This window comes from Corapipo altera, unplaced genomic scaffold (assembly GCF_003945725.1).
Source record: "Corapipo altera isolate COAL_440 unplaced genomic scaffold, ASM394572v1 45, whole genome shotgun sequence".
NCBI classification, from domain to species: Eukaryota; Metazoa; Chordata; class Aves; order Passeriformes; family Pipridae; genus Corapipo; species Corapipo altera.
Window position 1 is genome coordinate 26,308,446 of NW_020884877.1, and position 72,089 is coordinate 26,380,534.

Below are 72,089 nucleotides of genomic sequence, written 5' to 3' on the forward strand. Positions count from 1 at the left end.
CACAAGAAACTGACACAGGAGAGCACAAGAGTGGCTTAAATGAAGTCTTTGTCCTTACTGACACAGTGCAGCTCAAACAGAGCTTGGGAAAACCATGATCTGCCTTCAATTATTTATTAGAACCAGTGATAGATTTAATTCTAACAAACTAATTATCTTGTTTCTCCATAGTCATCATGGTCTTCAGACTCCCAAAACTGCCTCTCAGTGTTACCACTCCTTTCCTTAAACTGCAGTAAGGTGCAGGGGAGTGGCAAGTGTACAGAAACCAAGAGCTCACATTACATTATATTATATTCATAACCACATCAGGCTTTTACATTGTTTGGACTAATACTTCATCTACTACTGGGGCAAATACTTGCTTTGTACCTTACAAACATTTCAGATTGTTGTAAACAACCCCTCAGTGGCTAATAATATTAACAATAGTAAAATGAAAACATTCTTTTAGGCAGTGCTGAATTAGATGGGCAGATATAGAAGCTAGCTGCTGTTTATTAAGTATTCTGATTGCTACCTGAGCTTATTGCAGAACCAAGAAAAGAGGGAAAATAAAAAGTCGTTCCAAAGGTCCATTCTCACGCATCATATTTGTCAGTATTTTAAGGGAAAGTTTTTGATTTTTCAAGTTAGTAATAATAGACCTCCATGACATATTTTTGTGTAAAGATCCTTAACCTTTCTTCTGCAACTCACCATGTTCAATTTGATGCATGTTACTCAATGTCTTGGCACTGTTTTCCTGAACATTCATGCATCCTGTAGTCATCCTGCAGATGACTGGTTCTCACAGAAGAGCTCTATTTTTAACTTGGCATGCAGGAAGAAGAGCTGTTCCCATCTAAAAGGCAAATGTCTTATGGACTGGTGTGCCAGGATTCTGCAGAGTTGTGTACATGCTAAGGAGTATCTGGATATAGGCTTGGAGTATGGATACACTGAGAGTTAAAAACTCCTTGGTGTGGCAAAACTGCTTGGCATATGAATGAGCCTTAGCGTATTTACCAAAGTTTGTTATTTTGTCAGCTTCACAGAATATCAGAAACAGTTTACCTTAGCTGTGTATATGACCTTTCAGTTGCTATACAGCATCACACTACAGGCCTCTAAAAGCTATGTCCAACATTTATCTTAATCATTTGGCAGAAATGTTTGGAGGCATAATGTCCCATTAATAACTGTTAAATCATTGAGTCGTTCAAAGAGAGATGTTCCATCTTTACTTACATAATGGTAAAACACAGGTCATTTATCAGGCATGCAACAGCACATCAGACATTGGAACTAACATAGCTTTATTAAGGATATGCATTAGTGAAAGAAGAAAGCGTTTGGTGATTGAAACAGTGTTCAAACACGGTGTACAGTCTAGTTTCTGCACTCCCCCATTCTCTGACAGCTTAAGACATTCTCATGTAAATTGGCAGGTGTAAAGAAACAACATTAGTAATACAACTGAATTATTCCAGTGTCAGTTATGGGATTGGAACTCAGAGAATACATGCAGAGCTTTCACCTCTGCCAAAGACATCCTACATGATTGAAATAAATCATTCATGCTTGCACTCCTACCATCTGACCCTGGGCAGTGACAGAGGTCCTGCATTAAAGCACTCCCTTGAAGAAGCAGTCCAAATGTCACAGTGGTGTCTGTCTCTCTTCATGGACTGTTGGGAGTACAGAGTGAACAGGATCTTAGCAGTCCTTCAGTCCAGTTTTGGAAATCATGCTGGATGTTTATCTGGGTTTGTAGGTTTATAAGCATTACCTGCTTGAGTTGAAATGCTCTACTTCCCTAGAGGGTTCTTCATACCCTTTTGCACAGAGTTCAGTAACCATTATGCTTCTGATCCATGACAACAATCAGCCCTTGACCTAGATCCAGGATATGTAGGGAATCAAAGCTCCTGGTTACTGTCAGAGAGAGAGTCTGGCCTAGAGCAGTTCCCGTGTCCTCCTGCTAAGCCCTTGGCCTCTCAGAGAGCCCATCCACCCTCAGCCCTCTCTGCATAAAACATGAGGGAATTCTGGTTTCAACTTACTTTGCAGCAGCTTTTGTGCCTATGCCGTCATTGCTCTTCTGGAGGGTATGGAGTGAAAAAAAAGTTTTTTAAGTAAGATTGATGAAATGGAAAGGATTTTTATTTTGTTTTAGTCTCAGAATGACATTACTTCTATATAATTTTCATCCTTTGTATTAATAGTGTGTTTACACCTTCCCATCCATGTCTGTGAGGAATAAAGATAATCAAGAGCAAAGGAGCCAGGAAATCAGTATACATAAGCTCTGGACTGAGAGCAAATGTACTCACTCCACAGTGTGTAAAAGGACAATTTAGTGTTTCAAATGAAGCCTGAATTACTTCAACCTTGAATGGCATTAATCTGTAGTCATGTAATTTCACAAAAGAAAGCAACAAAACCAAGAGATGCGTAACCAATTTAGATGGCAAAATGAAAAAAAAAAGAAAAAAAATCCTGAGTTCCTGACCTGGGATGTGTACATTTCAAGAAAAATAAGGCAAGGACTCACTTGGAGACCTGGAGTATAATATATATATATATATATAAATATATATATATGTATTGCAAATGTGCAGCGGGTTTTGCTGAATGAAACAGAATTCTCTGTGACTTCTTAGGCTCTAAGATTTGACATCCCAGCAAGCATAAGCATTCAAAAAATGTCTTCTGTCCAGATACCAAATGTAGAGCAAAATTACAGTTGTAAAAATGCTATTTCAAGTGCCCTAGAACTAAACCTTCATTAAAATAAAGTGATAGCCAACTTCAACAAAAAGATTTGGTTTTGCTACACCTTGGAGTCCTTTGATTATGCTCTTCTGAAAGAGCATTCCCTCACTGACCCTGACCAAAGCAGTGGGACAGTCCTTTGATGATTCAAAAATGCAATATCTCACATCCAAGAACATGCTGTGTTTCAGTCACCACCATCCATATGTTGTGTATCCTCAAAGGTGTGCTTGTGTTTTCTCAGGGCCCTGTCATATCCTGTTATGAGTTATTTACAGGATTCTGGCACAATAAAATCGGGAGAAATCATTAGGGAGAGTAAAGAGCTGGCAGGACTGTATGTTGAGCCAAGGAAATGCGCACAGGGCAGGTGAGTGGTGGGGTGTAAGTATTGCAAGGGCTACGTTAGGAGCTCAGGAAGTGCAAAGTAGGTGGTGTGGTGCTATTTAAAATAACACTTTCTATGGTGGCAGCTCAAACTTAGAACACATACAGATTTTGGTCTCCTCAGAATAGACATGCCCTTTGAAAACACCATTTTTAGTTTTATTCCATGTTCATGATCTTGCAGTACTATGACACTGGCTGATGTTGTACTGCCATTTCTTGGTTACTGTAAGACTTTCTCCAGAGTCTGATTGCTTGGGATAAGAATTTATCTGCAAAAATAAAGTAATTTATGCTGTGCCACAGAATTAGTGTTACTCAGGGGTTTTTTTTGACAGAAGATAAAGCATTGAATAAGCCTGGCCCTGGAGGGGATGCTGAGAGACACTGGGGGATATAGCAAATTAAATTCCCAAGTCAGCCTGATTTTGCTGTAGAATATTTATTTCCAGGAAAGTTAAACTTCACCTCCACCATGCACTGCTGCACATTTACACCTTTAACAACTTTACACTTTCTCAGTAGTTAACTATCTTTAAAAAGGATAAACAAACCAATTATAAATAATTTTTTAATTACATAATTTCCAACCTCATATTATCTTTCCACTAAACAGCACAGCTTTAGCAGACATACAGATCTGTGAGGCAACAGCTGTGAATCTCTTAAGCTTTCCTTCATTATGTGTGTTTTTATTGGTTTTAAGACAGATTCTTTGAGTTTTGTTCTCAAAACCATCTTGTAGATTTGCACACATGATTTTAAGTGTGAATGATTTGAAAATTCCCAGTGTCTCTATCTGACTTCTGTGATTTTGCCTTTTTCTGCTACACTGAAGGTGCAGAATGAAGAACTGATCCTACTTCAGAGTTCTGTCTCTCATTATATTGAACTTAATGAGAAAATGTTTGTAATTTCAGCATGTAATTTTCTGCTATTCTCAGACAGCTCTAGTGGTATAAACAGTACTCTGGGTGTGTTTGAGAGATGTACTTTGATAAATAAAGAACAGACTAGTGAGGTAATGTGAAGAATTGTATATAGATTAGGATTTTCCTATATGTTGGAATGGAAATAGGCCCTTCGGTAAAATATTTTAGGAAACAGATCCAGTAGAGTCCAATTTAAAGAAAAAAGTCCATGCATAAGTGGAGGTGTCTGACTTTTCCTCTCTTAAAAAATTTCCCTCAAAGTTATAAAATAAGAATAATTACTCTAAGCAAAATTTTCTGATCATCTATTCTACTAGGATTTCCTGGAGTACATTTTCAGATCATGGATTATAGGTGCATTTCTCATTATCACTAATGAGAATTTCAATGCATGATATAATTTTACTGTGCTATTTTGTCTGACTTGTATTACACCTGTCAGTCTGCTTTCTCCTGCTATTTCATTAATATTTAAATATTAATATTTAAAGGTCAGACTTAGCCTTCAGTGATATTAAAATATATTATTCAGTTTTATCTGACTTGAGGAGAACATCACTGGGACAATGTTCACTAGATAGGGAAAAAGGCAATCACCATACACTTTGCTGCCTTTTTAATCTCTCTTTTTTTTTCTTCTCCCTCCAGTAGAAACTGGAAAGTTTCTATCTGGGAGAGGAAGGAGGAAGATTTGTAAAGGAATGAAGTGTAATTCGCAGTGCAGTCAATGGGAGTGAGGTGCCACTCTTCTTTGTGCTTTCAGAGCCTTGCACTGAAGCAGTTGCAGAACTGAAAGGCTTCACAGGACAGTGCAGCAAAACTGTTTGCACACTAGAGTTTCTCAGAGCACATTTCAACAGTATGTCATCCTGGAATAGAAAGTAGTGTTAAGTGTGATAAAGTGAAAGTATCTGTGAAAGTACAGCAGTGTGATAAAGGCAGTGCTCCAAATTAAGCAGCATTTTTTACACAGTTATATAGATAGCTGAACTGTGTTCCATAGGTGGGATTTTGCATTTTGAGCAAAACTCGATTATCCCAGAAACTGCTTATCTGTATAAGTATTTGTGGCATCAGAATTGAAGATTATAAGGCCAGGTTAGCAAAGAACTATGAATACAGGGTGCAAATTCCATAAAAGAGTGTTATTTGAGCTGGGACCATGCTAATGCCAATGGTTTTCTGTGACTGAATCCTTCTGAAAACAATAAAGAAATTATATGTCCTTTATTTGCTTGCCGTGTTCCAGAAGGTAGTGGTGCTGCAGAGAAGATGGAAGAGGTCCTGCAAAGTGTGGGATGGATCTGCCCAGGTAATCTTCACTGCATCAAAGCTGCCTCTCTCATGAATTGACGGGAATCTGCCATGCAAACACCTGAGAGGAAGGTAAGAACTAGAGCTGTGCATGTAATGTGTATGTGGATTGTTGTCTATAGCACTGCTTGAAGTGCAGGAGTCTTGTAAAATTTGCTCATATGCAAGCAAAAGGATCCCAGGAAAGACCCAGGAGATGATAAGTCTTCTTGACTCAGCCACTGCTGCAAGAGCAAGTGGTATATGTGGCAACAGACCTCTTAAATGTAGCATATCTGTCCTATCAACATTGGATATCAATGCAGTTGGACTTGTGCAAAGGAACATGAGGCATCCAGCTTTTTCCACTGTTTTCTTTCAATATGCATAAAGGAATTATGCAGATTTAAACCAAATTGTGCCCACACAATGTGGACACAGTAGTGGTTTGGACTGAGCACAAGTTTGACCAGATGTTGATTATATATACACATACCTCTGGTGCTGGGAAGCTGTGCAGCTTGACATATTTTGTTGTAAAAGACTATCAAGGAACAGGGAAACTATTTAGTCAAAGTGTCAAATCTTTACCACGGATGTGAATGGAAGTGTAATTGCTGATTTCAGTGGAAATAAGATCAAAGTACCTAACAGTCTAAATAATCCTGAGCAGATATCCTAAATCTGCCCTTATAGTTGTTCACCACTGCTGAATGCCAGGCTGTATGTCTTGTTTTACCATTGTGCCATTTGAGAGTATATTAGTCTTCCACAGGCAATGTAGAAAAATCACAGTATTTGAGTCTTTGAACTTACCTACTAATGTGTGGCTGTAAGGTGTTCAATTAAAGTAGACTCCTATTTCTTTTGTCTGCAACTTTTTACCTACCCTAGACATGTTAGAACAGAATTTTCCTTATCTGCACAGTGACTTGGTGATTACAGCTTTTGCTGTCAGATACAGAAATAGAAATTGTAAATGCATATACTTTTAATAGGAGAAATTATCTTCAGCTATATAGCTGTTTATCCAAACCCTAATGTCATTCTTATGAACCTAGAGCTATCTGCTTCTGAAGATCTGACATAAATTATAATTAATTTTGTGACTATCCTCAGTTTAATATTATTATTCAGTGTGATTTTCTGACCTCAGCTGATGCTAAATAATCAAATGTCCTTGCTATATTTCTAAACACCTCTTTTGAAACACAATACAGCAATAAGAAAATGCAGTTGCAGACACATAGAAGAATAGGCGGATATGATATAAGTAGCTGATCTTTTATCACTATTTGCATATCATCAAAGAAGAAAAATTCTTTTAATAAGCTAAATAAATCTTCCTAAATTCAATAGTTTAATAGTTCTTCTGGAGGGGTGTGTATGGGAAGAAACAACACCCTTCTTTTTGTGCTGCCATAGAAACCAGCCTTAACCAGGACACTGTAAATAAAACCAGCCTCCTCTGGCTTCATATTTATATTGAATTACTTCTTAAATATGATCCCCTTTTAGGTTTGTCCTACAAAATTACAAAGAGTAATTTTTGCTTAAAAAATTGGAAGTACAGAGACCCTAAAGGGACTGCAGAGGCAGCACGAGTACCCCTGCAGACTTAGGAGTCAGAAAGCTCCCATTGCACCTCAGTGTGAGAGATGGCAGAGCGCACCTCTTACTGTACCATCATCCTTTAGGTACCTGTCATGGGAGAGTGGAAGACTTAGACAAAGTTTTAGGAAGCAAAGCCTTACTGGAGAGTCTCGAGGTGCAGGAAGGACTCCCTTGCTTTCTAAACTCCTTCTCAGGGAAGGGTTTAGGTGTGGCTGAATCCTATCTTAGCCTCAGACTGTGTTAACGGTTTAAATTTAAAGCAATTATAGAGGTATTACACCACTTTGTCCTGCAGATTTTAATGATGGCAAAATGAGAATATTTATATAAAATGAATGATTTATTTTATAGAAATGATCAGACAAAAACCCTTAATCATAACTATTTACTACACAACATAAACACTAAAACAATATAAACACTAAAAATCTACTAGTAGAGTATGATATAGCATAAAGTAGTATAGTACACTGTAACAAATCAATTATTGAAGTAGTTATATTAAAGCTGGCAAAAAGAAATAATTATTAAGTAGAGATTTGATGTAACTCACCCATACCAACGCTTGTGGGGAAATCTCTTTCTCTCAACCTCAAGGAGTAACCTTGGAGGGCGTCCCCACCCAAACCCCAAGAAGGGTTATGTCACAAGAACCTGACTCCATGAGAGGGGACCACACTTTTTATAGTATAAAGTGATTGACTGCTAGTCACACCTTTACAGACCAGCTATCAGCTTATATGTCAAATCAGACTTCAAAAAGCAGGGTGTGTATTCAAAGTTTGATGAACCAGGATGGTTTTAGCATAGTTAACACCAAGACAACACCCTGGGTCCAGCAGCTGATCTTGTATGATAGCTTGGTTGGATCTTGGGTCTGGTCAGGGTGGGACTATCCCGCCACAGTACCTCATCATGGATAGTGAGTTGTCATAATTTCAAATATTTTTTGTAAGAAATCAAACATTTTGTTAGAGTGGGGCAACTAATAGTCATTTTTGTGTAGCTCACTTCTTACATTAAAAAAAACATGACTTGGGCTTTCCAAAGAAAGGAGCTAGTTGGTGCTTTGATTGATGTGTTCATCTGACACCAGTACTTGCCTTGAAAAGTTTCATTAACATGCCATGAGCTAAAAACCCCAAAATGAAGGCACTGAAATGACATGTGAAATGCTGTCTCTATTGGCATGAAAATCTTGGGACATATCAACTACTTCATGTGGAAAAATCCACACACACTAGTACATTTTTGCAAATATCACATTCAAAGTTGTGGAAAATTTATTTAATTTCATTTTAGTGTTGAATCTACTTTTAAAAATCAGGGGTTTTTTTTAATGGCTGAAATTACCTTTTTTCTCAGTGTGATCCTGCTCTAGTCTTTACTTCTAGAGATAATTTTAAAATATACCAGTTTTTAGGACGTGAAACTCTACGCTAACTACTAATACAGCCATTAACTGAATTACAGCTAGTGGCATTTTCCCATGCACTGACTGTGTTATCTGTATATCTGCTTTTGGTGCACCACAAAATTGCACATTACAGGTAGGAACTCCAGCGATCTTTTTGTCCTTGACACTGGGGTGACACTTCTGGGGAGATGAGACTGGGCTGGGGACACAGCTGTGTGAAATAAAGATCAGTGTGTCTGCTCAGGTTACAGCTACACTTTTCCAGGCATTTCTTCAGTTTCTAGATTTAACTCAAGAGAGAATACATATAATGCCAACAGAGGTTAAAAAGGCTTTCTGCCACTCATTCCTGCTGCTTCAGGAGGGATACCTGTCTGATTGCTGCAACTCTCAAGAATAAGCTGAAATGCTTATTTTAACATCTGAGAGTAAATCCGAAAGACAAGGCTGGGTACAGCCCATTGTGGAGAGCTGTAGGGACATTCCTACATACATTATTTGTAGTCTGTACCATTTTAATGAAGAGACCTGGCAAAAATCACTCTTAAGAAGGAACCTACACTGTTGTTTGTCTGCTGTCAGTCATACAGCACTGCCACAAGGATAAACGAGTGGGTGAAAGCAGCCAGATCACAGCCTAGTTAGTTCTCTCTCTAGTTATTTTACATATATAATGGGAACAAGTCAGCCTCCCACTGGCTGGGTAATGACAGTGGCTGATTTTCAGTAGGTACAAAATACTGTGTCTGTTGCAAGAAATGTATAAATACCTGCAGTCATGTCAGGGTACCACTAGGAATATTCTGTGTGGAAGCCTGCTGTTCATTTCAGCAGGGTCTGGGTCAGCCCTCAAGGCTTTGTGAAGAGCATATGCTGAAGCTGGATATTCATACTGTAAAAGAAAGTATTTTATCGTAGTCTTGTCCTTTTTGCCATTGCTGGTTTCATTCTAGCAGAAGCTGCATTTCTTCCTATTCTGACTGGTCTCTGTGTTCTCACTTTCACATACATACCTCTACCTTAAAATGCACTGTAGATCAAAAGGTATCTATGTAAGAGTTGCCTCTTCCTTCACAACAAGGCTGGACCCAGAGTATGACACTCACTGAGTTGCCTGATGAGAGACACCTTTGAATGATTTTTCACTCTGTTAGCAGAGCGCCTAGGAGGTTTGCTCAGCCAATACCACAAAGAAAAACACTTCTTTCCTTGTCTCTCCTCAGCATTAGACCCATTTGCTAAATCACAGCTGTGCAAACACACTGACAGCAAGGGTGTTACACAGGTGAAACTGGGCACCTTATCTGACCTACACAGCCTTCCCCCTAGATGAGAGTGTCGTACAAGAAATAAAGAGTGTGTGGAAGGTTTAGATCTCTTTGCCTTGATAGCCAGACTGTTCTTTCACAGAAAGGAATGGTTTAGTTCAAATAAGAATTAAATGAAGTCTCTGGGACTTTTTCCAGGTGCTAATGGCTGGGGTGTGGTATAGGATGTAGATGCCAGGATTGATGTTTCTAGGGGAGAAGCAAAGTCAGGGGGGACACACAGGCAGAACGGGGGCAGAAAGAATTGTTATAACCATTTTATCTCCTTAGTAAATGCTTGTTTGACCCACAGGCTGGGAGTCTTTTAGGGTTCAGTGATACCGTCTGAATTCAGGCAAATGCATCCAGACCCCCGGAGCATGGGGCTGTGGGATTAGCAGGTGTGTCCATAGAATGACTAACAAACTGTCTGTGGGAATGTAAGCTTGGGACCACGTAAAAATTAAATATGAAATTATGTTATTTATATTTCCTCACACTTCAAAGTGATGCTTGTTCCAGATTAAGAGCCTACTTTTTATTTGGAGCAATGCAGTTCATTAAGGCATTTGCTTAGGTTGCAAAATCAAGTATTTTGAGGCTGAAAATTGCCAGATTTGTGGTTGTCCATGCAACATTAACTCTATGTCCAGTGTCTTAAATTATAACATCCTACTTTAGTTCTCTACAAGTACTCACCTTATTCAGTGTGCAGAAAGGGAAGGGAATCAGGGCAACTGAACTGGCCTTGGCTAATTGCATTCTACCAGACTTTGTTCCTAATAGCTCCCATTTAACTTGTTTCCTATTGAATTTACCAGACACCTACTGTTAGTCTGGTGACACCAGACTGCCTGTCCACCTGAAGACTTCAGGTCCTTTGTAAATCATACCTTACCTTTGCAAGCCTTCTGCAAATTAAATAATTCATTTTACAAATGCAGCTAGATAGGCAAATATGAAGTGATATACTTGGAGCCACAGCACCAAGGCTAAACCCAGAAATATAACCACAATATATGGGCTCCTGACCTTCCATTTTAATAACAAATCTCTTGTTTAATGCCTAGTAGTTATTGATTTTCAATACAAATGGGAGTCAGAAATCTATGGTCCCTTTGAATAGATCTACAGCAAACTGCTGAAATTATATCTTATAAAATTTCAGGTAGGGTCTCTGAAACAGGTAGAAGTAATCAATTAGAACCAGGTGTAGCTCTGTTTGTATATTGCCAAGTGACAAGGTCTGAAAGTGAAGTCTGTTGATATATCCAGCAATATTAATAAGAGAGGAGACTTAAATGGAAGTGATTTTTCTTTTCACAGTGACACCATGTGAAACTACAAGTTGGAACTTTATCTATACCCATATCTTCACTACAGTTCCCTCTCTCTGCTTTCTTCTGCAGCACATGCACTTGCCATAAATCCTTAAGAAGGAATGGTGCTACTACTCCCACCCACCAAATTTTGTGTGAGTCTGAGGAGATAAAACTAGGATTGTGACTCCATTCTCCCCCAGCAGCCAATATAGCTGGTAAGTGAGGCACTGGGAAGGCTCTAGATAATGGGAATGCCAGAAGAGCATGAGAAAAGAGTGTGACAGTTCCATGGGGGGATTGTTCATGGAGACAGTCCAGGCACAGTGCTAAGCAAGGTAGATTTTTGCTTGAAAATGTTGGAGTTTCATCAAAGGCATAAACTATCAATTTTTTAGCCCAGTTGAAAAAGAAGGGCTTTAAGGGTGAAAATAAATACATATAATCCTTCAACAAATATATAATATAAATATAATTTAACCCCCCCATAAAATTAAAAAAAACCTCATTGCCATACTTAATTATAGGCTTCTAGAACTTAGGGACAATTTTAATAACAGGCATGCTAAATACTTTTAACAAATGCTGCACTAGGACAATAGGTGCTTTGTGGCAGAGATCAGTGATGAGCGTATAGCAAGTCTGTGGTCATTAGCACCAAAATTAGATCTGGGCCCGGAGTGCTGTTAAGACTGTGAACATTATGTATTCTTTGTTCAAGCAAAGCTGGTGTTGTCTCAGGAGCAGAGTGAGGGAAGAAGAGAATCATAGTAGATATTGTTCTGGCTGTAATGGAGGCTTGTTTACAGAGTAAATTATTTGTCTACATATCTGTGTGGAATAAGGCTGCCAAAATTCCTGCTAGAGTGTAACCACCAAAAATAATCATGATAGTCTTCACTGCATACTATGCCAATTTCTTTACTTAACAGGAAGTCTGGAAGGGGATATCCAGTAACATGAATACCTACCATGTAATTTATGAAATAATATTTATCTTAATCCTTTTTTCCTTTTATTTCCTCTCTCTCCCCCATTCTGTCTCATCTCTGCTGCAGTATGATATAGTGCTTCTGAATGCTGATGAGACCACACTAAGTCATACCCCAGCCACTCATTTTTGGCCACCTAAATTGGCACCATAGCAGCATTTAATACTTCTGACAGGGAGAATATCTATGGAGAAGGCTGGTCATGGTATTGAATTTTCTAGAGAAAGCATGGCTTTATTTTATTTTAGTTTGGTTTTTAATATATTTATTCAAGTATTGCCTGATTATATTCCCTCCTCACCATGTTTATCTCAAAGAGGCAAAATCTTCCTGTGTTCAGTCATCTCGATCTGTTTTCTGAAGATGCACATGCAGAGAGAAGCCAAGACCTTCTTTCAGCATGCAATGAGAGAGATTTGTTGTTCATATTTCCTCCTATTTCCATCCACTTGTGTACCTTAGTTGAAATTATTCTTCATCCAAAGAAGTTTATAGATGAGACAAACAGATTTAGAAAGGAAACTGAGGCACAGAACTACCAGAACAGAGGGTGGCATTTTGTAATTTAATGTTTGTGCTATTTGAGACATATATACACTAAATGTAAGCAAGATTAGTCAGTACAGAGTTGCCGTTGAGATTATACTAGAGCTAAGAGAAAAACAGAGAGGCAAGGAATTGCTATTAAGCAGCAACTGACTACAAGTGGGTACCTGTGAGTGAAACATCCCTTCTTCAGTAAGCAATTATGGATGGATTAGAGGGGGAAAAATGGTGATCCTTGTCTCTGAGAAACAAGTCCTAGGACTCAGGAGTTGTAAGTATAATCAATAACATGTAAGTGCTGGCATCTTTGAATTATGGAAGCTTTAAAAGATATAAAGTATGAGTTACAATTTCTTTGTGCATTATCAAAGAGGCTGGACTCTTTCATAGACACATTGCTTTGCAAAGAGCAATGGCATCCATTTTTTCAGGTATTTCTGTCTAATAATAGTCCCTAGACAGCAGGAGCAGTCACACTAATGCACTGCAATATAAAGTATACTTTAAAACCATTTCCCTGACTGCAGCTGTCAAACACAGCACCAAATGTATCCTGCCTGGTGCCATACATACGTTTCTTAAATGAAATCATAGACATATCACAATTTTGTTGGATTACCTCACTGAAAGATATGTAGACAATTAACCAAAATGGTAAATTCACATAATCCCAGAATGGTTGCTGTTTGAAGGCAACTCAGGAAATAATCCAGTCCAACTGCCCTTCTGAGAGCAGAGTCTGCTAAAGCAGATAGCTCAGGATCCTATCCAGTTAGGTTTGGAAGAGCCCCAAGGATGGACTCTCTACAACCTCTTCTGAGTTCCAGAGCATGAGAACCCTCTCAGTGAAAGTTTTCTCTTATGTTTACATGGAATTTGCCCTATTTCAGTTTGTGGCCATTGCCTCTTGTCTGGCCACTGGGAGCTGCTGAGAAGAGTCTGAGTCTATTTTCTTGGCTTCTCCCATCAGGAGATGCATTGATGAGACCATCCCAAGCCTTCCCCTCCTCAGCCTGAACAGCCCCAGCTATTTCAGCTGCTTCTGCTGCACTGAAAGCCCTTAGTAATCTTTGTGATGGTTTACTGGACTACCATATGTGCATGTCTGTCTTGTCCTGGAGAATCCAGAGCTGGACACAGGACTCCAGAGGTGTCTCATCAGGGCTGACTAGAGGGGAAACATCACTATTTGTCACAACTATGCTCTGCCCAAAATATCAAGTATTCCAATCCACCCCGCCAAGATAACCCAAAAGGTAATCTCCTGGTCTGGAAGTGCAAGAGTACGGCTTATGTAATTCCGTGTTTTTCCTTACTGGTAACTGTGGTGTGTGTTCCTCTGCAGCTGTAAGCATCTCTGGACTTAGGAGCACATTTCATTGTCAGAAACCTAGTTTTAGAATCCAACCTGAATCATTTATTACAAAAAGTCCATGTTAAAGTAGATATACCTGTGCTGCCTACTGGTGGTGTGCTGTGCTGGTCTGTTCAAGGGAGCTGAATTACGCTGAATCAATTCTTATCAGAATGATATGAGCATATCCACTATATTCCTAAGTTTTATGACAACTTGCATAGAGCTCCCCCAAATTAGAGAACAGACAGGTGGTTGCTTAAGCAACTTGAGTTTGTACCTGTGTGCTCTGCTGAGAGGCAAGCACTGTAAACGAGATCATCTGTATCTGTTTATATTTTCCTGATTTCTCCCTTTTAAAGGAAAGTTGAAATGGTGTGTGTGATGCTGTGGTGCAAAATGCCTCACTTGCTCCTGAATCAAAGCTTCATGTAGCTCTGGCTGAAGCTTGAGAAAAACAGCATTTACCTTGATCTTTATGCACTACTCACTCGTTGTGAGTGCACTGTGGCTGTTTTGTTTCATGATAGGCTTTCCACTAGTTGTGTGAGAAATCTATGGCAAATGATTTGCAGAGCTTTCCTTCTAGGTCAGCAGTTTGCAAACACTCTTTCAAAACTCAATTAAAATATTCCATTTTCTCATTGGCACGAGGATAGTAAATGAAAGAATTTCAAGGCTTAATATGTCTCTCTCTCAGAAATACTTCAGCTTGCACAGCTGTGAGCAGAGATGCTTTGTCGGAGATTGGTTTGTTCAGATTTCCTTCATGACTGAAAATTGTTAACAAGAATTCGATTACTGTTGTGGGGAAGTAACTTAGAAAATAGAGGCTATTGCTGGCTATTTGCTGAAGGAATCAGTTACAGTAATAGTATCAGTTAGAGGCAGTTGGCAATACTTTATAAGTTTTCAGTAGCTTAATCACAATCTTTTCTGATGTAGCATCAGGTGAAAATAGAATTGCAATATGTCCTGCGCTTTAAGTTGTTTATGTCTTGTAGTACATCTTATATGTACTGTCTACTGGGGAGATCCAAAATGGGAGAGTTGTTGTCTGTGCCTCTCACCAAAGCTTCTTGATGGCACATTGCTGTCTAGATGCACACCATCCAGTTTCTACTCTCTCTTTTGCCAGTCTATATTGCTTCACTGAACAGTTTAACCCTTTGGAGATGAACTGGTCCCCCTCTCCTCCTTGTCCCACAGTAGTTGTAGAATATGTTTCAGCTGGCAGCAACTATGTTCCCCCAGCAGTCTCTACAGCTGAACTGCATGTTTTCATCCACCCATAGCATTTCTGGCAGTAGCCATGGCCTCATCCAATAGTGTTTTTTTGCTCGGTACAGCTAATTCAGGATCAAGGATTAAAAACTTGGATGTAGAGGCATAGACCAAAGGTCGTGCTCAGTTTTGCTGCCCTTCAACACACAAACTGTGCTTTTGCTGAAGATAAGTTAAGTTTCTATTGAGTAGATAAAAAAAGTAACTTACTACTTACCTGCACCCCTCATTGCAAAGAATGGGACTGCAGCCTGCTTACCCCAGCTGTTCTCACCCAGATAGATATCACCACTTTTCCTACAACCTTCCTTAGTTTTGACACATCTCACCTCTCAGGTTGATTATACTCAGCCTTCCACTGTTATCCTCTGGATTGTTTTTTCCATCAGAGGAATTGTCAAGCTCATCACTTCTTGCTGCTCTTTCTGAACTTTATAATTAGCTCTGCCCTAAGGGCTTGTGAGCCTGAGGAGCCCTGCTTTGACAAAAGGGGGGTTGCTCGATAGGCTAAGTGCAAGTTTTCTCAGTCTTTCATAGTACCTATCTGGCCTAGTTTATCTTTGCATTGAGCTCCCTCATCTATAATTAATACATGTCAGAGATGAATCTGTGGTATGAAATTTTCTTATGAGGATAAGTTCTTTCATGAAAATATTTATCAAGTTCTGCTCACCTTGACCATAGCAGTTTGCAATTCCTTTGTTCAATTATTCACAATCCTGTGAAGGACTCAAAAGTTCATGTAGCATTTTAAGCACAGATTGGGTGGGATGTGCCACAGACTTTGTATTTTGAGCCTGTGTTCAGACTAATTGAAGTAATTTTTTCATGGATGTATTTTGGAGTCCTTATTTTGATTACTTGATGAAGATAAGTCAATACTGCCTCAGAATTATGTTAAATTTTGGTGCAGGGATATTAATAACTTGACTTTTCCCAATGTGCTTAGTCCCTGCAGCTTTCATTAACTTCAGAGAGACTTGCAGTCACCTGTTCTTCCTACCATAATTTTCCAGGCTTTCTTGACTCATCAGTGGCAGAGATGAGAGAATGAGTCATTTTTTCATTAATGACTACTGATTTTGAATATGTCAGGGTTTTAATTATTTTGAAAAGTCAAGCTTTTTTATTTCCAGGTTTCAGATTAAAACTGAAAATGTAAAGTTCTGAAAAGCACTTGTCACTCACAAAGATCATGGCAATGACCCCTTTCCTATGATTTTATGCCCAGCATCCCTCACAATTTGCTCTACCACTCATGTGAAGATGATTCTAGTGTTTTCATCCCATCCTGTTAAGTTGAGAAGAATATTTCTATTGATTCAGAAAGCAGAAGGATTAACCTCTAGTGTGTGATTTGTTCCACAGCCCAGTGCCATGGGATGCCTTATAACCAATTTATAGCATATGCATCTTTGGTTTACTGAGTGTAGTTCCAATATCTAACTGTCTGTTTACGTCAAGCATGACATTCTGACACAGATAGTTATTTTATGTTGTTATAAGTCATACAGTCTTTCTGGAAATTAAAATTATTTTTCTTTCTTTTATTTTTGCTACATCTGCCTTAGTAAAAACCAACCAATTTAAGACCATCTCTCTCACTCACTGAGCTGGGTAGAGCTGACAAAGATACCTGCTTTTATCACAGAGACAGTCATTAGGTCATCTGGCTGATCCTCTTTTTCAGTAGCTTGTGCCTGGAGAGCCTTTGCTTACAGTTTTCAATATTCTGCCCATTGAAATAGTATGATGTTTAAAGAGCTACTGTCAAACCAATAGGATTAAGAACAGTGTTTGCTGCTGGATATTTTCTATTAGACTGAAACTACTCACTCTCAATTCTGAGTTTCTACAGACCTGACAACCAAAAAGGCAAGAAATTGGCCACGCTATTATTTTTTAAGGCTGTGCTAAATGACTTTATTTCAGTCTGACTATACTTAGCAGTTTATATTTAATCCAAACAAAAATGGAACTATGATGATTCCTTGAGGTGAAGGTGAAACCAGGCTAAAACCTCTTAGGCACCAAACATTTTGCAAACATTTGGAAAAAAGAGATCAAAAAGTGTGGATCATGGATTGATTATGGAAGACTTGGGAGGTGCTGTTTCTTACTTGCTCCTTATGGTGTCTGGACTCCCTAGTCCTTTGGTGTAAGACACTGAGGAGCTGATAGTCCAGGCTATGGAGATGAGGTCTGATGGTCAGCAGAGGTATCAGAAAACCTGAGATCAGTCACGCAAGGGCGACGTGTGGAGCTTGTCATTCAGTTTATTCTCTTGAGCCCAAGAGGTGGTGATGCTGTAATGCTGCTGCTCTACACACTGTAACTCTGCTCCGGGCTTGTCATGAATGTACTGCTGCAGGGTGAGGCAGGCATAACTTTGGCACTGGAGGCCCGGGCCTGGCAGGGAGGGTTGGATACCCTTTCCTTGTAGCCAACAAGACTATTCCTCTGCTTTTTGGAAAAAACGGCTTATGTAAGGCATGCAGCCTTAAAATGTAAGTGTACAAGTCCCTCAGTTGGAATATCTTGTATCCAAGCAAGAGCTGCCAATTTTCCCTGGTTTGGCATGGAGCTGTTGCATCGTTGTTTTCCTCAAACCCTTTGAGGGATCCCTCCTCCTAAGTAGGTTCCTGTGCACATAATCTGTGGGAACACAGCAGATCACAGGACTTCTCCTTGCTCCTGGGTCTGACTTATGCTGTCAGACTGCTGTCAGTCTAAATGAGGAGGCTGTTTGCACTCCTGCTGCCATGGGGTTTGGACAACATTCCACGTGCAAGAGTGTGCTGCTGATGATGTTGCAAAGACCTGATGGGGGCTGTGCCTGTAGATTTCTTACAGCTTTAAGTATATTTCTGCCTGCACATATTGAATACAGAGCCTCTGTATATCCAATGTATCCTGAAAAGATGTGACCCTTTACTGAAGGCTGTTCTTGAGAAACAACTCATTAACATACAAAGCATATAACATAAAGTGACAAAGATTGGTACTTTGCTGTGCTGCAGACTCGGTTTGGAACAGAGAGATTTATCTCAGTTTTGAAATGTTTAGTTCTTCGCTTCCCTACTCTACATTACACGAGGAGAAAAAAATGGAAAAATGATCAGAAAAGTTGCCTGAATACATTTTAATAATAATTTTAACATAAAAAGAGAAAAGTCATAATTTTGTTCAAGTAGTTCATCTCCATTCAGACAATACAGAGGTTATTGCAGAGCTCATGCCTTTGATTTCTTACTTTACTTTGGCTTGTGTACCAACCAATTCTTGTTAAATATTTATGGACAAGATTAAAGACTTTATAAAACTTAGCAGCTGGCAGCTGTCCTCGCCTAAAGGATAAGGCAGAGTTTTCATTTTAATTGGATAACTATGTGACTGAAATATGCAAACCCCAAGGGAAATACCAGAAATGAAATATGTAAAATATTTTTTTAAAGAAAATATCCTTTTACATTCTGTACTTTCTTTTTCCCTTAGTAGCTTTTATCTGAAGGTGAAATTGCCATTTCCTTTCCACTTCTTCCTTTTAAACTTCTATTTAAAGTTGGTTGGCTTTGTTTTTTTTCCCATTGAAGTTAAACTTTTTAGATGGGATTCCTTCTGTTTGTTACAGGCCAGGCATGAATTATTATGCCTATATTCTATCCTTCTGTATTTTTTCTTCTTCTTCTACATTATTTTACTTTTTGTGTCCTTATTCACAGCTATGATTTTGTTAGTGAGAATCTTCATATTCCACCCATTGAAGTTATCTATTAACACAATTTTATAGGCTGAGGTCTTCTTCTTGTCCTTCTGTATGTCAATACTTTACATACACCTTGTGGTCCAACTAAAAAAAAGGCAACTGTAGCTGAGCAAAACCAGAGGATCATATTTTAGCTGTTTCTCCTGCTGAACCCATTTCTTCTGTCTTTCTAAAAGCGTTCTCTCAGCTGCCTTAAGCTGTCCTGTGGCTATGAAAATCAATAAGTCTGTGGCTGTCTTTGCATGAACGTCTGCATGGAGTGTGGCAATAAAGCAACAACAGTTTCTTTCTTTACTCATTCAGCATCTTGTAGTGCAGGGACCCATAATGCAGTTCCTGACCCCTCATTTTCTCCCTGTGTGGATGCTCTCATGTTTTTCTTCTTAAACCTATTTTAAGATTTTCTTTAATGACGTTCCTTAAGATGTTTTCAGATGTGTGTGTATTAGCTGTGCTATACAATCTAGTGTGTTGTTGCATGAATTAAGGCAATCAAGGTATTTTTATAAATTTTAGAGTCACACGTACCTATCTCTATTCAACTGTTTTGTCCTGAGTAATATTTGGCTAACTGGGCATGCCCTATTATGCTCAGTTAATCATAGATTCATAGAATACTAGGTTTGAAGGGGACCTCAAGGGTTGTCTGGTCAAATATTTCTTGGTAAAAGCATGGGCTAGACAAGATGCACCAGCAGAGTGTCCAGAAAAATCTTAAAAATGTCCAATTTTGAAGAATCCACCACTACCCTGGGGAGATTATTCCTATGGATTATTGTTCTCATTGTGAAAAAATTTCTTCTTGTGTGTAACTGGAATCTCAACTTGTACCCACCACCCCTTGTCTTTTCCATGTGATTTCTTGTTAAAAGGGAGTTTTCATCCTCTTGGTAGTCACCCTCTAAATACTGGAACATGGAGTCTTAAGGTCTCCCCTTAGCCTTGTTTCTCAAGGCTGAACAAACCCAGTTCTCTCAGCCTTTCCTCATACAACAGGCTTCCCAGTCCTTTGATCATCTTTGTGGCCCTTCTCTGGACCCTCTCCAGCCTGTCCACGGCTTTCTTTCAGTCTGCTGGAATGTCCCCCCAGTCTCTACAACTTCTTAAAGATTATGGAGACACAATGGCATCAGCCAGCTTTCTCAACTGACTACTGCCTTTTTCCTTGATTTTCTATACTATTTCTATCTATCAGTGCAAAAACTCCATAGGCAGTAGTTTAAAAGGGCCGAGCTGAAGAAGATTGTTTCTTAACACTTCCAGGAAATTATATTTTATAAAGGCAGTTCATCTTTGGCAAAAGGTGAAGAGTCTGTGGAGTGGCAGCTGTGGGGTGATTCTGAGGACTTTAATTTGGATTTGCATTGCTCAAATGGAAATCAGGCAGGACTCTGGAACCGAAGTCTTTCTTCAGATTTGTCCTAAAATGACTCACCAAAGATCACAGCTGAAGTCCTTATCAGAGAACAAAACCCAAAATTTGCTTTGTAAATAATAAATTGACATGTCCATATGGACCCTGTTTTTAATCCCAGTATTGCTTCTCCTTTCCCTGTTGGCACTTCAAAGCATTGACATTTTATATTTGACAAATGAATGTGTTGTTTCAATGACCGGCAAAAAGCAGGAGGCTTTGAGCTGCATAGGAGCAGCTGGACCTTTGTGCATTTTTTATGTGCTTTCTCACCATCCAGCAGCAAGCAAAGGATGATGGCTTTTTAATTATATTTAAGGAGGTAATTATTTCCCAGGCTTACTTTCTAAAACTTCTTGGTTGACTTGCATTGGTTAGGAAAAGAGTACTGATAAGAATATTATAGTGAAGACACATCTAATGAAAAGGAAAATGACCTTTTTTGCTTGTTTTTCATCTCATTTTAACAGATAAGAAGAATCAACAGATGATATAATTTTATTATTTTATCATTTTATTTATTTAATAAATTATACAATAAATGTATAATATTTCCTCTACTTCAGTTTGTACTGAAGGTCCTTGGACTACATAAGGAACTACTCTCTTATTAGGAACTATTCTCTTATTAGAAGCTGCAAGTAAGTTTGGCTGATCTTTCTAAAATTATAAAAACCCTTTAAAATGCTCTTATCCAGTGATGTATTGTTAGAGTATCTTGTTTCTGTTCTTAAGTGTTGGTCTGGAATCTGTAATGCCAAAACTCTTTGTTAAATATAAAGACCTTCAACAGCTGTAAAACCAGCTCAGCCAGTGTTTATGTATAACAGATAATATGGTCAGAGAGCACCAGAGAACACGGATCTACCATGTGTGTTTCTAGGAGGAATACTGGCATCAGGGGTTAGTGGCATGCTGGGATTATGGCTTTTCCTTCTATGGTAGAACTTTTAACTATTCAGAGAGGTACTTAAGCCCCCTCACTGTCAGTCTGTCTGGTGTGTGGGCCAGTAATTTCCACTTTCACCCATCTTTGCTTTAACCCACTGTGACTAACTTTCAGTCAGCTTGGAAGTACTTAGAAATTCAGGCACAGAAATTTCTGTCTTAACTCCTGTAAGGATTTCACATCAGCCCTTTTAAATAGAGACTCTTGACATATACATTAAATGGGCCTTATCACACAGATGAGATGCATTAATTAGCTGCACTATGTCTTACACACTTTATATAACCTCTGAGATTACATCTAATATCTCATTTTTTTTAAAAAAAGGCATGTCATGTTATCATAATTTTCTTACTTTGTGACCCAATCACTGCTGAGAAGCATATTCACCCTTGTTTTCTTCTTTTCTGCTGGAATTTCTTTGATTAAACAAACATATTGAAAGAAAAAGAAGGTAAATTATGCCCACAATTTCTTAATTTCATAATCATGTTTGTGCTACAAATAATGTCATCCAGCAAGAGTTACTACCATTTGTCATATTTTTACTCTTCTAATACACTTTCTGTGACTGGTCCACTGAGAGGATAATGGAGTTGTTCCTACTGAAGTGAGTTTTCCCTTAACTCTTCTAGTTGGTATACTGAATATACGATAGTCGGCAGCTTTAGTTCTATCTCTTTTTTGTTGTATAAGCTTCTGAAACCTCTTACATGCTGGACATCTAATCTAGATGTGACAAAGTGATGAGAAAAGTCTATTAGAAGTGAATCCAAGTACTATCTTGATGGTCTTACGATGTACCATTCTGGGTTTTTTTTTGTCTGTCAGAGTTCTTGGGCTGTGTCTGTGCCTGAGAATGCAGGAGAAGGCAGAAATCGTTCTTACTACATTTTGGGAAACTCCTTCACTAGAGTACAGGGGCTAGAGGAGTGTGCATCTCAAGAATACCTAATCCACTAGGTTTTGGATCATGCTTGTGATTCCTCCCCTTCCCTTTTTTTTCTTTTTCTTTTCCTTTTTTTTTTTTCTTTTTTATTCTTTGCTTTTGGCAGAGTTTTAAACAGGAAAAAAACCCAAGAAGGAAAATATTGAAAAACACTACTAAAAGAGTTCAAAACATTGAGGATTTTTAACCCCCTCAGTTTTGATTTGTGTGCACAATTCAATCTGTTTCAACACTGTAGCATAAAGAGCAGGAGATCTGCAAGACCAAGAGCACTAAGGGAAAGCAGAATGGTTGCTTGGTAATGCTATAAAACCATTGGCTCAACGTAAGACTTACATGAATTAAGAGGGAGATTTAGTATTTACTTTGTTGCTGCAAGCAGAATCTCTGTTACTTAGACTCTTGTGTTACACAAAGGGCTGTAACACACTGGTGAGCTGAAATGAGAGTTGTAGTTAAGGACTCCATAGTTGAATCTGTTTTGCTTGAGAAGGCTTGAGAAAGGTGCACTCGTAAAGATCTCTGAGGTGCACAGTTTGTAAATCACAGTGGCCACATAGAAAGGATCCACATTTGTGGGTGGTTTGCAGGAAGATGTGAAGTGATGCTGCTCAACTGCAATTCCTCTGGACTCAGCCCCTCTGAGAATCAGCTCTTCAATCTGTGGTTCAGTCCCTGAAGGACATCAGCTTTTACCCTGAGGGATGTCTTCCTTCCCATCCTGTTCTCATGGCTCATTAACTCAGCAGCTTGTAGGACTTGGTGCCAGCTTGCCAAAAGCTAATAATAGATCATCTTCTGCAACACCATTGCCTCTCAGCTGGCATCTGTATCAGCGCATCTATGTCTTGGCTGAACCCCATTTTTGCAAATGGGGCCTTTAGTTTCAGAGTTACTGAACAATAATCAAAACAGGGAAGAAATCCCTGTTTCCCCTTCCTTGCACAAATTCTTGGGCAGGGTGAGTACAAGTAGCTTTTCAGAGATCAACTGTCTGTACATGAATTGTCATCTCAGAGGACATCTCTTCGCAGTTAAGCAATAATGGGAAGTGCTGTGAGGAAATCAGACTCGGGGATGTTGATACAGCTCTGGTGTTGAGTTTTGCAGTACTTCGATAAGAGAAATGCCAACATTGTCAGGGGATGGGTTACACACAACAGGGAATTCCCCCCACCACAGGGAATTGAGAAAGAAAGATGTGAACAAATGGGGAAGTAATGAAGTACAAGGGAGACTTGTCAGAAAAGAAAAGAGAAAGGAAAGAAAAATGCCAGTAAAGAAAAAGTTAGAGTGATGAGGCTTCCAGAGTTGGCAGAAACATAACAAAGCCTCATAAGGAAAAGCAGAATAGAGAGACAAAAAGGGATTAATGAGATTTAAAAGCCCCCACATATTGGGGAAGGCTTTTTATCTGCCATACAGCCTTCAGCCTACAAGAAAACTCCCTACTGCTTACAGGAGTGTCATCGGAGCTTACATGATGCACAGCAAGATTTAAATGAAATTGATAATAAGTGGGTCAAGGGGAAAAAAAGAAGGAGGATTTTCTTTTGTCATTAAAATCCCTACACATGTACTTTAGTTTTCTCCAACTTTCAGCTTTTGCTTTTTTCATTTTTGTATTTAGGATTTAAGTATCAGGCAAATTTAGCTTTTTATTTTTTTTTCTGATCACTCAGGTAGAAAAACAGGACCTAGTTTTTGACTTTCAAGGCTTCACCACTGAATCTCCTTTAGGGCTTAAGGAGACTTGAAAAAATGATTACTTTTCTGTTCTCACCCTTCTTCCTTCCGCTACGCTGAAATTTCAGTAGACTTTTGTCACTAAACATTCAGACTGAAAATGAAAAAAGCAATTAGAAGAAATACGTGATTCCCTTGGGTCACTACAACCTGATTTATCTGCAGCCTTTGGCCTTAACATTAGAAGCCCAATATCACAGTTTCCAAGGTTGCTGTATGCATAATAGCACTGGCATGGGGAAACTTCTGCAATGAGCAAGGAACTATGACTAAAGACCCTCCTAAGGCATTGCCTTGAAAGGCAAGCTCAAGATGAAGTATGTAGTTGCTCACAGTTGGAATAGCAACACTTAAACTGTACAGCATGAATTTAATCAACCCTTACTTTTTTTTTTGTCAAAATACATGGCTGTAGGACAGCTGGGTTTTTGTTACTCAATGCTTCCCAAGCAATGTTTTATGAGTATTTCATATTTTTTGATTGCACAGTAGAAAGTGTTCTAGGTACTTTGCAGATTGAAAGGAAGATACAGTGTTATTATCAAAGGCAATACCAGCAAAATAAACACACGTAAACAGAAGACCATATCCATTTTGGGCTTTGCTCTTTTGGACAGTAGTTTTACATCAGGGAATTGTTTGTCCTGAAAGCTGAAATAAAGCAAAAGAGTAAGCGTCAGGCTGGTGATGAGACATTCCTTCCATGGATAAAGGCAGAAGAAGAAAACCAGAATGAGGAAATATATGTGTCTTTATCATCCCCAAAGGATCTGTGGGGAAGAATGTGGGATTTAGAGAACAATGTTTTTATCTGTTATCTCTCATTTGTGGTGGAGAACATGCTGAGAGCAATATGCCCAGTTCATGAATATTATATACTGTATTTCTCAGGTGTGCAATCCAGTGGGATTGATGAGACTGAGAGCATGCTTCACCTTTTCCTCACTGTCTTTCCTTGTTAGGATTAAAGAGAGGGCAATGAGATTTGCTTTCCCCTCTTTATGTCTCCTGGGGAAGGCAAGATCTGAGAACAGCCACAGAATAGCACATATCTGGAGGTCCTTATTCCCTATTTTACCCTTTTGCATCCACCTAGGGTTAGACTGTTATCTGGCATAAACCCAGCAAGTCTCCAGCTGTCCAGATGGAAGTTAGATTCTTCTTAAATATAAACTCACTAAATACTCTGCTGGCCAGTTAGCAAGATGACTTCTGCAAAGAAAGCAGCTTTCTGTAGAAGTATCTTTGCCAGGTACTGGTTTCCTACACCTTTTTAATACTTGCTGGTGGCAGACTGAAATTTTTCACTGTAGATTAAGCAATTCATTGACAGCTTTGAAGTCCACAAGGTAAAATTCATATTTCTTCATCATCCATTGCAGATGAAGGAATTAGGTTTTCTACATAAGGATGTTTTGCTACCTAATTTCTCTCTCTTGCAGTCCAGACTTCTAGTTAATGGACAGACCAGTCCTATATGAATGTGGAAGAGTTCTCTGTCCCAGAAACAGGAACAAAATTAATTGCAAGGTGCAGAAAACACCTTAACATCTTAATCTGTGGATTGAAATGCTAAAAGAATTCTGAAAGCATGTAGCATCGTTCTAGAATGTTTATAAGACAGCCTAGCTGAATGTATATTTTGTGGCAGCTCATCTGTTCACTCTCACCACATGCTTTTTCTTGCTCACAAATCTGACTGTCATCCTAACCAGGGGTCCCAGGTGCTGTTGTACAGCCTTGCTGAAGATCTTGCTGCTGGACAGGATTGCTCTTGGCAGCTGCACCGGCTGGATTAAAGTTATTTTGGGTAAGTCTGTGTGTGATATGTGCTAAGGTGTTGAATCACTTTACATTTCACAATCTCCAGTGGGAGCTCTCTTTGCAGGATTTTATGGAATTACTCAGGAGACCATCTTCCTCTATATAAACCTGGCAGCACTGTGACTTGGACAGCAGGCCCTCACCACTCCTCCTCCTACCCAGCTGGACTGTTTGTCTGCAGGGTTTGGTCCCAGTCTGAGAGAGTTAGCAAGGATGTTGAACTCCTGACAGTTATCCTCTCCCCAGGTAGTTAGGGAAGAGGTAGGGATGTGGTTATAGATTTTGTGTGCTGGCCTAGAGCACTGGCAGCTTGGCAGGAGATGAGCTTGGTATCAGGATCAGATAGCTGTAAACTACCTGTCAGGAGGAAGAGGTAGGAGAGAGATTATGACTGTGATGAAGTGCGGATTATAACACTGCCTGTTATTTGTGGTGGAGCTTAATGACAGGATGCAGCTCTGTGAAGGCTAAAGAGTAAATATATAGCCAAAAATGTGTGCTGGGGTGTATATCCTCACATCCTCTCTTCAAAATCTTTGGCATGGGGGTGTCAGAAGACCTTGCTTTAACCCAGCAGTAAGGTAGGATTGAAACTGAGCTATTCCCTTCCTCCTTGAGCATCATATTTTTTGGTTTTTTTGCAGCATATAAACCAGGAAAGTTAAGCAGGCTGGAGCTAATGAGAGGCTACTGGAAAGCAGCATGTGAATAATGTAAATGTCTTACTATGATAAGATGATGTATTTTCATTAGGTTGGAACAGCATTGACAGGGCAGCTGAAGGGCCCTTTGGCAATATGAAGGCTAATTGCTTGCCATGAAGAAACGAAAACTTGTCAAGCGGGAGCTCTGTCATTGCTCAGTTCAATAAATCAAGGCAATAAATCATACCCCACAGAGTCCCTGTGCCATTGTAGGCTATCTGTAATGTGTGTGGGAGTGGAGAAACCAAACATTGAAACACAGTGTCATCTCAAAGAAGCGCTATTTTTATGTAGTTTATGAAAAATTATCTCCATGCTTGGGTTTTATTGTTTTATTTGAGTAATGCATATACACCCTGATTGAGGTGGAGAGTGGTGAAGAGGGTGAATCTGTAGATGAATATAACAGGGGAAAATGGAGATAGAGTGAAAGAGGTTTATTGTTTTCCTTCTTAGGCGCTCAGGATAAGAACTTTCAATGTGCTCTCCAGTTTGAATCCCTCACTTCCTGGCCCCCAGATTAGCTGATTGAGTATTTTCAGAGGTACAAACAGCTCTTCAGGCAAATCGGTTCTCAAGGGGCAGAGCTGCCTGTGTTTTCTGATTGCCTTCTGCATCAGGGGACCACGGAATATAACTCTCAGCTGGGCACTGCTGTTCCAGCTCTGCTGCCAACCCTCCTGACCTTGGGTAACACATTGCTTTTGTACTGTAGCCTTCAGTAAAATGAAGGAAATAACACTTGTCCTATTTCTAAACTTACCTGAAAGTTAGGTATTAAGATACATAGTAAAAATTAGTAGCTAAACCTTCTTTGTTGTTGTTTTTGCTGTAAAAGAGGTTATTAAATCAGGATACCTAAATTAGCTTCAATACTGTCACAGAGCTGGATTTAATTCAGACTGGAGGAGGATACTCTTACTGCTTTGTGCTTGTTCCACAACCTGATTTGCAATTGTAAATATTCTCTGAGGAGACCTCAAGAGGTCCTTTCTGATCTCACTGAGGTGGTCAGCTTCTGCTGTGTCAGCCTGCTTGTTTCTAATTAAAACAATTTATGAGTTCAAAGAGAAAAGTTACTCTTACTTGGTTTTGGCTTTTACACTTACATTTGTTCTGAACAAATACCATAATGTATATTGATTTTGCCTTTCACTGGTCGCATCAATTCCATTTCCTCACAAATTATGTGTGTAATTAGTACGTGGTGGTCTTTTACTTCTGTGGTAACAGTTATTTATTTATTTAAAAGATTTGTTAAGGCAGGAGATATGGGATTAAAAGTATGTAAAATCTGTAACTGTCAAAATTAGCTTAGATTCAAGAAAAGTTTCCTTCTTCTCCCTTGATTTTTAAATACAATAAATATTATTTCTTTTCTTACTGCAACTGATGGAAGTGCTGAGATTCCCACTGTTTTTTAAGGGGGGTACGATAGCTGTCAAGTAAGAATTATTTGTTATTGTGTTGTGAAATACCCACAGCAGCCCATTCCCACATGCTCCCATCTTCTTCTTGAGGAGAGGGTGCACAGACAATAAGCTGGAGAAATGGAATACCTGTGACAGAACTTGACGTACTACTGGACAGTGGGATACTATGGTAAGGGGATGATGCAGAATAAACATCCAAAGGAGTCCATACATAAGTAAATATCCAACATATTGCTAATGGCTTGAAGTTAAAACCAGAATATCTAGATCCTGAGTGTTACCTGAAATTTCTAAGATAAGACTTTTATCCGTTTATATTTCTGGGACAAAAGGCTGAAGTGTTGTAACTAAATGCAAAGTTTAGACAAAGCTTTTCTTTTTGCTGAAATTTTCCATGAAGAAAGAAATTCCTGATTGGCGTTGTTTTTGCCAACACTAGCAAAACGTGGCATCTGAAGACGAATCCCACTGGTTCTTTCAGCATTCGCAGTTACAAGGTCTTTGCTGTTGAGAGGAAAGCATAAAGGTGTTTTTGTAACCAGCACTACAGAATTTCAACAAGAAGTATTAGGTCTAATTTATCCCCACTGCAAAACCATGGAGAACAACAGATGTATTCGTGGAGATGTATTTATTCCATTGTGATAAAACAGTAGTTGTAGAACAGAAAAAAATAAAATCCTCTTGTAATTCCCTCATCTCACTGGGTAGCTCATTAAAATCTCATTAATGGAATAGTTCAACTTTTGTCAAGTTCCTTGAGGCAATTTTTTTTTATGAAGATAACAATTTTCTTGCTAGACATTGAAAGGTGAATTACCCTGGGGTAATGTGTATATATGGAAATACCCTAAGATCTTTTCACAGTGAAAAGACTGTATTAGTGGTCAGGTTTCATCCTTGTCTGTTCCTTTTCTTAAAATTAAATTGCATGTGAAGACTTTTAAAAGCATTAACATATAACACATTACAAAGAGTCTATCAGCAGTTCCATGATAAACTTCCTTTTTTAGGTTGGGTTGTATAAAATCTCATGCTGACAGTCAGCAGTAAAATAAGTAAAAATGCTGCATAGGAGCTGTGGCATATTTATCTCTTATTTCAAAATTCCTTCTCAGAAATCGAAGTCCTGTATTTATGTCATCATTAAGGACTGAATGTAAGCCTTTTGTAACCAATAATGATAGTTCTGGCATAGGGGACTGAAACTTTAAGGGCTGAGGCTAGAAAGGAAGACTTACAGAATCAAATTTTCAGTTATTTAAGCTCCTGACTCAGCTCAAAACAGTGGGAGGCATCCATGTAAAAGCCTGTAGAGACCTGAGTCGCAGGTATGGCAAAGCTACTGCTGATATGCATGTCCTGGTGCCTGCAGGAGATTCAGGAATGCTGAGTCAAACACGAAGGGGGGACAATAAAGCAAGCTGCTCAGAGAGCTGGCTGACCCTAGACGGACACTCAGGAGTGGGGTGTCTTCTAATCTTGGACTCAGGCTGAAAAAAGGACTTGGGGAAGGGTTTCATGAGACTCCTAAGCCACCCTCCTAATTCAAAATGTATCTTCTTCTGAATAGCTTTCATGTTTTGTGAGTTGCACTGGCTTTCTGTGGGATAAGACAAGTGTTAGAGCCAGGGTATGTGAGAAACATGCAGATAAAATATGGCATGAGCTGGATTTCAACCTTTTGAAACAGAAATGCTGTAGTTCAGATTGATTCATAGGAGCCAGCATAGCTGTAGTGCTGCAGTGTTTTGTACCACCCAGTAGGTGAGACTTTCTCTTAGTACGTGACCTCACTTTCCAGTCAAGGAAGATTAGGAGAAGGCAGGAGCCCTGTGACCTCATGCATGAGCTGTACATATCAGGAAACCTGGTTTAGCAGATCTCTCTTTGCATGCAAAGAAATGCTTCATGTCTGCATATCCTTTTCCCAGGAGAGCACTGTAACCACTGGATTCTGGAGTTATCCTTCCTCTTGGCCTTTCCTGTTGAAGTCATATTGATGTTCAGTGAAGAATTTGGCAGTGCTGGGGTGGTGAGGAAAAGCAACCCTGGGTAAGTCAGTGATGAGCTTTCTAACCCTGGGGGTGGGTACAGGAGGGAAAAGGGCTTTCTGAGTCTGAGATGATGCCCTGATCCAGCCTTTGAAAATCCCATCCTGGACTACTTTTGCCCCCTCAGGCTTTCACCTTTCATCTGGGGCCACAAACACTGCTTGAGATGAGAGAGAGATCTTGAAATGTGGGCAAAGCTATTCAGTAGGAAACTTCAGAACCTCCTATTTGTTTCACATGGGCCACCACACTGCTATAAAACAGTAATAAAGTAAAAGGTGGATCGATTATCTAAAGAAGAAAGATCTGTTATTTCTGAGATGTTATTAATCCCAGCTCATCCAGTCTAAATATAATTCAAACTGATTAATATTCCAAGCTGTAGCTGTAGGGACATTCTGTACCCCTCTCAAGCTTTCCATTTATGAGCATGTTAAATTTGCATCCACAGTGTGCAGCTTAGTGGCAGGTGATTTTCCAGTGCTAACAACAACTCTGTACCTCATTTGCATGCACAATGCTATACAAAACCCAGCCAATCAATGCTGACTACTGAGAAGCAGGAAAAGAGAATTCCACAGATAACATTTGAAACCTCTTTTAGAAATTAATCCTGAGGACTTTAATAAAAATTACATAAAAGGCATTATTTTCTCCTACTTAGATTATGTATTAGCTGATTTTTTTTATGTTGGGTTTTTGGTCATATCTGGTGTGCAGGTATCTATCCACACACACACATTATTCCTTCTAGCACATATCTTGGGAAGTCCACAAGATCAGCAGGGTCCCTGTGTCTCTGATTGCTGTAAGTGGATGAAAATGCAAATACTGAGATGGCAATGAGAGATGAGCTGCTTTTTGCCATTGGAGGCTTTATTGATCCATTTGTAAAGAGAAGGTTTTGGAAGTCATTAACCTTTACTTTTTTTGAGCAAATAGTTTTGATCAAATACTTGGGGAGGTAAAGCAGAGCAAGCTTTAGAAAATGTCTGGAAGGGAGGTTAGGATATGAGTTTTTCATTCTTTTGGGAAAGGTAGATTAGGGGAAGACGTATCAGTTCTTCTGTTTTTTCTCATAGGTGGTTCTAACACTCCTCAATCCTTCATGACTTAAATGAAGAAAAATTCTTCTTTTCCTGTTCTCAGAGTGGTTTTGAGTGGAAGGAATATGAAGGAATACGTGTTTATCAAAAATTTCCATAACACATAATTTACTATCTGAAATGTGGATTGTTAAAAAAGTAATTTCTCTTTAGAGGAAAAATAGATAAAAAGACACAAATCTTTATCTTCTGCTCCTTACAAATCAGCTTACACATGTGTCTTGGGACTCCTCTAACTCTGCTATGCCATATTAATGGTTATTTTTATGCATTCAAGTAAAAGGTCCCAAGGAGCTCTACAGAAATATAAAGAAACAGTGGTCCTTTGGGATCTTGCTGTCTAAAGCTGGCCGTGAGTATTAGCTTCCTTTCCACATTTTAAAAAAAAATTTTTTTTAATGTCTAGTCCACAGTTGCAATCCAGAATAATGAGGAAAAGAAGGTTTATAATTAATATACTAAAAATTTCATTTTGTGAAATAAAACGTGTTCCTTTTGATCTCCAAGAGATTATAACCAAAAGCCATGTAATTCTTCTCATTTTAGGTGAAACCTCCCTCTTCAAAAAGCAGCTGTGCAGCTGAATAATTGGATCTCATGACTACACAATTGCAAATGTGAGTTTTGGTAGGACTGAGATTTTTGAATTTTACTTCATATCACCATCTTGGAACAGAAAGCTTGCAATTTTCAAGATCACAAGTTTGTAACAAAGAAACTACATGTGTTAAATGCCAAGCACTGCCTTGACCCTGAATTCTTTGATTCACGGTGGGATTCATAAAGTTTCTGGTTCCTTGGGAGAAACATTTTAAATGCTTCCAAGCTGAATCTACTCCAAAGTTGAAAAGTCTGACCTAGGTTCCCAGAAGAAAAGCTTTATAAAATGTGCAAAAATTGAGCTTTCACCGTGGAACATAATTTTTAAAAAAACCTAATTGTCCTTTTCCAACAGAAATCTGTGTCTTCATTAGGTTTTGGCTGCTTGTAGTCATAACACTGTGAGAGGTGACACACAGTAGTGTGGGAAATTATTTCTTTTACAAGGAAAAAAATAGCATCTGAGCTGAACAGAAACCACTCCAGCTGTGTGAACGAATGCTCAGAATCTCTGAAAATAAAGCCATTTGGTTTTAGGTTCTTCAATATATTTCTAGCTGCAGTATTAGAAAAATGACCAGTAATTTCTAAAGCATTATGATTTTTACTCTGTTGTAGTCAATTATATTTATTTTTCTTTTATTTTTTTCCTTTCTTTCTTTAATATTCTGGATCATTTATCTCTGACTCACACCCAAATCCCTCATTATTTTATTGCCTGGCTTACTTCCAAAACAGCATGGACTCACAAAATTCTGTGCTGCCTGTTGATACAGGATAACTATCAAATTCCACTGCCTGATAAAATATCAGCTCAGTGACAAAACTGCAGTGTAGTAAACTGCTCTTTGGTTTTATTCTTCTGCAGTGGCTCAGATGTTTGGAATACAGTATACATATTTTCAATATAAATAATATTACAACTTTTTAAAATGCATTGTGGTTTTTATCATACAGAGAAAGGTCTGAAATCCTCATTTTGTGCCTCTTCTTTGTAGTCCTTGCTCCAAATAAAGGTAAATGACTCTTAAAAATTTCCTACTTGACCTGTCATCTCAGGTATAATCAGGTGCTGCCTTCTCAAAGTTCCTTTGCAAAGTGTGTGATATGCTGCATGGGAGGAACAGAGCTGCAAAACATCTGGTTGAAATTCTAGGCAATACTGAAATGCTTTAAAACAGTCTGGGGAAGTCACTGTACCTTAGAAAGCCTCGGGTCCTTATCCTAATTGAGTTGCATTTCCTCCAGAGCCTGGTACCAAGGTGTTTAATGACCCCTTAATTCTCCCGTACTGAGCACTCTCGTCTGTGGTACCACACAACCTCTTAACTCAAGATGGGTGTCTGACGAGCTAAAGGGAGTTACACATATGGAAGATAATGCATTAGAGGCACCAGAAATTAGAGTTCTGTTACATTTCAGATTGTCTCTTAAATAAATGGGAAACCTTGCCATTGTTACCCTGTAGTAAAAGGAGCAATACTGTGTCACTGCCTGCTCTGGATTCTGCCAGAAGTAGCTGGTGAAGCACAGAGATAAGTAATTATACTAACTGAAAGTGGAGAAAGGTAGTCACCTGCTCTGGACCTGAGAGACCAAAGTTTAATGCAACTCGCAGAAGGGTGACCATTTTAGCCTGCTTCAAGACACATTAAGCAAAGATATTTAAATTTGTGGTCTTAAAAGACCAAAATAAGCAGAAATTTCAGAAATTAGTGATGGAAGGGGATGGTAAATATAACATAGAAGAAGCAGATGAAATAATTTATTTCCTCATACATATGCAGACTAGTAGATACGCTGGCATTAAAATTAGTAATGCTGAGGACATGTCTGACTTCTAAATTAGTGTTCTTCCCTCATAATTGACAGCTCAAGGGGGGTACTGATACACAGTGATGATAATGACATTAATTTGTTCTTGAAAGAAATTGAAAATGGCACTGCTAATAATGCCTGAACTGTGACAGCATCTCTGCAAATTTCAGGAATAGTTCAGTGGCATTGGAAGAAGATGTAAATGGAATAAGGTCCCATATATCTTAATATCAAAGCTGTATAATATTTTTCTATTTTACTGCTTGCCAAATGTTGAAACCTTGGAGTTGGAAGAAAAATTGTCCCTTGGAGAGGGCTATAACAAAATGTGCACAACTCAATCACTGAATCTTATTGTGGTGTGTTGGCCCTGTAAACAGAGTGAAATTTCACTGAATTTGTACAAAAGCGATAAAGGCCAATGAAAAATTATCAGTGCTAAAGAGAGCAGTGCTCTGGCTATGGATGTGGAAGAATTGTAAAATATTGGTTTATAGACAGGGCAATCAGTAAATTTAATAAGTTGCTTCTGTAGTTAGTCAAAGTAATTAACACAAGGGCATACAGGGCAACTTGAGCCAACAGAGTCTGGCACTGGAATAACTGACTGTAAGAGAGTCATTAGCTCATGATTAAGTAGTTTATCCCGAGAAGTCAGCATCTGTAGTCATAAGCACTTATTTATAACTATTTCTGACTGGTGCTAGGGTTACACAGGGCATTACATATCCTGGAGAAATGGAATATACTCTATTTCATATGGGAAAATTTTCTGCTTTACTTGTTTCAAGCCATCATTTCATGTTCCTGATGAAACGGGCCCTGAAGAGAAGCATGTCCATGGATCCTTGACTTAAGAGCCCACTGGAGATAGAGCAGTGTGAAGTAGATGGAGCACAGGATTTAGAGCAGAAACTTTCTACAAAGAAACAAAATGGAATCAAGGAAGGTGGAATCCTTCCAGCAAAGAGATCCATAGACATGGGAGTACAGAAGTGTCAGGAAAAAGGGGTGTGTTGCTAGTTAAAAAGGAAAGATTGACCTCTGGTCATCAGAGTAGGAGGCTGGCCAACTTCACAGGCAGCGTTTTCACTTCTGGGTTTTTAATTTTAGAGCTGATGTCAAGAGGACAAGACAGAAGGCAGGAATGTGATTTGCAGGTTGGTGTCTGGAAAAAGGCTCTGCATATTCTGAGAAAAAGAAATTACTTTGATGAGCACGTTTTACCATTATTTAGAGATAGAGTTGGTATATGACTAGGATATAGGAAGGATGGTGTCTCCAGAGATGATGAGATCAAAACCCTTTAAAATGGGTTAGAGAAGTCTGAATGCAATCTTTGAATGTAGGGAAACTATACTGAACTTCAGGAGTTTCACTGAACTGGAGTTGAGTAAGTAAGATCATACAGTATTTTTCCAGATGAGTTTGTGAAGAAAAGAACACAACTAGGTTGTATCAGCAGAATCCCTCTTTGTTGAACTTCGGTCTAACCAGTCATCTATTCTGCAAAGATAAAAAACAATTCTCTGATAAAATGAAGTTCACAGTGTCAATTCACTTGCTGCTGGAAGGTGGAAAATGTGGGGGCAAAAGAAAATGTTGCTAACTATTAACAGTGCTTCTTTGTCCCGTTTGCCTTCCATGTCTTCTGAAGGTGTCCACTGTAATTTAAAGTTCTGATTTAGGGTCTATAAGTTCCACTACGAGAGCAACCTTGGCCTAGTATAACCTTGAGTTTCAAATGCAAATAATTTTTTTTTACAGATGTGTCAGTAATTGATCTATGTCACTGTAAAATGCTGGGGATTTCATTGGTAGATGTGTCTGTGTGCTTGATATAAGGCAGACAAACGGTGTTTATTTGCATACTTCTCATCTAAGTGTAACGTCCTATCTCCCCTCGGCTGTGGATCCCTTGGACAAATATGTCTCCCTGTGCTGGTATAAACAATTCTTGCAGCCTTCCTCTCTTCACTTCCAAACAAAATCTCTCATGGTAGAAAAACATGATGCTGGGGTGTGTGCCCATCTGTTTTATTCTGTGATTTCAAACATCATTTCGAATTTTTCTGATCAGGACAACACGATGTACTAAGTGAGAGACTTGCAACTGTACAGGGCGGTATTATTCAGAATTTCCTAGGCTAATGGGATTACTGTTGCTCTACTTTATATTGTTCATACACAAGGGAGGAAAGAGATTCCTGAGAGAAGAACTCATCCACAGAAACACACCTGAGAATTTGTCCTACTTCTTGTTCCAGTCCAGTGTAATAACTGTGAATTGTAATTTCCTCTGAACTGTAGTGCTCAGATAACACTGCTAACCAAACATGGGTCTTATCAAAATGCAGTGACTCAGTCCTACACCATAGCCAAATCGTGGGAAGATTTGTGTGGATCTACTTAGAAACTGGCAGTCATAGTTAGAAACACTTGAAATAGGGATGAGAAATGGGAAGGAGTGAAGATGGTAGGTAGACCAAGATGAAACCGTAGAACAAATGGATGGAGAAAACTAAAAACAAGAATAGAAGGTGGCAAGAAATACCTTGACTTTACTAAGTACTTGGTAGTTGTACTTTTAATAAAAGAAAACTACATAAGAGGACCACAGGGGGGCAGGGCTAAATCAAAGATCAATATCTCTGTGAATATTCCTAGTGTTTAGTTGAAATGGTCATTTCATGTGAATGGACATCAACTGTACTAGTCCATTAGTGCAAATATGGGGCAAGTAAAGTCTGATGTAAACACAGAAAGATCATGGATGAAGTCTAAAATAAGTACCTAGCCTCTAATTATGAGCTTTATTTGATTTGAGATCCTCTCTGAAAATCCTATGGGGTTTTTCTCAAAGCAGCATATGATCTACTCATCGGTCTCTGTCTAGTGTAGGAAGCAGAGCTTCCTTTCTTTGCCTGGTTTTGGCTGTCCATAAAAATGGCTGATTGACGTAATAAAATTATCTTTCCATAGCCCAGTAGAAGTTCATACTATACACATAACAAAAAACTTTGCTTTGATGTGGTATGAGAGTAGTAAGAAAATATATAAATTTATAGTACATGCATTAGGGATCACAGATTTGTGAAATCCTAGAAACTGAGTCCTCAGTATTGAAACAAGGGATTCACTCTTGAGAATTTCACTGTCTGTGATATTTAGAGAGAAGTTACAATCATTGAAGCTCGTAGGAAGTAAGAATTAATTCCTCACATTTATTGTTGGAGGCACAGTGTATGTTATCCCTTAATGAAAAGAATATGTAACATGGAACAGACAATACTTTAGGTTTACCATAATACAACAAGCAGACTAGATCCAATCCCCTGAGGCTATTTGGATTTTAGGGGATTTAAAATTTTGGCTAAGCAGCTACATTCATGTTATGAGTCCTTTCTTTGAGCTGCTGTGTCTATAGTTTTTTTTTTTGTGCTTAATGTACACCAACCTGTGATAACTAGGTATGCATATATTGTAAGGCTGTGGCAATTTTCAAAAGTCTTCACTGAAAAATCTAGTATATGGTTTAAATCACCATATTGGTGATTTAAATCCTTAATGTGTAACTCCTCCTTAAGGCTTGCAGGTGATAACTCACACTTGTAAATACAGCACGTGCCCAGACAAGTGTGCTGCTGCCTTAATCAGCTTCATGAATTGTATTACTTAATTGAAAATGCTAATCACATAAATATTAAACTGTTAATAATCAGGAATCAGTAGATCATTAATTCGAAATTGCTATAATTGCAGGATGCACAAGTGTAGAATTTCACTGGTGAGGATGAACAATTAATTTAATTTCCTAAAGACAAATATGTCATAAGTAGGTATTGTACAAATAGTAATTTAAGTGTGAAAGTATGTGTTTCTTTTCTTTCAGTCATATTTATTTACTTTTCAGACAAGCAAAATACCTGAGAATATTTTTGTTTTTAAATAAAATTTCTGAATTTCAGAGAAAAAAATTTCTGTGATTATTTCATCCCAGCATGGTTTTTTCCTAGGGCTGTCCAAGCTTCAGCAAGAAAAAAGGGAAGCAAAATAATCAGCAGTTCCTTGCAAATAGAGCAAGACTGTCTGCTGGGCCCAGTCTACCAGTGTTGCATTACCAAAAGCATTTCAGTTTACCGAAACTCAGCTCTTGTCCTTTTATTCTACAGGAATTCAGTATTCCTTTTAGATGCAAAAAAACCTGTCCATGTATTAGAACTGAATCCAAATCTCTATAGGTATTCAATGCTTTTCCTTACATTTTCCATGCAGGAGAGTTAGCACACAGCCAGCTACTTAATATGTGTTTCTCTGTGCTACATTCCTTGGGAGTGCAAGAAGTAAGTTGGAGATAGTTTTCCTTATTTCTGAAACCTTTGTATAATTTATATACCTTGTTTGAGTACTTGCAGCTGATCCTTCTTTGAAGGGGTAAGCAAAGCTTGGCCTTACCACGCACTGACTGAATCCATGAGGGAACTGCAATATCTCTGGTTTTACCAGCTGACTTTGCAATGTTTCAATATTCGTTTTCATAGCAGCCACCTCTGATTCATGGTTCAGCTTCACACTCCCTCCTTCTGCTTAATTTGTCCAAACTGAGCTTGTACCCTTTCCTGTGGAAAATCCACATCTCCACATAGACAGGTATGTCTGTGTCTTTTGGATCCTCAGCTATTGCTTTAACACTACTGTGGTTTGTTTTTGAAAAGATTATACACTTGTGTAAGCCAGTTACACATATACATGGATGTGTCTGTTAATATTACATCACACTGCAATTCCTACTTCTAATTTCATCATAAAAACAGCATAAAAATGTGCAATGCAAATTTACTCTTGTTCATTGTTCAGTGGAGTAAACTTTCCGTGCAACTTGTGAAAAATTAGGCAGAGTGTCAGCTGTGAACATCTAATTCCCCCTGTAGGGTGCTGACAAGGTACTCCAAAGTAATGCTTTTCACTGATTGCATGCTGCACTGACCATGGCAGAATAGTAGGATTCCTATGGCTTTTCCATTTAAAGTGAATATAAGGGACTGTTACTATTGTCTTCTGGGATCCAGGGAGGATCCCACAAATTGCAGAATGTTAGACAATTGGTTAAAACTTTGTTACATCATTAGCTATCCCTCACTTTCATTTGGAAAAAAATGAACCCTTAACATAAAATGTTCAGTGGGCAGGCTTCTCTGGAAGCGTGCCATGCTGCCAGTTCTAAATTATGGGGAAAATGGAGTTGCCTTGCTATGGCTCAAAATTGAAATTCAGGAAAAAGAGAAAACCCAACCCACAATATAAAACAATAAGTAACTTCCTGGAAGTTATAGGGTTGGGGGTTTCTTTCAGCTTCATAATACAATTTTTTCCTATAATATTTTTACATTAATCCAAGAGTGATTATCTTATTGGACATAGTACATCAGTTAGATTCAAAGTATGTTTTCACCTTCTTTAGTTATTGCTTGATCTTTCTGCTACTGAATTAGCTTTGAGAAAAACAGGACTAAACTCTAATACGCAAAAGTAGTCCTGATTAGACAAGGAAAACAGAAATCAAGCCGTCTGTTTAAAAATATATTTCATACCTGTGTATTATATTGCGCTATGTAGCTTTTTAGTGTTTTCTACACTTTCAAGCAGTGTAAGGACAGAACAGACAGGAACAGCTGGAGTAGAGCAGGTCTCAGTAGGGAATGTGCTTTACCTGTCCCTCTGTGTTTGTACCTGTGTTCAATGGAGGCACTGAAGCTTTGCCACACCTCTTTGTGGCCATGAAGGGTGCCTGAAATGCCATTTTTGTGTATAGACTATACACACTCTATAGATTATAGAGAAAGTAAAAAATGTACATGGAGGTTGCTTTAAGTTACAAGCTTGTGAAGCTGAAGATGACATTTATCTTTTGTCTTTAGTGGACCAAAAAGAGATTTGCAGAAGAAGCCATTCAGTGATAGCAGCAAGAAGGCAAAGGTAATTCCACCGAGAACAATCTCAGTAAAAAGGATGAGAGAGGGCTCCATGAAACAACAAGAGGAGCAAGAGATGGATTACTGAGGAGAGATAATTTCTTTTGCCAGCAGGGACTAGATGATATTTGTTGGTTACATTTTTGTGAATATTTGAAATTTTATCAGGTGGGAAGGAAGGAGCTTTCTTTTTACTTAACAGGCTTGGCCTGAATACCTATTTATATTCACTGATGTGGATGTTGTGTGCGCTGCTAGTGTATGACTTTGACTGGGATTTCTTTGAAGACTTTTAGACTTCTACTTGTTTCATATTTGTCCCTCAAAATTAAAGGAGTTAAATACTCTGAGCATGTGACCCTGTGAGTTTGGTGTCAACTAGGTTTTTTTGAAAAAAATTCTGCCATTTACAATGACAAATGGAGTAGCTTAAATGAAAGAATATTTAAAAACCTTGAAGGAAATTACTTCTGCATGGGAGAGATGTTTTCAGAAGCATTAAGATGAGTTAATTCTGACAAGAACGCTAAGGCTTTAATAAGCTAGTTTATATGCTTGAGGCAGTCAGTAATCAAATGCCCAAGTACCTTATGTACTGACATTTACAAATCACAAACAGATTTATATATTGTGATTCCAGAACTTTATCACAGGAAAATCATACTCTGCTGTTTAAACCAGATGAGAGAAGAAGAATTAAAGATTCACGCTTATGAGAATAGAAGCAGCTGTCTAGTGTTTGTTATATGGGATGGAAAGCAAGAGGAATGCATTTTAAAAAGCTAAAATAGACTTCTGAATAAGGTACTAACTAGATGGTTACCCAAAAGATTTATACTGGGCAAGCACTTTACCTCTCTCTTTTCCTCCTCTCAAGGAATAATTATTTCTTTCTGTTGTTCTTCATCAGTCTTGCCTATCTAGGCTGTGAGTTATGATGCATAGGAGTTAAAGCTGCTTCAGAATTTTGTCTTTTGAGTTGTTAGGTTTCTTAAAAAGTGGCTCCTGCTGCCTCTCAAAACACCCCTGATTTGTTATAAGTGAAAATATCTGAAAATGCAAACCCTTCCTGAAACTGTACAGGTTTGGGTAATCTTTTTCTGGGAAAGCATTCTCAGGAAGGAAGGTTTCAGAAGTTGGCTGTTGTCTCCTAGAGCAGTCATGATGTTCTAAGTCACTTCGCTGTGAGGAGTAGGAGAATGTCAGAGCAGAATGTTAATCCTGGATTCCCTATAGACCAGGCAAACATCATCACACTGGACTCTTAAGGAACCTGGGATTTCTTTTAAGCATATCTATGATGTGTACAAATATTCAGGAGCTCTGTGGTTCTTAGCTCTGTGGTTCTTGTCTAATGCACATGGGAAGTACAGTCTCAGTTCTTAAAGTATGGTGTTGAGTCTGCCTTTTCTTGGAAATTCTGGTGTGATTTAGTTAAGAGTTTATTCTCCTTTGAAATAATAAACATAATGTAAGCTATCATAAATCTGAATATAATGGATTGCAAGTTTTTAAGTGGCTTAGTGTTGAGCAGTGTATGGCATACATGTGGTAGCACAGCCTGAGAGCTTTCGGAAGTGGCTCATCTTCCTGGCTTGACCTTGGACCTGCCTTTTACCTCTGGACTTGCCCAGTGATCATGGGACTGAAACAGACCCTAATTAGTACCTCCAGGGCAGCCCAGACCCAGACTGCCACCTTGACATCCCACCTTCTGCTCAGGCATGTCCCTCCATCCCCCTGCCCTGCTGTCCCTCTGCTCCCACTCGCCTTCCTTTCTGGTACCAGACAATCATTGCTGCTCCTGGGCATAAACCCTGATGTAGAGGGACAAGAAATTTCATTTTTAACTTGTAAAATTGATAGGTATTAATATTTAAGCCAGGTACTTCTCCCATGGCAGTATGATTTCTGGGTGTTCAATAGAGTTAGTGAAGCGAACATGTGAGTGAACAGTTGCAGTAATGGGAGTTCTCCACTAATATTTAGGCTCCACATCACAGAGTAATGCCATTCCTCCAAATGCATTTGGCTTTCAATCTATTGATCTTTCTTAAAATGTTTTCAGCCTTTCATCATTGCCTAAATTGAGGTTTTGGTAGAAAATGAATATTGCTGCACTTATGAATGCCACTAGTTATTAAATCCACAGCATTTAAAATACTGCTAACATTTTCCTGGTAATGGAACAAATTATATTTTTTATGTAAGCAGTGTGGATTTTTTCTTTTCTCTTTTTCTTCAGCAGATATTCTCTGTTAGTCCCTTCCTTTTTTGTTTTGTTTTTTTTTTTTTTCTCCCTAACATTTTAGTGTATTCTGAAAGATTCCACTCTCCTGAAAGTTGTGAAATTTATTTCAAAGGAAAGCAAAAAATCTCTCTGTTCTCCTGAGAGATGGACCAATCAGCACTCATAAAAAAAAATAATAACAATTATTATTGCTATACAGGATAGTATATGTTCTCTCTTAAAAAAGCTATCTCAGATTTCAATGCAAAAGTACAAATACTTTGCACTTGCTATTATTCAGCTAACAGAGAACACACCAACCAGGCAGACATAAAAAGGAAAAACATAGGCTGTTCCTTTGTTTCACTCAGTCAGTGAGTAAGCTTTGCATGCTACTCTACAGTCCTGTTGCACCTGAAGTTTTTTAATTTACAATTCTCCAGAAGGAGTCTCGGAGAAAATATAAAGAAGAAATACTCAGTTTTGAGAAAAAAGCATCAGGTGGATTCAGTTTTTCATTTTTCCTCCTGAAATGGTTCACATTTTTGTATTGCAAGCTGCATCTTGTCAGAGCACGGCCCACTGTCATCGCGGGTTATACGACAAAATGGCATTGGAATAATTCTCTGTATTTGCTGCACCTTTTATAAGTAGCCAGAAAATCATTCCTGTAGCAAGAGGAGTGGGAGAGGATTCCCACGGAGCAGAATGAGGGATCTAATGTCCAGCTAATTTATTTTGTGGACATGATGTCAGTCATATCATAGTTTTCTTCTTCCTGTACAGAATAGGCAACTACATTTGAATATATACTTGCTATAATTTGTGAAAACCTTCCACATTTTTCTACCTCATCCTTATTTTTTTCCTTCAGGATTAGAAAAATGCTGGACACCGAACTACTGTCCAGTTGGAAATTGTCTTCAGGTCTGAGATATCCCTTTGACTTTCATTAACATTAAAAATGTGGATATTGCAGGGGAACAGATTTTTACTGCACTATCCCTAACTTTACAGATCTCAGGAGGAAACCAAAGAAGCAGCTCCCCACATTCAGTGAACATTTTTCTTTTTCCTGCCCATTCCCTTTCAGAGACTCACTTCTGACTTTGTATCTAACCCTGACCTAGTGTTCCTACGTTTGAAGCACAGACAGCGGGGTGTAACATGCATAGGTATTGACTTTGCTGAAAAGGCTCCACATGGAAGCAGCCAGCTCATCCCTCCATTTTAACCAGCTTTTCCATCCTTAATCATGCTATTATTTCCAATGACTAATTACTTGGGGGTGCTCTGTCTCCTTCCAGGCTGAGGTTGTGGGGGAATGTGAAAATTTGAGGCAGGGAGTTTAACTGAAAATCAAAGAATTTACAAACAACAAACCCTGGGTAGAAATGAAAACCCACTGTTCCTATGCCCAACAACTATGCAGTCTGACATGGTTGGATTTAGGCACAGGTGTGGAAAAAAAACAAAGGAAAAAAACCTTCCCGTGTGCTTGGGAAAATGAGAAGGGAAGAAAATGTAGGATTAAAAGAATATGCATCTTCCTCACCAAAGGAATCTCCTCTGCCTTGGTGTAGAGAAAATTTTCAGACAGGTTAGATACAGAGAAGGGTCTGGAAAGAAAATGACTGTGGAGTAGGAAGGACATGTATCTCTTGTGTTGACTGCTTCATACCTAAAATGAGAATTACATCAATTGACTCAGTTTTACTTCCACAGACCTACTTACATTTGTGTTACTTACAGTTAAGGTACCTCTCCTCTGTCTATTCCAAACTGAGAATTGGGTGCATGAGCTGCAGCTTCTTTTGTCTCAGAAGCCCGGGAAGAAGTCCTATGTTGTTCAGAATCTGTATCTGAATCATAGGACATCTGAAGATCTCCCAGAGTTGTCTGTGAGATTAAAAATGCTAATGTTTTTCTGGTTATTTTAATCCCATGTTGGTAAAGCAGCAGAAAGCTAAAAAGAGGAGACAAAACATACTTATAAGGAGGAGCTCATCACTGCATGGAAATAGAAGTGTCTAGAGAATGAGAGACTATAAATACTAATAAGGGAAAAGATGACCTACAGAGAAACAAAAACAAGACAAGGTAAAGAAAAAGATCAGAAAGCAATTCTTAAAGGGAAATCCTCTGCTGCTACAAATCCCATGAGAAATTAATCCCCTGGTGAGAAGTCAGAGTCTGTAGCTACAGCACTGCATGGAGCATCACACACCGTGGTGAAGGTGCTCAGACGATGTAGTGGCAAATCCCAAGTCTATCACAGCCTTCTTGAGTGATATCAGGCACATCAGCTCACACATCACTGCAGACAAACCCTGATCCAGCTTGTCATCCATGTTATTTAAAAGCAAACATAAGGTAAGCTCTAGCTTCTGATGTCTGCTAGAAAAGGGCCTGAGTGGTGCTGGTGCTCTGAGGCAACAGCACACATCATCTGGGTGGCTGTGGCACAAGTGGAACCCTGGGTGCTCAAACCAGGCCTGCCTTGAGGATCTCCTTTGCTGAGCTCTCCCTGAGGATGGGACAGGTACTCTGAGCATATCTGCAGCCAGCAGAGCAGAGAGGAAACACCCGACTGTGCAAGTGACAGCATCATCACCACCTGTAAAGTGAGAAGGAGGCAGAGTGAAAAGTTCCCATTTGGTCTCTCACCTGTATAAACCTGGTCACTAAGTGCCTGAGAGAGGTATTGTCACAGGTGAACTTCTAGGTGGGCTGTGCACAAACCATTTATAAAGCAGCAGAAAATGAACCGTTTGATCCATTAAAGAAATGGTGCAGCTTAAAGCATGCAGGAATTGGCCAAACCATTGCAACATGCATTTGTTCATCAACTATTACATTAGCTACTAAATCCATCAAACAGGAATTTACTGTAGCCTATAATCCACCAATACCAATGCAGGATATACTCCTACTCAGATAGCTGCTTTCCTCCTCTCATCTTCCATTTTTCCATCCTCCCCTAAACTGGAGTAGATATATACAAATCCTGGAGAGAGACAGGCTGTCCAGCTGAGGATTGCTGGTGCCTGAACAACAGTTGATTTTGTTTCCTTGCATTGCCATCAATATAAATTACAGAATTGTTAATGACAATGGCCCTGAAGGATGGTTCTCCTGGTCAGGCAGCAGCTGTTCTAGCAAATCCTGGTACTTAAATGTGCTTGTTGGTCTGTGCAGTGAGTCAGCCTTTGATGTTAGCAGCTGTAAATACAAGGAAGGCAAATAAAATGAAAGATCTCTTTAATTCCAGTGTTGTGCTATCAGCTTGAGTGCCTATTGCATGAGCTGTACATGATGCAGAGTTTGCTGTTGTCTCTTTTTGTTTAGAAACAGGAACCACTGCAGGCCAGGCTCAGGCAATGGGACCACTGCAGGCTGTGACCAGTGTGGTTCTGGAGGCTGCTCGCTGCAGGGTGAGGCCTTTCCAGCTGTCCACATCTCATTCCATGTGTGCAGGACAGCCACTAAGGAACCAAGAAGGAAGCTGGCTGTGGATTAATTTATTGTACTAGAAAACAGAGTCCCAGGAATCTCAGCAGCCTTCCTGGGCAAAGCCAGTGATAATGTAACTTTAGTGCAATAGTTCAGGGCTTGGATTGCTCTGTTCTGGAGGTTTAAATACAAGCACTGATCACATGTGAAGATAGGAGTTATCCGATCGTAATTTTTCTTCTAGTTTTATATCACGGACATAATTTCTTTGTGCTGTTTGAACAATATCCAGCACACCAGTGCTCTCCAAACTCCCAGTTCAATACAGCTTGTGCCTACCTAATGCTCTGGTCACTCTGTATCTGCTTTACTGTTTTACATTCCATCAAGACTGGAGAATCTGGTCATATCTGCTTTAGAAAAAAATTGTGGATGAATTGAAATAGCTGCTTCCAGCAGCACATCCTGGAAAACTGCTTACAATGACAACAGAGCTAATAGCAGAGGGCTTAATTGATTCCTCCCTCTGACATGGTACTTTATTTGCACTAAAAGCACAGATCTTGTGATAGCAGCCTAGCTCTGGGTCAGCTGTGCTAATGTCAGTGTAAGCCCTCAGATTTATGCCTCACATTTACTGAGCAGAGGAACTATGATTGTTTAAGATATGGCCTTTCCCCAGCTGTTTTCTTTTATAGGTGGAGAGCCAGGACAGGTTCCTATGCCCAAAGCAGGTGCCTGTGCCAGCTGCCAGCACAGCCATCTGCAAGGATTGCAGCAAGGCTGCAGCTCAGCCGACCCAGCCCTCCATCTGCATCCCACTTGCTCATGTTTGCACTTACAGCTTCCTTTCTCAGCCTTTCTGAGCATGGTCTGCTGGGTCCTCCTGGCGGGAAAACTGCTCTGCCTCTGCACAGCCACTGGCAGAGAACCTGTGTGGTATCACCATCCCTTTTACTGCCAGTCACTCCCACAGTGTCAGATCCTTCCTAAGGGAACAGCCCATCTCATGGCACTCGAGCCCATCGTAATACTAAGAGAAAACATGTGACAGTCCCTTGGGAAGTGCTGGATCTCCCACTATTGCATTGGGGATTGTCTGTCAGCACTTGATCATGTACCACTGTGGTGTCTCTCCAAGTGGGAGGGCACAAGAAGTGCTGGGCATGATTTCTGCCTCGGGACACCACTGCCTTTGGGAGTCTGTACAGGGTGAGTGTTACAGGTCTACCATTCTTAAGAAAAGTCAGGCCAGAAACATTAATGCTGCTGTTTGGAAAAAAAACAAAATGAAATTTGAACTTTTTAAGGGAGAAGGAAGAAATTCAGGAAAGCTCTTATTGCCATTTCTAGATGTTTGAAGAAAATTCATATTGAGGCAGTGTCAAAGGTATGGCAAAATTAAAATCTCATGTTTAATGCTTTTTCGATCAGAGAGACCTGAAAGGTGATATGTGTATATTGTTTGTGAAAAGAGAAGACAAGCACTCTAAAAGTCTACAAAGTTTTTTAGATATGCCATAATAAATATCTTTCGACTATAGGCAGCATCATATTTTTGAGGTTATGCCTTTTTGAGAAGAAGAGCAAGCCATTTTTGAGACTGAGAAGGAAGTGATTGTTTTTCACTACATCTATTTGATATGCACACCAGGAAGGCTCCAGAAAATTATATTTTTATTAGGCATTGCTTCCCATCTAGTCTCCTTTTGGCTGGGAAGCTCTGACTGTGAAGTACAACTGTTGTCATTCTGGGATAACAGTCCACCATATCTCTTCTTCCAGTGTCAGATGTAACCTCATACTGGACAGCAGCTCTGAAGTTGGGCAATGAAAGTATATTCATTTTCAAATCTGAAAACTCCATCTCCAAAATGCCTTCTTTTAAGCCTACAGTGTTTTTGATCAACTGTAATACTGGTGTACCAATTCACATACATCCTTAGGATGTGCAGTTGATGTGGAAAGCAGAAGAGGGAAGGAAACCCAAGGAACAAAGCCAGGCTGAGCAAATCCCTTCTATTTTCTCTCTGGCAGTGCAGAAGGGGCTGTATTCACAAGGACGCAAGTAGGTCCTGCAACAACAGTAAAAGAACTCTCAAAGGAATTTATGAAAGTAACTGTTTTATAGTAAACATTTTTTTTTCTTTAGCTCTGACTATACAACAAATGATAACATGAAATCAAACATGACACCCTACCTGCAGGACTTGACTCTGACAGATGGAGCTGTGTTTAAATAGCACCATGTTGCCAGTTCCAATAAAGCAAAATACACAGAAGTTAAAAGCTAATGGGAGAACTAAAAATGTTCAGTTCTTGGAAAAAGACCAGAAAAACGTGGGAGCAAGGAGCATGGCGGAGAAAACTCTTACATGGAGATCAAAGGAAAAAGCTTGTCACCAAAGAAGGAACCCAGAAGGACTGAGAAAAGTATTTCTGAAGTACTGGAACTTGATGTTATCAAAGAAAGCTCAAATCTTTCAAGACAAGCACGGTCAAGGTGCAGATGTATTTAGATTGCTTTATGGGTAAAAACTGGCATTTCCAAGATTCTTATTAACTCTGAACAGAAGTTTTACTGAACATAGCATCTCTTTTTGGTGAACTTTGAGATCACCTTATGGTGTCAATCAACACAGCTCCACTGAAGTCACCATATGAATTCACAATTATGTTTAGCAGGGATCTCGAAACCTGTAGCAAGAGTGATAAACCTGAGAGTAGCTTGGAGACACTTGTGTTGCTGTTGCATAAATCATTAAGAACTTCAAAAAGTTTAAACATAAGCTTGTTTTGGAAATATGAATTGCTCAGACTTCACAACTTCTGCCTTTGTTACAGTATTTGCTGTTCTGCTTAAGGTCTCGGTTTCCAGCTCTTGGCAATTATATGAGAATTTCAGCTTCTGTTAAGCTCTTGGGTTTGTGAAGAAAAAACTTATAAGAAGGTATTGACTGAAGCTTGAGGATGAAAAAAAGAATCAGAAGGCAAAGAGTAAAAAATTGCAATGTTTAATTGAAATCTCATGGTTCTGAAGCTTCCGGCTTAGGATTGCTGGATTCTTTGGGCTGGCAATACAAGCATATTGCTCTGGAGAGCAGACCGAGTAGTGCTTGTTCAACAAGAGAAGCCAAAGCTACTTCCCCAGGCATAGTAGAGCTCCAAAATATGTACTGTCTACAGATTATTAATTGCATAAATTCTTATTCCTCATATATGTGAAGTTAAGTGATATCAATTCCAAGCACTCAGGGAACAGAGCAAGGGACTTCTGTTCTTCACCTTCTGTAAAAACTCAATTTAAACTGTTTTTAAGCACATTGGTAAATCTTCCTATCCCAACGTATGGTAGGTATGAGGATTCACATTATTTGTATTATGCTGTTAAGTGCACAGCCATGGGTCAGAAGAGGAATGAAGGTGCTGGTTCTACCACTCTGGTTCAGATTGGTAAGCAGCACTGGGGTGTTCAGACAACCAGTGTGAAAGGAAACATCTCTGACATCTTGCAATGAGTGACTGATACTCATGCCATGTTCTTGTACATCACGTAAAAGGCTTGGGCAGTTGTTATTTCTTTTTCTGCATGAAAAATTTTAATCAAAGTGGGGGTGATGTGAGTGCTATTTAATCTGCTGTCTTCCACCACTCATCATCAACCAGACAAACCAGAATTCTTGATCATTTAGTATTCACAGGCTAAGCAGGTTTTGGTTTTAATTGACCCAACCACATTTCTCTGGGATGGTACTTGCCTATCACATGATGAGTCTTTTCTAGTAAACAGATGAACTACATTCCTTTTGGTTACATCTTTTTTTTCTTGCTAGTTCAAATAATATTTACTTTTTTTTTACTACTATCCTTTTTTTAGCAGACTTATCAGTGAACTATTGGAATCTGAAGGATTCCCCGTTGTAGTTCACAATAACTTTGTGGGACCCAAAGTATTTACTGATTTCAACTAAAAGTGCAGCTTATTTCATTTGTTGATGACAGCAGTTGTTGCTGTGGGAAACCATAATGCATTAGATAACAAGTATGAGACTCTTTAGGAATATATAGTACCCCTGGATAAAATGTATATGAAGAAGCACTTGTGTTCAGCCTCAGAGGCAGCTGGGACCACTTGAGGTAAATTGATGGGTACCTTGGAAAATTTGTGGAGGGCGGGGATGGAACAGGTGGCCAAGGCTCATTATAGAAGGGGAGATTTGGAAGGGGGGGAGTGTAGAGTAAAGGGTTGGGTTTAGATGGACAGTGTTTTGGGGTCTGAGTAGACCTAAAGTGCTTTCTAAGATTGTATGGTCCTCCAAAGTTCCCCTCTGATAAGGAGAGGTAAAGGGTGCAGCTTGTTGAGCTGCTGCTGCAAGGCGAGGGATGCATCTTCTACTGGATATTATGAGCTTATGTAGAGGTATGTTGTCAATTTGTAAAATGTCTGTCTTGGTGTTTATTTCTATTTCTGGACTTTAAAAGTGGACTAAAGTAGGTTGTATGTTTGTCAGTGATTTAATTGTAAGAGCAGGCACAGCCTATTGAAGGAGAACCAGAAGCTCTTAAGTAGAGACTCAAAGCTTAGCTCACTGGAACTAAATGCTTTATCAGGAATGCCAGAGCAGTTGACTACTACACAATGAATAAATGAGTTATGAGGAAAAATACTGAGATGAAGACCCAGGGGCTGAAGAACTTCTGGGCTGTACTATGGGGGTCTGGATGCACTTAAGAAGGTTGTGAAAATCCACTGGGCTTCAGACTTGATCTAAACAACTGGAGCTTGGGAATTTCTTTGTGAATTGTTGTGCCTTTTGAATTGATAGTGTTGAGATACAGCCTCAGCATAGGCTTCCCTCTCTCTTTTCTCTTCTGTCTACTTATCCCTGCCCTGTTGCCCTGACCAGGACTCCCAAGGTGTAGTTTATAGATCAAATGACCAAAGGAGAGGAAACAGGTGGAGTAAGGAGGGCTGATTCCTATCTTTCACTCTGTGAAAGTATCACTTAAGCTGTTTTTGCTGACTTGTGTGTAGCAGTAGCACACTAACGTGTTTCATTGTATTAAGTCCTCTATCTTCTCTGTGTGAATAGTTGTTTTCTTTGCCTTGCCTTAATCTGCTTTTTTTTTTTCTTTTTTTTTTCTTCTTGTTTTTGTAAGTAGAAGTAGCGGAGGAGGTTAGGAAAGTTGAAAAAGAATAAAAAAAAGCACTTTCATCTAACAGTGGCATGCTGGAGGGACAAGGGAGAACAATACAATTTCACTGTAACTGTTTAGCAGAAAGTAATGTAAAATGAAATATATAATCTTCTAGCCATGTTTTGTCAAAAGTTGACACAGAGCTATCATCTTGAAGGATTTCTTGTATCTGTTCATACATTACAGCTGCTTTTTATTAAACTTGATTTTTCTTTCAGAATTATTACATCGATTTATTTGTTCCTTTCGTCTTACCTATAAAAATTGCTCAATAGCAACACTAATAAAAATCTTTTCTCAGACAAAATAAGAGATATTACACTCTTTAAATTACCTTCTGTTTTATGTCCTCCAACAGTATTTCTTGCTTCTATTGGCAGGAACTATAAAATAATTGAGGCCAGATATCTGCCTTTTTGTTTTTTTAAACAATTATTTCACCTTTGCTTTAACTAAAGACTTTCGCTTTCACTATATCTTCCAAGGTTTTATTGTAATAGAAATTGCTAATGTTGAAGCTGTTTTGTTTTTTCTTTTTTTTCCTATCATCTTTGCCTTCCTCAAGTAATAGTTTTCACTAGAAGGACAACTTAGTTTTAGCCAAAAATATAACTTTGCCATTACAACACGAGAAGTGACTTCTGACTTTCATATATCCCACTACAAGTCTTCATTGTATCACCATTTCCTCTAAGGTAGTACCATCATCCAAGCCTGAATAAGGTAGATTAAAAAAGAAAACACAACACAAGATTTAACATCTGAAATGTCTAAGAGGACAAACACTACCCTATTGGAGTGGCAAAGGATTTAGAGCTGGATTATCTGTGTGCTTTCTGTGTTAGGTACTGAGGAGTACAGTGCACTGTGAGTCTTTAGGGACTCAGCCCCAGAAATGTCTTGCAGCAGCTGTTTTGTGCTTCAGCTCTTTAAAGAAATGCAAATAAAAAGGTGACAAACTTGAATAGTGTTGTCCTGCCACTAGTGAACTTGCACATATAATGCTGTGAAGACCTGAGCCATTGCGTCTGTGCTGGGGGTAGTGGTGGTGTTAGGGTCAGCTATCAGGGAAGAAATCCTCTAAGCAGAATTTATTTGGTTGTGCAAATGAGTTTTAAATCAAATCTGAGTTATTACTGATGGTTGTAAGCTCAGGAGTTGAATTGAGCCAAGTGCTAAGGTGCTAATGAATAAATAACAGGTAACTGGTTTCTCTGACTGTTTGACAACTTCAGCACTGAGTTGGCTAAGCAGCAATTACAGCAGTGCAGCAGAACACTTGTTTGGTGCAATTAGTGCATTTCTCACACCTGTTCTCCAGAAGCCTGCTTCAGTGTGGAATTTGATTTACTTACTGTTTCAAGATGAATGATCCTTAGAAATGGTACTTTCTCCAAGAACTGAAATGTTCTTCAGCTGTGTGGTTTTGGGGACAAGTGCACAAGCTGTGAGGGCCACAGTCCTGTAACAATCAACCTAAAGCCCTACAGGCAACACATGCAGCTGGGCATCACATAGTTTGAGATTTGTCTGGATCTCTCTGCATGTGCTTAAGAATTGTGAAGAACTATGAGACACACAACAAATAAAATTATTTTAAGTGTCTTTTTATTATGTGACCCTCTTGTAGCAATAGCAGTAAGTCTGGCGTTGACCAGAGCCTGTTCCACACAACCTTTCCTTAGATGCTACTTCCCTTCACAAATAGACAGTGCTTCCATCTTACCTTTTTCTTTTTTTATTTATCATGAGAGTAACTGTTCACAAGAGGACTGATTATTGTCAACTGTGATTTGTGTGGAGCACTCATTCTTGTAACTGAATCTACAGGACAAAATATGAATACCGTAAGATATGAGCTATTTACTCTTTCTAGGGACATAGATATAAAGGCCAGATGACTTCAATGTGGAAAAATTATCTTGAAATATTATTCCATAGACAGATTTATTTTTTAAGAAACCAGAATTTAGGTATGACTGAGCAAACTAACTTGATCAGAACAAGGGTCTCTATTTCTTCCCTAATACTTCCGTCTAGGAGTGCTGCCACTGCATTCTGATCTTTATTGAATTCATATCTCCTTTAGGTGGAAATACTATTTTCTAACTTCTGCTGCTACTGTCTTTCCTCAGTGTGCTTGGTTAAAGACTGCATATGTCATATAGTAACATACACAGGTGATGTAGATTCTATTAGTACATAAAAAGCTGCCTTTAGGTAATGATTGCTTCTTAGAGGATACTCTATCAGCCCCTCTTAGTGCTCTTTTTTCTGTGAGTCTGCTTTGCTGCCTTCCTTCAGATATATTGAAATACCATAAAATTATTTTTAAACTGTGGGGCCCAATTTGCAGAACTGCATCCTTGTGCTGTGTTTTTCCCCTTTGTCCTCCTCTCTGTGGGGTCTGTAGACACTAGCTTTGCCACAGAGAGGGATAGCTCATGGGGGGTCTCTGTGCTGCAGGATTGGTCTCTGACATGGCAGGGGAGCTGGTCTCCCTTAGATGTCAGTTCTGGATTTAAAGGCTCAATCCTACAGGTTTGAGTTTCTTATTAAAGAAAAAAAAGCACCCTTCTATTTTAGTACCTCAGACTCAGTGTTTCAAACAATATGGTTCAAGTGTTTCAGTTTTGTAAGGAGCTTATCTAAAACCTGTCTGCACAGTCCCAGCTGAGCACCTGATTGTGAACAGCTACACTGAAAGTTGAATTTTGGAGCAGAGTGACTTTTTCTTTTTCCTTTGAGCTGTCATGACTCTAATCACGATCTCTGTCTGCAGCTCTGCAGGCAGGTTTGCTGGGCACAGATTGATCCTTGCTCTCCCTGGCACGACAGCTTGGGAATGGCACCTGCAGGGGAGTATTGATCTGCAGGACTTGCCTATTGCTCAACTCTGCTCTTGGTAGAATTTCAGCTTCCGATTACTACACTTCATTTTTTTTTTTATTCTTTGGGGAGATATAACAATTGAAGGAAAGAAAACAGAGCTTTTGCAGACAATTTTATGAACTAAATGGTCTTTACTCATTGACAAAATGCTGGAGATATGACTAAAATGAGATATCTGTGCACAGCTCCCCAGTTCTGCTGGTGGGGATTCCTGCTGCTCCTTGTAGAAACCCCTCTGGCTTGTACTGCTGCTTCTTAGCTTGCTGATATCGGCTGGCACTTTCTTCCAGGCTTCTTTGCACTTAAAACTTACTCTTTATTAAAAAGCAACTCTAACTCCTTGGTTGCATCCTTTTCTCCATTGCCCCAGTACATGTTCTTGCAAGGAAGTAGAGCAAATGTGATATCTCTCAGTTTATTTCCTTTTCTTATAATTTTCCCCCCTTGAAAGCAAGTTTGGTATGATAATTGCCATCATTTATTTCTGGCCTGGAAGATGTAGCATGTATTGACTATGCAGCTGATTATTGAATATTTCACTGCATAATGAATGTGAGAAATCTGTCCACTTAAAGCTCATAATGTTTGTTTGATATTCTGATATTTCCTAAACAGTCAAGATTTGCATTTGCAAATAGCATTTGTGGAATAAATTCAAATAGGGGAATTTGGTGTGACTCTTTTTTTGCCCTCGATTATACAGGTTAAGTCAATGCACTCGATGGTTTATTTAGACTTAATAAATCTGAACCATGAGTTACTGCAAGGAGATTTCCTGAGCAGTCTAATCTGAGTAACTGAAATCTGTGTAATCAAGGTACTATATGAAAAACTTCTGCTATCTAGAATAAGTTTTTAAAACTAAGCTGCATCTACTAAATTGGAATTGGTCTGGGCAACAGTCTTTCTTGTTTTCTTCACAACACAATACAGCAAACCTTCCCAACAAAATCCATTAGCCATGGGTTCACCTTTACTAGCCTAGAGAGTCCATGCATTTATGATGGCACTGATGGGTACTCTTTGTCAAGGAGAACCTTGTAGACCACTGAAGCAATTGCTCAGGAAAAAACATCTCAGTTCAAACAGAACAATGTTACCTAAGAGTTAAGGTTTTCTGTCTAGGAGAAATTTTTCAGTCAGAAAAGAGTAGTGTAGGCAAAACAGTTTCTATGGTCTCCTCACTTTTAACTAAATGTATAATGGTTCTTCAACAGGCAGGTTGTGTCACCTAATTTAATTCTCACCTGGCAGTGAGATTAAGCAAATTTATAGGAGTTTAGGGTCCTGAGTTTGATAACTTAAGTCATGATGAATGCCCTCCCTCACATGTTCACCTGGTAGTCCTGGTGAAACTGTTCATGCCTTGAACAGTTATTCTGTATAATGCACTTGAGTACCGAAATGGATTAACCTCCTCTCTAACTTGGGATGAATAGCCTCTTCTCTTGTAACTCTTCTCAACTGAATTCTTTACACAAAGGCTAGGAATATATTTAAAACCTGAAAATCACAGTTGTTCTTTTCCTCTTCCTTCACCCAGCTTGGGTGCAATACAAAGAACTCTCTTTTGCCTGGGCTTGGAGCAGGTTTTGCATTGCTCTGGCATTTAGCAGGTGGTGCTGTGTGCCTTTGTATCCATTGAGCCTTTCAGGGACTTCATGGCTTAAAGCAGACATATGTTATCACAGCTTTTGATAGACCCATTTCTTTTTTGAAGGTGTTTTGAAAACATGCAAAGCTCTACATAATAGAAGTTCTCCCTGATTATACTGTGTGCCAATAAAAAAAATTGGTCAATTTTACAAAATGTCTTCACTCTATCTGCCATATCCAGTATTGAGAAACATGCAATGTTTCTTGCAGGGAAATTACAAATCCAATTTGAAAGCAGTCAGAAAGCATAATTCTTATGCTGCCTGGAGGTTGAAGGATAAGTGACTGTTCTGTGCCGAAGCAGGTGTGTTTAGGTGTTTGTGAGCTGGCAGCTTTTCTTTTGTTCCATCAAAAAGGGAAGATTAAAGCTAAATTTCATTGGATGGAGATCTTGAGAGAAAACATGTTCCTAAACAGCAGGGAATACTATCTCTGGCACAGAAGTTGCCTGAGTTTTCACCGAATTATAAAGATTTGGGGGAATAGTCAAGTCAGTCCCTCAGTTATCTTCATCAATACCAACCCTGTACAGTTCAAGAGTGTGATCTTTTTCAATGAGATAAATTGGCTAATTAATGAAAAATACAATTTTTCCTTAGTAGGAATTCTTTTGAGCTGTTTAAGCACAGCTATTAAATACTGGGAAATGCGCACAGTAAGTATTCCCTGCTTAAGCCATTCGAGGCAGTGTGAATCCAAGGCCAGCTGATGGGAAGCCCAAACCTGAGCCTGTAGCTCTGGGAGGGATAGCAGCAATTTTTGGGCGAAGGGGAAATGGTAGGACTTAAAGTAAACTTAAATTGATTGGTGTGAAATGAAGATGATGTTTGAAAAACCCATCTGGGATCTAGAACTGTAAGACATCCGTCCTTAGCTGGATACACAAATTTTACATACCTCTGCAGCACCTTTCCCAGGTACTGCACCAATCCTGCTGTTTTCTTTCCCTGGCAATCACAGCTTTTCAAGTGATAAAGGTAAATGTTACATAATGCATACTTTTGAATATTTATAATTTGCCTACTAGTTAAACTCGCAAATCATTGCAATTCTCCTGGCTTGTTTCCAGCAGTGTATATGGGGAAGTTGTTTTCCATGTCTGTGTTTGAAATGGTTCAACTGTACAACAGGGTGCAGCTGCCTTTTATATCCTTTGTTTTGCAAGCTTAATTTTGAGGTTTCCTTTGCTTGGATCTGATGTTCCCACCTGGCACCGATCCCCCTGTAGATGGGAAAACAGAAGAAATCATTTTGGAAATAGTTTATTTTGAAGCTTAGTTGTCTCCTCTGGTTGTGAGTTACAATTAATATTGTGACAGTGCTATCTTGGGCCCTGAGCTCAGACTGCTTTGGTGGTGGTGATGTTGTTTAACAGAGCATTCACAAGGACTCCTGCAAAGGCTTAGTTATCCTGACCCCGATCACTTGTTTTCTCTCTTCGTGGTCTTTCATCTGCCTCATTAGGACTGGTTTATTCTTAGTTTTTGGCTAGTCTTATGAAAATGCTCAGTAAAGATGTTAGCTTTGTTTTCATTATTTTTGACTGCAGAGACATTTTGTTCTGTCACAAGCCAAGGCAAATCTGTTTTCATACACAGTATCTTGCCAGCCTTCCCCCCAAGCCCATAAATATCCCTGTAGCAACCAGAGTCAAAACAGTTTCTTGGACAAAAACTTTCCCAGGATCCAGTTAGAGCTCCACTGATGCTGATTGTCAACTCTCATTTCTACCCTTTTGTCTCAAGCTGTCATTTGAGCAATTCTTGTATTTTCTCAACCCAGTTGTGCAAACCTGCCCTCCTGTTTGAGCAGTGCTGGTGTTTGATACTGTCAGACCCACCTCTTCTGTCCCCCACTCCCAAATGCAGCCTCCAACAATGTTGTGGGTCTACCAGTCTTCCTCTTGAAAGGAACTTGTGGTGCTGATAGCACGGCCTGATCCTGCTTTTGAGATTCCCCCTCTCCCCCTCCAAGGTCAATTTACCAATCTAATTCTGGTTCCTTGGAGGGATACTTTCCATGACTCTCTGGGTGCCTGAAAAGGGAGACTCAAACAGCAAGGATTGCACATAGATAAACCCTGTGACGATGGGGAAAAACAAAAGGATACTGACAACTTTCTACTCTGTTTAGAACAGGGAAATAAAAACCTTGTACTGACCTCAAGGGGAAAAGTAACATCTAGAGAGTCAAACTCGAAAGGGCAAAATATTTTCTCTTATGTTTGGTGCTAGTTTTCTCTCAGGAAGCATTTAGACATGTGAACTGGGGAAAGGAATGAAAGCACATTTGGGAAAGCCTCAGATACTGCCACACTGAGCACATCTGTGACTATACACACAGCTGTGCAGTGTCTCATTTATCTAAACCTCTTTTTGAAACTGAATGTGAAGATTGAGCAATACAAAGCCAAGTATTGCTTTGGACTGAAAAATGCTGGCACAGCTTTGTGATTGTTTGTGTTAATGCTGCAGTCACTGTGGTATCTGAAAACTTGTTACATACAAATCACTGGGAACTGAAGTCTCTGAAGTGCCAAAATGTATGTGCAGAGTTCCTCGGTGCAAAAATAAGAATGCTGGGGTGCTGTGTAACTTAAGAATCTCCTTTCTTTTTTTACATGAAAGAATCTGAAATTGAAACTGCAGTGGGATTTTATCTGATGAGGTTGGTTAACAGTTGAAAATTCCTCTCTTGCTATAGGGAATCTTGGATCAGGCTCTAACACTAGTGTTTGACTCCCATGGTTGTGACACAGGCTCAGCAACTGGCCCCCTGGGGACAAAAAAGCTTTCTGGTGTGAACAGTTACTGAACACATTAACCAGAGCATATATTTGTTGAAAATTATCATCCGGGACTTAAGACCAGAAGACCACCTTCTGTGTCTCATACCTTTCTGCTGCTTCAGTAGGACAGGTGTTGCTGCAGTACAGCTTTTTTTCATGAATATTCTCATCATTTTTCAGTGCTTTTTCTGTCTTTATTTTATGAGATATGATACCAAACTGGGTGCTAATAAGTGCACAAATAACTAGTAACACTATTATTAGTGGTGACATAAATTTATAATCTAACAAATGCATGTGGTTTCTTTTTTCTCTTTTTTAAATGCTTAAAAATTCTTTCATGTTCACCCAGGTAGCTCTAGTGTTTATAGGTACTTATCCTGCTTCTGTGAATTTATTTTAAAAGTGTTGTTTTCAGGGCATTTCTACATGACAAGACTGAATGTGACTGTGTTACCCTTTCCTGACTGGCATTCTGAGCTATAGTCTTATGTTTTTATCCTTCCAGTACCTGAATTGCTGTGACCTGTTGTTATGCAGACAGTGCATAATTTTATATTGATAAATGGAGCTAATTGAATATCACTTTCTCAGACTGTTTACACTTTTTCTTCCTCTCTTGATAATAAAACAGAGGGGGAAAATATTGGCTTTCCCATGAACATCCTTGAGAAGATCCATGACTTCATTGCAATATTGAGCTGGTACCAAAATAAACATTCATAGACAGTAATTTCTGGTTGGCTTTTCTGGGCAGTGATGTTTTTTGTTTGTTTACCTGTTTTTAAATTCTTTATGAATATCTGAGAGCTTTCAAGGTTCTCCCCCCACACCTCCTAAAGTTAACTTACCAATCTAATTCTGGATCCTTGGAGGGGTATTTTCCGTGACTTTCTGAGCACTTCTGTTTGGAGACACTTGTTTGCCCACTACATTGGTGCCTGAATACCTGTTTGCAGCTTTGTTTTCAGAGCCTTGTACATGATGTTCTTAATAGATGTGTGTTAGAATTGCCATTTATTTGGCAGATGCTTTTGAATAAAGAGTCCTTTCACCTTTTCTAGGAAGAAGCTGAATTTTGAGCTTATACCAAGTGAAAGGTGGCTCTTGTGTCCCTCAGCTACAGGGAGAACTAATCCAACCCCCAGTGTAACACGCACAATAGAGAAACTACAACTTGCCTCACAAGAGAAACTAGCTCATAAAAGTGTCTTACCCTCAGGTTTTTGGAGTTTCCATTTGTCAGTCCTTGCAGAATTAAGTTGAGGAGTTTTCCTCAAAGATATTGGGAAGTTAGAAAACAAAATGTGCTGTTAAACATGGATTGTAGCAAATTGATATTTTAAATGAATGATGATACATTGCAGTGATTAGTGATGGCACAGGAGCGTTCTGGGGAAATAATGAGCTGTCTAAGTGGTCAGGAAGAAATTTACCTTCATTCTGTCACCTCAGATGTGCAGGAGAGAAAAGTGAAATAATTTATGACAGGGCTATGTACCTCTTAACACTGTAATATATTAGACTTGTGATGTTGTGACACTAATCACCAAAAAATTCTAGGGTTGTGTCATAAATTAGATTGTGCTGCATCTGATTGGGCTTTTTGTGCTTTATTCACATCAAAAGGCCATTACATTTTGTGCAAACTAAATCTTACCAGTTTAATGGTGCATATAAAATATGCCTTTTAATTTGTCCTTTATTAATACTGTGTATAGGGGTTTTCTGCAAATAAGAAGCAACTAATTATTTTGTTTTTTGGTTACTGGGGGTACCCTTCAGGATATAACTTTTGCTTAAATTATCCATATGTATGTGTAAGAGATATATTTTCATCTTTTTCAGGGCTGAATCTGTACTACTTAAAGGAATTTTCTTAGCAGTCAATATAACTGCCTAAATGAACGCAGCAAGCCAGGGTTCAGCTGAGATTCTTGCACAAAACTGAGATAAACACCAAAGTCAACCCTATCTGCATAGGGACAAAGGGGAATGGCTTTAAGATGTAAGAGAAGATGTTTAGATTAGATGTCAGAGAGAAATTCTCACTGTGAGGGTGGTGAGGCATTGGAATGTGGTGTTGTCTAGAGAAACTGTGGGCAACACTTCCCCATTGCTGGAAATGTTCAAGGTCAGGTTGAATGGGGCTTGGAGGAAGCTGGTTTAGTGGAAGGTGTCCCTGTCCATGGTAGGGAGGGGTTGGAGTTAAATGATATCTAAGGTGCCTTCTAACCCAAACCATTCTATGGTTTTATGATATTTTTTCAGTATTCTTTTTCCTTTTGTAATGAAATAAACTTAACACCAAAAAACAAATCAATTTGAGTTGGCGAAACTTCCTACCAGATCAAAACTAAAAGGAATGATTGAATAGCAAAAAAAGGTCTCTACACAAGAAATGACTGACCTTGGAGAAGGGAGTAGCAAGAATAGGATCAAACTCAGCAGCACAAAATGAAAAACCACGTGTATTGGAGGACTGGTAAAATATTTGCTGGTCTAAGCTGGTAGCTCTAACAGAAACACACTAGACACCAATGTGATGGTGATAAATGCAGCTGGAGGATGAATTAGGACACGTATTTCCATGAGGGTTTTGGATGTTCTGGTACCTGGTGAGGCCTCTGCAAGAACAGATGCAGTACATGGCTCTGAGTATCCAGTGTTTCACATCTGGCCAAGTAAGGCTTGCAGGTGGCAAAATTGTACCTGGACCAAGCTAATTTTTTTGACTTGACTGTACGTTTTCACTGCTGCTTGTAGAACATGATTAAAAAATCATAAATGCTCATGAGCGCTTAAATTAAGGGGTAATGTTGGCACTGAATAAGTTATAAACAGGCTGGGAATGTGTGTGGGCAGGTTTTAGGATGAGATTTGGAAAAATGCTGATTGAAATACCCTCAAATAGGAGCATGGGGAGAGAAAACTGGAGGCTATAAAGGAGTTATGTGGTGCTGGTTTTAATAGTACAAACAAGTGAGGTCACCTGCGTGGCTTGCGCTTGACTGGTCTTGTTAATGGGCATGTTTGTGTGAAAAGAAGCTAAAGTATGTGTGTTGTTTCCAAAAGTCTGTAATGAGGAAATTGGTGAAAAGAGACTGAAGGAAAGAAATAGCATAGCTGACAGGTAAGGTCTGAGTTGATGATGATTTCAGGGATTGAATGTATGTGATGGGTATTGGCTCTGTACTCCTACTGCTGATCATTTAAGCTTATTTTACTGGTTGGAAAGTGTAACCATCTGATACAAAAAGCTTTCCTTTTAAATAGAAAGCAAATTCTCTACTTAAATGCTTCGTGGAAAGCTTATTTTCAAATGAATGTTTCTTAATGAGTGAACAGTTCTTTTTTTCCCTGTGGAAAGGTGATAAAGCAAATTACTTCCAAACTTTCAAAAGGGAGGGGGAATTTGTTTTTGTTTGTTTCTTTTTGTTGTTGTGGTGTTTTTTTCCTTAAATAACGTAAGTTTATAATGGGATCTTAACATTTTTTGAATTTTTTTTTCTGATAGTAAATATTTTTCTATGTCTATTAAACAACCCCCTATTTTTCATTAGCGATTTCCAAATAACTATAATTCAGATGCTGATTTCAGTTTGCAAGTAGTACATGTTTGACTGTTTTTAGAGTATATACGTATCATATCTCCTCTAATGAAATTGAACTTGATATTAGTTGAAGCCTAATATCAGTTTCAAGTAAATTAGGTGCATTTTTAGAACCTGCACATTTATTCTATGCAGATATGGTAGCAGTGATTAGTCACGTTATATGTCAGCTGTAACAGTGAACAGGAAAGTGGAATGATTTGAATACATGCTGAAAATGAAAATAGCTCTGCTTTTCTCATTAAATGGTTTGCAGAACTGATGCACAAAAACAATTACTTGTTCTGCAGCACTCAGATGCTGGATTGCAAACACTCACAGTAACTTTATTTTTAGAACATGTTTGAATCATTCAGTATGATCTAGTTGTTGTCCACCTACAATAGCTCAGAGACAAATAATATTATGTGTGACATATCTTGAAAAACATACCTTACTTATACGTGCTCTTTATTTCTATGCAATTTTCTATCCAGAGCATTAGAGCTGAGTTTCCTTTATAACATACAAATCATCATCATAGGCAGGATTCTGACCAAGACTATGAAGAAAGTCAGTGGTTTGGGGCTGTTTGAGACAGCAGAAATGAGCTGGGAATTTCAGATCCAATCTTAGTTTTGTTGCCCTAGTCTTGCCTCAAAAACTGCCATTGTCCAGACTACAGGCATTGTTTTGGCTGTGAATTAGCAACCACATCAGTATTGGTCAAAAGTCAGAAGTCAAAACTTGGAGAATACTGGACTAATTCATGTTTATTTCGTCCATGGAGTTGCTACATATGGTCAAGAAGCTAGCAAAAAAATAAGTCAAATGATGATTTTATATGTACTAAAGTGGATACAAGCTGAAATTGGGAAAAACTGCTTTTAACAACGGTTTTTGGAATGGAATAAGACTGATGGTTATCTTCTGATTTCTCTGCTTCTTGCTGTGGGACAACCCTTTATGTCTTAGAGCATTATAGGTCTGATTGAAGTGCACAGTGAGAAAAGACCTGTGATTATCTTTGCCGAAGACCTCTTTGTCTCATCTCTCTTCCAACCACCATCAGGGAAGGAGGAGGAGGGGAATGAAAAGTAGAGGCTCAAAAATATAGCAGATTACAGTGTTGTAATACAAAGCAAAGTAGTTAACTGCATAATATGAATGTAATAATGATAGCTGAAAACTGACCTAGAAATTAAGGTCAGGAACAACTGGAATTCTTGAGTCCTTCTGTTTTTTAGTGTCCATCTAATGAGTTAATAGAAGAATTTGATTTGCAACCTCTTCCATATCCTCCCTTTGAGCTGAATCTTTTTCCCCAGTAGATCTTGAGACTCAAAAGAAGCATGTTTGGGTATCTTGGTGCACATCCCAGCTAAGCCAAACAGGCAGTTTCACTGACACCAGTGCCACTGAGCTGGGTTTTACACTCAGTTCAATAAACACTAAAATTGGGTCAAATTCTACTTTGATGAAATCAATGGCAGAAGTCATTTGGCTATGATCTTGTCTGCACTCAGGCTACTTTATGCTCCTCTGGCATCATAAAGGAGCAGTGAATTATACTGTGACTCATTTTAAAACCCCTCTGTGCTGCCAGGGTTATACTGTGGGTTTAGAGTAAATGAAATTTCAGGCTAATTGGCTTTAGTGTAAATGAACATCATGGGCCATAAACTTGTTTGGACCGAGACAATGATGAGATGTGTGTGTGAATGAGTTGCCCTACCAGTTTTAGTTGCCCTGTGGCTGAATGGGATCCTCTGCAAGGGCTCAGGAAGATAACAGCTACTGGTTTGAAGAGCACTGTGTGAGAGAATGACCCTCTCTGAAGACTCTAAGCCATCAGACAAGTGACTGAAATATGATGGGGCAAATATCCTTTTCTCTCTGACCATGTTTTGGCATATTGACTGGGGCTGAAGCTGGAAAGAAGTACCATCCCTTGAGAAAGACTGGGAGGGAGGAAAAAAACTTCCCCTTTTTCCAGGTGGTGCATGAACGGTTTGCTGAAGTGTGGCTGATGGTACTTTGGACTGATGTGATCTGAAATTCTCTGCAAGCTTGTAAAGCAACTTTTCCTTTTCTTCCTGAAATAAAAGCAGCGAAGTCCCTCAGAAGTTTCTCATTACAGAGGATTTATTCAAGATTTTACATTTCCATCTGCAGTCTGCCTTGTGTGGTGTGTGAGGAACTTCAGAAGTAAGGCACTAAATCAACTAAACCATTTTATAGCTGTATTGCAGAGTTAAACGGGACCGGCTTGCTGAGACATAACACATATTTTGTAAAAATAGCCAGAATTTTATTTCCTTTCAGTGGTTACAATTAAGGTTTTCTTTCAGGAGAAAAGTGAAAGAAAGGCTGTTCAATTACACGGAGTGCTGCAGAAATGCCATTGAATGAATCATTTAGTCCTTTTAAGTACAATCATCTTCCAGTGGTTGGAATTTTACCTCTTTCAGACATTTCCCACCTTACATGACACATCCAAGAATAAAGGGAAAGGCTGGTTTATAGCTTCTTTTGTACTCCTTGTCAATCTGTTCTTGAGAAATACCTGAACACAGAAGTAACCTCCCTACTCCTGTATAGCTGATATACATAGATGTGAGTGTGTATAGTAATTTATTAAATATGTGCAATGTGTTTTTATAACTTCTGGCTTCTGATGCCTGTTTTTGGTGTGGGATTACACTATTGATTCTCTGTGCCTTGCATTGAGAAGTTGATCAGGTATGGCCAACATAACATTGCCCATTAAAACAGTGAGAAAGGAGGAAAAATTGGCATTATGCAGGAAAAACATGGGGGGGGTGGGGCAGAGGAAAAGACAATTTGAAAGGCTCCAACTCCATGAAAAAAAATACTACAGGACATATACAATTTCATACTAGTGGAAGAATTTTAGACCTTGGTTTCCATGAACAGGTGGTGTCTAACAGGTTACAACTTAACCAGGAAGGAAAAGCATTCTCCTTCCAAGTTTTCCAAGATGCAAAGTAACCCAAGTGGTGTAACCGCTGTCCTAAAGGAAGCAGTGAATTCATCTCACTCACAGACTGTGGACACAGAGCACACAAGCAGCCATATCTGAAAATTGTGTACATCTACAAATGAAGTTTATCTCCAAGGCTGGTTTGCCACTTTTACTAAATATTGCCTGTTGTAGCTGTGGATTTTTTTTAAGGTGAGAAGTACATAAACACAAACATCATAAGATGAGTTTCCTACAGAAAGAAAATAGGTTGCTTTTTTTCCTACAAAATATTTAGTAATTTTTTTTTTTACCATTCCTTTAACTGTTTAAATATATAAACCCTCGCCTTTACAGTGCAGTAAATACGGAGTCCCCTACCTAATTTTTATCTAATTTATGTATGTTACTGTGTAGTTCATACCTGCTTAGCAAAATCACCTTAATAGCTGTACTGGGACTTTCACTAATCTGAAAGTTTTTAAATCCCCTCTACTGACACTTTCAATTTCCAAGAAAAAATATAAGTTAAATCTTATTATAGGTAAGCTAAATTGGGCTTTTGATAACAAAGTTTTAAAATATGTTTATTTTGGGCTTCAATGCATGTGTCCCCATGCTAAATTTTAGCATGTGCTTTCATGCCTTTCTGGAGGGAGGAGTATTTTATTTACTTCATGAATTGAAGATAAATGAAAAATTCTGTGTAAGTACTCTTGCAAAAGCAAGATCAACATTTATGAGCAGCGTACATACAGCATATTGTTTGGTCACTGGGGTTGTGTTTGGGTACCCTTTGGTGTCCTTTTAAAAATGCAGTCAATAGAGTAGACTCATCTTGGGGTTTAATTGATGGGCATCATAACACAATTCATCACATCAGGTATCTCCACTGGTGTCAGAGAGAGAAAAGGATAAACTGGTGGTGCTGGTGGGGAAATAGGTTGTTTTATAGCCTTCTTGTGCTCTACTTACCACTGAGAGTTTCAGTTTTTGTACAGTTGTCCATCTGCTCAAAGGGGCAGCTCTAGCTGGTATGGAGAAACATATCTTTTGTCCCAGATGCCCTCATGTTTTGCAGTGTTACCTGGCACAATACTTTTTCATCCATCCTCATTTTAACTTGACTTCGGGGAAATTTGCTTAGTATTGATTTAACTTCATTTCTGTTAAAAGAAAACCTGGGAGCACTGTCTCTATAGCTGTGCTCTAATAATGGAATATCCTCAATATCTGATTAATACAGCTGGGAAATATACTTTTGTTCCACAGTCAAAGTAATAAACGAGGAGGGGATCAGACTGTAATGAGAGAGAACTTTTCAGACTATTTGGTATGTCGAACTTGGACTGATCAAAACAACTGCAGAGTAAGGCATTCTCTTTTATTTAACTTACTTTTTCCAATAAAATTCTTAGTGGAAAAATACCAGGTAGTCTACACAAAATCCTAGTTTAACCTTTTGATATTTCTTCAGGACAGGTGACTTGTTTTTAAGTAACAGAACATGTTGAATATTAAAAAAACCCACAAAAAAAATTTTAAAATCAACAGCCACCAAACAAAACTCCAGAATCATTGGTTTTAACTATTATTGTTTGCTGAATACTATTGCTGGTGGAGGATTCCATCTCTAATCACATCTGCTGGCTCTTAAAAGTGGCATGGGCCCACTCACAGGGCACTGGCCAGGGTGGGAACCCTCCTTTTGTGTCTGTTTCTTTCACCAGAGAAGAAAAATATCGTTAGTCATAATCAACAGGTCTGTTTTCAGTGGGTTTGAGGGAGAAGTTTTATCAGTGCTCTTCAGAAAGATGGACTTGGAGAAGGTCTAAGGAAGCTGCAACTGCAATACTGGCAGGTGGTGGCAGACATTGGACAAGTTGTTCTGTATGGTAGGGAAGCCAGATGGAGACATCTGGATTCAAATGAAAGTTGTGAACATCCCCCCCCCCCCCCCCCCCCCCCAAGGGGTGGGGGGTGAAAATAAAGTGAATGTACTGCTCCCTGGGAGTGCAGGAAAAACACATTAACCCCACTATTATTGAGAAATGTCCAGCAGGAAGGATTGACTTTTGTGCATAGGCTCTTGGTCCTGGAGGCATGTAGCTGAGCTTACAGCATGCACCATCACCACCTTGTGATATTTATCCTCCTCCAAAGCAGGTTGAGAAATTCCCTTGCCTGGGTAGATGACAAGCTGCACTATTATGTTTCTCAGTGTTGTCCTCCTTGAGGAAGCAGAGGGCAGAGGCTCACAGGACATAGGAGAGGGGATCCTGAGTTACACCCAGAGAGCAGAGAGCACGACTGCATGGACAGATATGTCACATCTCCCTCATGAATGTGTGTGATGTGACGGAGGAGTAATGCCAGAATACACAATTGTTAGGGTATAAACAAGCTGTTTTTTCTTTTCTCTTTTTATTTTAAAATCTGGTTTGTGTCATACTGTCATGATAGTTACCATTCCCTTTGTGCTCTGAAGTAGATCAATAGGTTTGTTGTTGGGTCAAGACAAAGGGCTTGACAGCTCAGGAAACAAATTACTTGTATTTCCTTTCCTATTCAAGCTTCCTCTGTCACAAAAGTTGTTAGCTGTGGAAGACAACCTTTTTTTTTATGTTGATGTCAAAATATCTGGAACAGATGAACAAGTATTTTATCTCTGCATAGCTCAGTAGCAGCTTTGCTGCATGCAGCTTTTCTTCATGGTAATAATTTGGTATTTTACTGGGATGTGACTACCACTTCTTCTAACAACTACCCCTCTCTTTGATAAATAAACAGGCAGCTGAAGAAGACCTCCTTCAACAAGGAGGGCTCCACATTCATTTGGGAGCAGCTATGGTAATAACAGCAATAATACTAAGTTTTTCAATGTCATAGCAGCCAGATGTGTTTTTATTGAAGTAGAATTCTTAATTTCTATAGTGGGAAACATATTTTCCATATCTCCTTTATATGGAAGGCACGAGTGAAGAGAGATTACATCAGAAATCATCCATTTTGTCATGATACTGACTTTTATTTTCCATTGGGTCCTTTTAAGATTTGTATTTTACTGTCTGTGTCAAAGACCAATTCTGGTCAAGACTTATTGCACACAGATGAGCTATAAACAGAGTTATGAAAAAGGGCATTTGAGGCCCTTCTAAACATACATCACATTGTACTTCTGGAAAACCTGGACTGTGTGAGTTTCTCGGTCTTTAGTTTCATTACTGTACCCTCTGCTCTCCTCTCAAGCAATGCTTTAAATCTCTGCTTTGGAGCCTTGGGGTGCACCACAGTCTGCAAACACCACCATCTTGTTTTCTTCCCAAAGCATGACTGCGTGGAGTGGTCACAGAGAGTATAAAGTCTGAGCATTTATTCACTGTGCAGCATGTCAGTCCAGTTCTTCTTGTATCAGGACTGGTTCTATGTCCAATTACTCTGAGCACACCTTGCTGGTTCTGGTTTATACTGACTAACAACAAGGTCATTCCAGTTGAGTTTGAAGTAATTTACCTCTGGGAAGAAGCATGGTCAGGAAAACATTAGCTACTTTCTCTTAGTCATTTCACTTGATGTCACAATCCTTTCTGTTTGACTGTAGAATTTTTTTAAACTCTTTGTACGTGCCATGGTAGAAGAAAACACAGTTTTACTTTAACTGTGAAATCATAACAGATATTTTCAAATCTGTATAGCTAGAACCAATTAAGAGAATTTCTGTCTATCAGGATATTCTTGTACGTCAGTGTCTGTCTCTTTGTTCAGTACTGGAGAAACACCCATGGTTTAAATTGCAAGTATGTGAGACCTTTGGTGAATTACTCTCAGCTGGCTGAGTGGGAGTGTGAAGGCTGATAGCAGGGCAAGGGTATCTCAGGCTGCTTATGGCCACTTCTGTCTCTGTACACAGAGAGACTGAAGTTGCTCTGCAGTGTCTTGTTCAAAATGCTGAAAGTTTTGTGTGGAAAGAGGCCCAAGGTTTGGAGAGAAGGGGGATACATGGAATAACATGGTCTTGACTAAACATCTGCCAACAAAAGGCACTGAGGGAGGACTGATGTCTGGTCCCTTAGTCTGATTTGCCAGACACTGTTTCTAATTTGAGGATGCTTCTCAGGATAAGCCCCTAGTGAGATTTAAATTTGAACTCAGTGTCTGTGCTGTGGAGTCTAAGCTCCCTTTTTCTTCCCCTCTTCATCTCAGTTGCTGTAACAAAAGTTCCAGTGCCTCCTATTCATGTCAACAGTGAAAAAAATGTTTCTCGTTGAGGAAAATGACAGTTTTTGGGAAACTGAGTTTTCACTGGGAGGTGAGGATGTTGGATTTCACCCAGGTGCTACTTTTCCCACCACTCCAAGATGGGAAAACAAATGTGGTAATGCTACATTATTTGTTAGGATTAATGATCTATATTGCCGTAATGCATGATCAGTGACCTTTCCTGCGTTCTGCATGCTCTCATGTGAAAAGTACATGGAAAAATTGTCCCTTTTGTTCCCTAGAAGTTTATCTAGGTGGGATATCATTGAACCTTAAGCTTCTACGGAGAACTATTTTAATTCATATGGAATATAAACCACTGTGCCATTTATGACTATTTTTTCCAAAACTGTACAAGTATGAAAAAAAGAGATTGAAATCCTACTTTAAAAGGAGAGCTGTAGTTTTTTTATGATTCTCAGTGCTGCATTTCCACACATGAATTTTTTTTTCTTATCCTGGTACATCACATCTATTTCCTCTTACTCATCCTTTCTGTTTCATGAACCATGAAAACTCTGAGGACCACAGTAAGGGTTTGGTAGCTGTCAAGCAATACTCTGTGGTATTTCATATACGGTGAGGGGCATCAGTATCATGCTTGGAAGATCAGCTTGATAAAGGGGACACAGAGTAGAAAGGTTGCACAGATGTTCTGGGACCTCAGTTCTTGAATTTTGTCAACCAGGAGTTTGATTATATTCTGAAATCACTGAAGCAAAGAGTAAATATAAAGCTCTGTGACCAGAAATCCCTGCAGAAGATATATGCTCTGTGCTACATCTTACAATTAAACTACAGTGGTGAAAAATCTGCTTCCAAAACACGGCCTGTGGAATCTGATGCTTCCTTCTGAAGGACCCATCTGTGATACCCCAGCACCTTGAGCAGGAGGGTGGGATTGCTGTTCACTGTGTCTGGAGCAGGAGAGCCTCCTTTTCTCCTTTCACAACAGCAGACACACTTTGTCAGCTCTGGGTAACCTCTGTTGCCTTGCTTAGTGTTGAGCATTGCACACATTGAATTTCTGTGACTTAAGTGTATCTGTTTTCTGTATATTTGGAATTGTTGCTCATTTAACCATGACTAATAGGTAGCTTGAGCAGAGATCTCTGAAGAGAGACTATTCAAGTTGGGAGTACACGAAAAGCCTCATCTAATCAACCAACACATATATACACATCATCAGTATTTGCAGTTGCATTTTCCCACACAATCACTGCTTGCTTGACAAAAAGATGTATTTTCGTTCAATTTTGGATTAGACTAATTTTAAAAAGAAATGTTTTGTTCAATCTGATCCAAACAAGAAAAACCATACTGTCTGATTGAGCATTGTATATAAAATATATTCTGCAACAGAGATGGGTGAAAATTCATTTTCATTTGAATTTTTATGCCACTACTGTTTGACAGGTTTTGAATTATTAAAAAAAAAAAAAGGTTGCTGGGATATATTAAGATATATTAAGGGGTATGAGACACATGACAATTCAAACGAAGTCTGCCAGCTTAAGATAATGCTGAGATTAAGTGCCGTTGATGCTACCTGGTCTATCTGTCCAGTTTGCTGGTTGGCATTCCTGTTTTACTGAACAAGACTATGGAAAATCAAACTTACACTAAAGTCTTCAGGGCTTAAAAGCGTCTCTATAGTGAGAAAAAAAAGACAAGTTCCTACAGTTAATGTTTAATCAATGTATTGGCTTTTCCCTTCAAGCACCATCAAATATAGCGTAGCCAGCCACAGGCATTCCTGATTGTGTTGTTGTTTTGTTAAATGATAGTTAAAATGGAACTTGAAAGTAAATTTCTCTTTTTGAATAATTGGACAAATAAGTTCTCGTCTGCTTGGATGTGTTACTGTGCCTAATGGTGGCATGAAGGCTGTCACAGTTGCCCTTATCTGCATGGGGGTGGAAAGCTTGCTTTAAAATCACGTGTTTTGCTGCATTCCCTTGTATCTAAGGGACAAACAGGTGGCTTTCTCATCTGCTTCTGTGCTTACTGGTTGTTGCTCTTCTATTTGGATAAACTCTGTCTGGGATGGGTTGAAGCTCCTCTGAAGAATAGGATTGGTTCTACCCATTGTGGCTCTGTGTCTGGTCAAATGCCTCTTGTTGGTTTCTGCAACAGTGGAAACAGCCTAAAATTCCAACCTCATGTGGAGCCTTTCAGTTCTTAAGAGTTCTTTTTTTTAATCATCTGGACAGAACACCAAGCACTGCTAATGATCTGAACTCTTTTTGAAAGAGAGGGGCTCTGTGACAACAGTCACTACATGTGATTTAGTGACAAGAATAAAAAGTTGTTAAATTATCAACTTAATTGGCTTAAAATAAAAGCTGTAGATTACAGTACGAAATGTTTGCATTAACCATGTTTTCTAATCTATACTCTCTGTTCTTCCTACCTTCTTTTCTAAGTTATAAACAATACAAAATTGCATTAAAATACTAAATATTTAGAATGTCCTGATCTCTGCAGAAAACTGGCATATTAACCTTTGGTTTGCTGTTAGAATTTTTTTTGTTTTTGTTTTAAAAGGCTGAAAAAAACCAAAACACCAAAAAACAAACAACTCTATCCCCTCTCTCCCAACCCAGGACTCCTTCAAACCACCAGAAAATACTTTTTAGTGTTGACTGGAGAGTAGATAGCAAGTTTTGAGCACTTGTGTTACATGCACTCAATGTCTTCAGAAGAAACTAAGAAGGAGAGACCTGGTACATCCACCGGGAGTGATTGGGGTGGTAGAGAGTCACCTCTGCAGTTGCAAGTAACTCTCTATCTAGGTGATGTAAGAGACAATCCAGACTTTGTGGGTGGTGACTGTGAGGTTAACAGATTGAAATAGAAGACGGGCCCCATCTTTTGGAGTAGAAAGAGCAGTTTGGCAACTGTCATTGCACATTAGGTGCATCTGTGTATGTGCAGAACGTGGAACAAGAAGACCTTCAGGAGGAACTAATACACTTGCTCATGGAAGATTTATATTATTTCCAAACCATACAGAGCAGAGATAAGGAAATGTGCCAGTATAAAAAAAAAATAAACTCGTGTTACTGTGTCTAACCTGCTACTTACAAATAAACTGTACTCAAATGTCTGACATTAAATCTCAGTGTCTTTCCTGCCACTAAAATTAATGCTTGAACATGGCTGGTAACTTCTGGCCTATGTAAATTCACACCCTTTTAAACTATCTAGTAACTATTCATATTTAAATATGAATATTTAAGAACCCCTTCTTTCCTAATTTCTACTGTAGCTATTAAATTATTGCATTGTGGTTTAACACACAAACATTTGCAGTAGGTTTGTTCATCTGAATGTATAGTTCTCTCATTCTGACTAGTTGGTGCTGCTTTTGATGTCTATTTTCCACTTTTCAAGAAAAAAGTAATAGTTGCAGAGCTGTGGTGGGAGCCATGAAATCAGAACCGTGTAATGCCTTCAGTCTACTGTCAATTAGTCGCTCTGACACAAAACCATGAT